This window comes from Pteropus medius, unplaced genomic scaffold, assembly GCF_902729225.1.
Source record: "Pteropus medius unplaced genomic scaffold, Ma_sr-lr_union100, whole genome shotgun sequence".
NCBI classification, from domain to species: Eukaryota; Metazoa; Chordata; class Mammalia; order Chiroptera; family Pteropodidae; genus Pteropus; species Pteropus medius.
The window spans coordinates 111,323-183,411 of NW_024351073.1; the positions used below are offsets into that span (position 1 = coordinate 111,323).

The 72,089-nt window shown below is 35.9% G+C and overlaps 2 protein-coding genes across 3 annotated transcripts; one reads left to right on the top strand and one right to left on the bottom strand.

Moving 5' to 3' along the window:
• Positions 1 to 20,502: 20,502 nt before the first annotated feature.
• Positions 20,503 to 30,384, top strand: SELENOP (selenoprotein P). Of its 2 annotated transcripts, none has more exons than XM_039842556.1 (5): positions 20,503 to 20,657; positions 23,694 to 23,909; positions 24,788 to 25,000; positions 26,265 to 26,382; positions 28,885 to 30,384. In XM_039842556.1, the coding sequence occupies exons 2-5, from the start codon at positions 23,707 to 23,709 to the stop codon at positions 29,518 to 29,520; spliced, it is 1,170 nt and encodes a 389-aa protein (XP_039698490.1). In that variant the 5' UTR covers positions 20,503 to 20,657; positions 23,694 to 23,706; the 3' UTR covers positions 29,521 to 30,384. The 2 variants fall into 2 exon arrangements, with proteins under 2 accessions (XP_039698490.1, XP_039698489.1); XM_039842555.1 differs by having other exon boundaries at positions 20,504 to 20,661.
• CCDC152 (coiled-coil domain containing 152) lies at positions 29,822 to 56,969 on the bottom strand. The gene is made up of 8 exons (XM_039842557.1): positions 56,836 to 56,969; positions 55,000 to 55,105; positions 50,849 to 50,917; positions 39,288 to 39,352; positions 36,185 to 36,287; positions 33,094 to 33,221; positions 31,220 to 31,303; positions 29,822 to 30,648 (listed from the first exon to the last, which is right to left on the bottom strand). The coding sequence occupies exons 1-8, from the start codon at positions 56,920 to 56,922 to the stop codon at positions 30,499 to 30,501; spliced, it is 792 nt and encodes a 263-aa protein (XP_039698491.1). The 5' UTR covers positions 56,923 to 56,969; the 3' UTR covers positions 29,822 to 30,498.
• Positions 56,970 to 72,089: the final 15,120 nt, after the last annotated feature.

Below are 72,089 nucleotides of genomic sequence, written 5' to 3' on the forward strand. Positions count from 1 at the left end.
GTTCAGCTAAACATTAAATCAGTGAGACCAAGATATAAATAGATGAGTTTCATAGAACTAGGAACTCTTCCAGCAATTCTCAGTCAGTTGTTTTGTAGTCTGGGGCCATGAAGACCAAATCTTCATGGTCTCCATGACAGAAACTTTTTAATAATTTAGCAAAGTTATCACCTAATGCAGCCAAAAGTCCAATTGATATGGAAGGCAGCATGTAGCTAAGATATATAGACAACAGTGGCTTTGTAAAACTTCATCTGGTGACAAGTCTTTTTTCCCCTCCTTTGAGGATATTGATGGCTGCTCTTTCTCTGCTTATGTCTAAGGTAGTCCTGGGTCAGTATCATGTGATGAGTGGGCTTGTTAGTTCTTTTACTTAAAAGGTATCAAGACTTATTCCAGCTGAGTGATTGGGGAATAGAGAGGGTTAAACCACATGTGGAGAGGATAAACCAGTAATGTGCTTCTAAGGGACACAAAAAATTCATGGAAAACCAGGAACAGCTGGATTTGATAGGTTTCAGGGAAAGAACAACAGTATTTGGGCAGCAGAAGAACCAACAGAGTTCTAGACTGCTGAGTTTCCTTGTTGAATCCTTAGCATTGGAATTCTCTTATCTCCGATCATGCTCTTATCTTTGTTTGTCTTTGTGTCTGGTTACTTCTCTCAAAATCAACTGCGTGAGGCTGTTTTTATTTCCTCAGTCAAATTCCTGAGATAGAGTTTATCAGTCTAAGTAATAATCATCATCTGTTTGGGGCCCTGTGCAGAAACGAGTTAACACAAGAGGCCTAAGACTGTTATCTTTAGAAAGGCCTGCTCCTAAGGTTGGCCTTTGGCTGGTGCCTGGGTGTTCTCACCATTCTCAAAACTGAGGAGGGTGGTTCTCTGTGCCTAGACTGTTTGTGCAAACAATGTGATTTATGATGACAACCTGCTTTCCCTCTGGGAGTCTGGAATTTTGGTGCTAGGCAGAGAGTGCAGAAGTGACTGGTCTCCCTCAAAACATGTTGAACACTGAGTCTCTCATAGGTTCTCTTGAGCAGAAACATCATACACACGTTACTGCATTTTTCAGTGTTAGATAAAGTAGCATGCTCAACTGTATCAGAAGGAGCAAGCAGAGAAAGCTTGTGCATGAATTTTTCTAGAATCTGCCTGTGTCTTTTTCCATTATGACCTGACTATGTCTCTTTATTCCATCACTGTAATGAATCTTAGCCATGAGTCCAACTATGTGCTGAGTTCCATGAGTCCTTCTCTCAAATCTCTGAATATAGAGATTGTCTTGAGGATTCCAACATAGGCCACCTTGAAGAATCCAGGCCAACTTAGGTACTGGCTGTCTTTGGGCCCAGGTGTTCAACACTGGTCCAATTAATTGTATATGGGAGAGGGAGGGTGGAGTTGTACTTGACCTGGCCACTCCAGCTTATGGAATGATCTAAAGCAGTGGTTCTCAACCCAGGCTGCAAGACAGAATCATCCTTGATGGCGTTAAAAATTAGACCCCATCCAAGATTAACTAGAATGTTGGAATTAGAATCTATGAGCATGGGACCTGGATAGACACATGCTTTAGAAGCTCTCCAGTGATTCTAGTGTGCAGTCAGAGCAGGGATGGAAGGTCTGGAGCAATTTTCTCCACATGTCATTTCCCTCTCGAAGGCGACTGTATGCTTGGGAGGCATTGTGATCCATTTGACCAGTACAATGCACATTTTTCACATGAAGAAGTGAAGAATCTGTGGCCAAAAAAAAGGGGGTAGGGAGGGTCTATGGAAAATAACCTCACAGGATGATCTGATTATTAATTCCTAATTGGGCAGGTTATGGTGGGTTGTCAGCTCTGGGCATATAACTTACTTAGTGAAAGGCATTTCTCTGCCTCAAACCAGCCCTGTCCATTGTTTCTGTGTGTTTCGGATAACACCCTTTTGAAATAAGCCGTAACCACCCTCACAGGAACACATAGTCTTGTTAACTGTCCTGTAATCCAGTCTCCACCTTGCTTTCTCCCACCTCCACATACTTTTTCTTACATTTCCTCCTTAATTTCGAGTGCATAAAAGAAGTTGCGAAACTTATTCTTTGGAGCACTTGAGATCTTGTCATCAGTTTGGCTCAAATAAACTCATAAAAATTCTCTATAGGTTTGGACATTTCTTACGTCAACAAACCCATATCTTCAGGCATCCTAAAAAAACATGAATGGGATTGCTTAGCTGTACTCGTAAGCAAAACTGGGAATTGTCATTTTGGAGGTTCCACTGAGGCCATCTTTATAGCATAAAGTTTATGCTGCCAATCTTCTATGCTTTTAAACCTTGGTGGAAAAACAAACAGGAAAAAAAAAAGGAGTAAAAAATATATAACCAGCTGCAGCAATACTTTGCCATTGATGCACATCTTGGACATATTGTTCAACAAAATCTATCTCTTATGAAATATATAGTCACATGTGTTTCTCAGGGTATTTAAAGATCCATGTTCAATTGTTTATCCTGATTAGAGAGATTCTTACTTTGTCTTTAAGAACTCTGGTTGGCAAGAAAGCCCTGCTGGGCCACCTGTGGTGTCATGGTGATCCTTCCCTGTCTGTGCAGGGGGGCACAGCAGCTGACCGTTGGGTGTGTGGTTTGGGGTCTCTGCCAGTCTTTCTGTTACTGGCTTCCTCACACTCCAGTGCCAAAACCCTTTGATAACTGTTGCACTAGAAAGCTCCCAGCATCCTGCAGCGACCTTCATTTGGCAGATCTACCTTCATGCAAAGTCCTGCGCACAGTAGATGCCTGGCAAATATTTGAGTTGATGTGATAAAGAAACTGCTGGAAGAAAAGACTGCTGCTGACCGGCCCCCAGCTTGTGTTTTCTGTAGAGCCCAAGGCTGCTGCATAAAATGGCACTCTGATAAAAGCAATTGTTTCCTGTAGGGAAGCAGCCTTGGCCAGCACAGGATGTAGTAGTCTCTTCCTCATGATAGCGGTGTGGTATTTGTAAGAGACCTTGAGCACCTATTAGCTGCCCCATCCCCACCCCCGGCTCAGCTGCCTGACCCTTGCCCAGCTGGAGGTAAACACGACTTAACTTCAGCCTCTAGCCTCCCATTTGGACTTAGTGTCTTTTCTCCTCACATGTGCCATGTATTCTCTCAAGCTGTCCCCTTCTCCCATCAAAACCCACTTTAGGAAAGGACTTGAAACGCATTTGTCGTAAGAACGTCTAATTTAAATACTCTCTCTGGAATATTATTTTTGTATTTTAGCAAAGCTCAATGAACAAGCTTCGGGTGAAGAAGGTTGCTTTTTGGTGACAGTGGTGGTATGGGGATGCTGAGGGGGGGTGGCTTCCTGGTTCCCTTGGCACCCCAACTGGAGTCGCCTCCTACAGGCTTATCCCAGCCCGTGGCAGCCTGGCTCTGGCTCAGCCGGGCGGCCTTGGGGCATGGCTGACCCTTCGAACCGCTGTTGAAAGCGCCAGAGGAGCAAACCTCCATCTGCCACCACCATTTCACAGTCCCCAAACCACTTCATTTTGTGACCCCACTTGGTCTCCCTTCTGCGGGTTAACCCAGGCGTCTGGCTGCCATGGGGCAGCGTCAGCAGGCACAGTTCTGTTTTCTCTTTGCCTCCTGGCGACATCTCAAATTTGAACGAATTCTGAACCCAATTGTGCTTTTGGAAGTGTTCTCAAACGTGAGAAGACTGCTAAAAGACCAAGAGTCTTAAAACAGCATGAAATTCTACACCAAGAGGCCTGAAGAAAAGCTGTTCAAATAAAAACACCACGAGACCAGAAAAAGATAGTACGTGTTGGGTACTTAATGCCCAGAAACAGAACTTAATAAATAGCTAGTAATGAAACTGTACCAAACAAGAAAAAAAAAATGGATTGCAAAAGTAACATGATCAGAATTGACTCCATTTTGGTAAAATACAGGCTATGTAAAAATACACAGGCTATTTGTTATTTATTTATTACATGCAAACACTTTGTTAAGAGCTTATACATAGTACTTTATTATATAAATAATTGAAAAAAACCAAGGGAGGCAGTTCTTATTATCCCCATTTTAAAAGATGAGAAAACGAAAGTTCATGGCAGTTCCAACTTGACCAAACTTGACCAAAGTCATCGATTATATGTGGGAAAAGTCCATTAGAATATTTTGAACCCTTACTGTATATATCTGCAAAGATAGATGATTGACGATAAACCATAATATTAATTGATGAAGGATAATGAGTGATTTTTATTTTCTTCATTTTGCTTATGTATATTTTTAAGTTTATTTCCAATGAATATCTTTTGTTAACTGTTGTTTTTTAAGTGAGAAACTTATACCAAAAACCAAATAGTTTATAGATGAGTTAAATATATTTACCGTAAAGGATGGTAAAGAAAATTCTGGGCAAATTCTCTTTATTCTGTTTGTGAAACTATAAAGGCTTCCATAACAAATTCCCACAGGCTGGGAGATTTAAACAACAGCAATTTATCTGCCCACAGTTCTGGAAGCTAGAAGTCCAAGATCAAGGTATTAACAGAATTGGTTTATTCTGAGGCCACTGTCTTTGGCTGTCAGGTGGTCGTCTTCCTCCTGTGTATGCGCATGGTCTTTCTTCTGTGTGTGCATGTGTCTTGATCTCCTCTTCTTATAAGGACATCGGTCATATTGAATTAGAGCCCACTTCATTTTACTTTATTTATTTTTTAATTTTTTTATTTTACTTTATTTATTTTTTAATGTTTTTTAAAATTTTCTTTTATTGACCTCATTTTACTTTAATTACCTCTTTAAGGACTCTATCTCCAAACATAGTCACATTCTGACTTCAATATGTAAATTTGGGGAGGCAGGGCACAGTTCAGCCCGTAACAACTTCCATCATAGAAATGTCTACCTTAAATAATTCAATAAATTGATAATTAATACCAGTGATGAAAACAACAGTATCAGGACTTTGAAATCATCCTGTGTCTTCCTTCAAATACTTCATTTCTGAAACAAAGAATATTTTTTAGAGTAAATCTTATAAGACTTTTCCAAAGACTCCAGAAAGAGCCAAATAAAAGTCTGATGCTGTTAATACAGATGTGCATTCATTGTACAACGGGAATTGAAAATCCTATGACAATCATCATTATGTCATGTTTTCTAGTGTTCTGTGACTAGAAATTTTGTGACTCAAAATTTCTGTCTTCTACATTTCATGAGACGTTTCATGAGACAGATACAACATATGAGTGAAATTTCTAGAGTCCAACTCATAAGTTATAAATGCTGCATCTGAAAATGTCTTTTGTTTGTTTTGTTTTCCCCTAGTCATTTTCAGTGATGAATGGTTCATTCACACTTAGGAACAATGAAGCGATGTATAACATCACCTCAGAGATTGTATAATAAACCAAACAGAAGAAATTCCACTCCTTACCCTATCTTTGATAAGATCAACAAGTTAAGTACACAGTACTGGGGGGCAAGAAGAGGGTGGTCGCTTTCTCCAGAGGCCCTGATGCTGGTGGGGACTGGACAGAAAGGAAACCCTGAATGAACTTTGTCCTTTCGACCCTCTGGATTTTTCTCATGACTTTTCCACTAATTCGTAGATTCTCAGACGTCTGCTTCCCACCTGCCACCATCCACTCACTCCCCATCTCTGCCTGCTAGTTGAATGCCCTCTAACCAGCGAGATCTGGCCAAGAACCCAGATCACCTCCTCTGGAACGTCCTCCTGGACTGGACCTTCAATACCACTGCCTTTTTTCAATATTTGTAGACCTGTCTAGAATGAAGCTCCTAGAAGACAAAGAACTCTTCTTGTCCCTAAAATGGTTTTATCTTAGTAATGCTCAATAAATAGTTACTAAGCGAATGCATAAATGAATGAGTCTCAGATAATGGAGCCCTCACTTTGGGCACAGTTTCTATATTAATTACTTATTGCTGCATAACAAATGACACCAAAACTTAGTCACTTAACATAAAAAAACATTATTTCACAGTTTCTGGAGTCAGGGATCTGGGAACAGGTTACACAAGCACCTGTACCTTAAGGTCTCTCACAGACTGCGATCAAAGTGGTGGCTGGGGCTGTAGTCTCATCTGAAGGCCCAACTGGAAAGGATGCAGTTCCAAATTGGCTCATGCAGTTGTTGGCAGAATTCATTTCTTTCCTGGTTGTTTCACCAAAGGCCTCCCTCAGTTCCTTGCCACATGGGCTTCTCCATAGGAAAGCTCACAGTATATCAGCTGGCTTCCTGCAGAGCCAGTGAGTGAGGGAGAGAGAGAGGAAAGATGGTAACTAGCATCTTTTTTCTTATCTACGATTGGAAGTGACATCTCATCACTTTCGCCATATTTTATTCTTTAGAAGTGAGTCACTATGTCCCACCTACATTCAAGGAGAGGTAATTACACAAGAACATGAGTCCCGAGAGAAAGGGGCCTGTGCAGAAGTTGCCTATCACAATCTCACTCGCAGTCTGCATGTTTTCTTGCTGCACTTGGTACTTTTCTCTCCAAGAAGTCAGTTATAACCCCATGGAACAGACTTCTGGGGGCCCCAACTCTGGGCTGCGTATAAATGCAAAAGCTGAATGAATAACTGTTGCTTTAATTGAAGAAGGTTTCAAACAGATTCAAACATTTGTTCCTGCTCCTCTTCCATTTGTATTCCATCGATTGGGCTTCCATTTTAACTCTGAGTGATTGTCCTGGATTTTTAGCTTTCTTTTACTCTGTAGGTCAAACTACAATTCTGGATTTCTTATTGACCCATTAACCACAATTTGGATTCCTCTTACTATGTCACTTTGAAGATCATTATGGTTTCAAATTGGCCAAACTCTTTAAGTTCATCCAGAAACCAATAGGAAAAAAACTTTGATTTTGTAGAATACTATTGCATGATCTTGATTTAGATTGAGAGAAATTTTAGAGTTAGAGTAAGAAGTGCTTATTCTTCAAATCTAATTCCTACCACCAGTTGTCAGTTCAAAACTGAACAGGATGTAATATTCCATTAATGTACACGGTTATACTCTTACCTAAAGACCAGAAGTACCAGAACTGGATGTTGAAGACCTGTGTCTGATTTGCCACGTGACGTGAGGAGAATCATTGAAATCTCTGTCCTGCTATAAAGTGGGGCTAATAATAGTGACCTTACAACATTATTTTCAAGATCAAATAAAATTCGTCCATCGACAGATTAAAAAACTTCATTCTGTTATCATGATTGGATAGTCTAGTTTTTGAACATGACAATCATGTGGACTTTTTGGATATATGAAAATAATGACAAATTTTAAAAAAGTTTTCCAAAATATGGAGAAACCCGCTACAGTAGTATTTAAGAACAAAGTCTATAGAGTACAACTGTCAAGTTTGGGCCAATTTACTAGGTTTATGGTTTTGCCTCTATGCCTCAAGTTTTCTTGTCTGTAAAATGGGTATAGTAATAGTAGCTTTCTCATGTAATCAATAGAGGTTAAATAAGTCAGTAGATATAAAAGTGCTTAAATGGTAATTGGTACGTAGTAAGTCTTCAATAAAAGCTAGGTTCTTATGTGCGCAAGAATTACAACAATACATGAGTGAAAGCCTTTAGGCAAAGAATAGAAGTAAATTTAGAGGAGTATAATTAGGCTATATGTCATTAGTTCTTTTTTATTTTCTTTAATATAATAGCTAGCACATACTGTAAACATACTGTAAAGCTAAGAGCGTTATAAAAATTATCTAATTCTCACACTAATCTTATGTGATAGTTACTATTCCCATTTCAGGATGTAGAAATGGACACTTAAAGAAGTTAGGTCATTTTGCCAAAAATCACACAATAACGATGTGGCAGAGATGGCACTCGAATATATATTTGGACCCAAAATGTGTGTTTTTAATACATTTGCTATACTGCTTTCTATAATGGTACATTTTAGTAATACTTTCAATATTTATTGAATGTCTGCTATGTGCCAGTCTCTTTCCTAGACACCGATTCTACAGGAGTAAATAAAATAGCCACAATCCCTGGCTTTAGTAGAGAGAGACAGAGAAAAAGCAAATACATAAATAAATAAGCACCCAGAAAATCCAACTATGGTATGAGCTGTGCCATGGATTACAGTAAGATGAGGTGACAGAGTAGCTGGACGTCTATTTTAGGAGCGAGTAAAGAAAAGCCTCTTTGAGGAGACAGCATGTAAGCTGAAGTCTGAATTACAGTAGAGTGTAATGGTTAAGAGCAAAAACTTTGGAGTCACTATTCTCATTTAATAGCTGTATGACCTTGGGCATGTTATTGTGGTAAAAAAAACACATATTGTAAAGTTTGCCTTCTTAACTATTTTTAAGCATACAGTTCATTAGTGTTAAGTATATTCACATTGTTGCGACTTACAATGCATATTTCACGGGAGTTTGCAGGATGGGAAGATTGCCAGGACCCAAGGAAGACCTATCTCTCTAAAGTACTGTGAGAATCTAGTCTGAGGCAAGTGTAATCCGACTGCTCAGATCGAGGTCACAGCCTCCACTCCGGGGAACCCAGATCTCAGAGCTCATGAAACATTTAACCAGGTGGCATTCCAGTGAAGTCAAAGGTGCTGGACATACCGATTTAATCCCCAGCATCTAGCAGAGTGTGGCTGCTTAACTGATGCTCAGTTATTCATGAACAAATAAATGAAAGAGAATTACTGCAAGTTTTGTTGCTAAGCAACTTTTACCATCTTATGTAGGCCCAGCTCATGTGGTATCAATATTGGACTAAATGATATTTTTCGTGCGAGTACAAAAATGGCCACTGTGCATCCTCCAAGAGCTCAGGGATGCCGGAGAGACTGATTGAAAGGCTGCTTCCTGGAGTTTTCTTCAGCAAAAAAAGAAAAAGAACCATATTGTTTTCCCTCTCTATAGGCTTCTAACTGCTAAGCAGAAAGCTTTTATCAGACTGTCCATAAACCTGACCGTTGGACCAAGAAAAGAAAATTCCAGGCTTTTTCTCAGAGTGAAAGCAAATAAGATTTTGACAAAAGTCTTTAACTCCAAGGAAAACTGTGCTTACTCTCACCAGAATAAACGATTACCTGGCCCCAGGCCTGGGGGGCTGTGGCTGGGCACTGCCAGTGAAAACTCAGGAAGATGGGAGCCTGCTGAGATCTGCTGGACAGATCTGTTTCCCCTCAGGCTGTCATGCCACTCAACACAGACCTTCCTAAGAATCTTGCCTCTTCCTTTTATCGGTCGCTTCTTCACTTTCATTATGACCCTAAATTGCTTTGCTTTAGGAAAAAATACTGTCTCCCTTTTCTCAGGATAACGAACTGTGCATAACATGCGATTGTGGTCACCAAAATGGCAGGGCATGAGTTTTGCGTCTCCCTTGAAAGCTAGGGTAGATAAGAGTCTGACAACAACCTTAGAACAACACTTTAAATTGAGTTTGGTCCATCTTCAACTCCAAACTGTTCTGGCTTAGTGTATAAACAGCTCCTCCAAGCTCCTTGTTGAGCCCCTGAACTCCAGCGAGAAGGGGGCTGATGGTCAAAGGGGCAGAGATTGGCTTTTGGAGAAGCTTCTCTGAACTCACACTGCCTCTCTTGCTGCCTTCCCGTACATTCCTCACTGTGCACTGAAGTAATCTCTGAAAATACAAATCTGATCATGTTACACACAAACACCCGCCAGGTCTACACGGCCTGGCATGGTCTGGCCCATGGGCGTGTCTTCCGTTTCATCACTTACCCTCTACTCCAGCCACACGGTTCAGGTCCTTCAATCGGCCATGCACCTTCCCACCAGAGAGAGGTCTTTGCACAGGCTCTCCTTTCTCCAGCTTCATCTGGCTGACTCCTACACGCCTTTCATATGGCAGCTCGATTGTTGCCTCCCCAGAAAGGCCTTTGCCAGCTCCAAACAGGCTCCTTTCCATTCTTTACCCTCTGCTACTTAGCACCTGTTGCTGTTTGTTCTACCTTTAGACTATAAGCTCAGTAAGGGTGAGAAGGGGTTTTCTTCTATTTTTTTCTTGTTTGCTTGTTAATGTGTGTTCAGCACTTAGAACAATGTCAGCGTTTAGATATTCAATAACTGTTTTTTGAATTGAGGAAAAACATCCTAAAGACAATGACCGAGACACTATAAACACCATGTCTTCCCTTCTTGGGATTCCCTTGGAGTTTTGATATACTTTTTAAATTTTTATACTACTTTTGGATAATAGGGGGAAACAAATATTATTTAGGGGAGCAGAGCTATAAAGAAAGCAAATTTCACACAGCTTACGAGTGGCAGGAAACTAGGTCTCTGATGAATTATTTGAATGACGTTTTCCCTTGACCTTGATACACATCAGTTTCTGGTCCTTGCTACTGGCCAGTTGCAGACCAGCTTAGCTTAATGAAACACCTGGATACTTACTGAGAAACTTTTATGTGTTAGGTATTGTGATGGCCACTGCGGAGGATACAAACTGAGTAAGACACACTTTTGGCCCTTAGGAGTTCATAATCTGGAGGGTGATAAAAAAAATACACAAATAGCTAGAGTAGAGAAAGGATGTGATTAATAGTAAGAGAGAAAGGTGTCAAAAAATGCTGTGAAGGATCCAAGAAAGAAAGGATTTCCTGGACTACCAATTCATACATCAGTCCGAGGATGGAGAGGGCAGAGGCCTGCTGCCTTCTGGGGCCATGCAGAACAATCGAGGCAAGTGAAGAAGAGGACAAAATACGAAGAGGTCACTGTAGACAGTGCATTTTCTCTTCCAGCCTTAGGTCTATTTTTAGCGCAATTCTCAGGGTAAGGTTGGCTTGTTAAAACATTGTGTTGTTTAATAAGTAAGAAAATTTGTATTTATAGCTCATACTAGTGTTAAAATCTATGTTGAATTAGTAGCCTTTCAAAATTTGCCATTGGTAAAGTATCAGTTCTACAGTAGTTAAAGGCTAAAGAAAAAGAAGTTCTTACAAAGATAATTTCATAAAATTCTCAGCTGTTTAATTCATCCAGAGAATTCCTTAGTTTTAAAGAATCTGACCACCAAGTACAAGAAGAAATGAGAAAAAAATAACCTTTTAAATGCATCAGCAGTTCTAAAGTTCCCAAACAAAAACTTTATTGAGGAGCACCCGTACAAAGAGAACTGGGCTAAGCATTGTGGGGAGACCTGGAGGCATCATTCATTACCCTTACAGCTTATTATCTATCTGCAGAGTTACGAAATACAAGTTTAATAACAATAGTACAAAAACCACATAGCAGAAGAGACTTCAAGCTTCTACATGCTCAATGAGTCATGTAAAACTAAGTGTGAAGGGCACTTGGAGGAGGGAGATTTTACATCGGGCTAGTGGGCTTTGCAGCAACTGAGACTTAGTTGGGTTTGAGCTAAAAACAGCAACTAACACTTTGTGAGTACTTACTAAGCCAGGCATCGTGCTAGGTGCTTACAAGTATTTTCTTACTCAATCCTCACAACAACCATACAAAGCTGTTAAGCAACCGAAAGCTGACCACTGTGGCATTGCTGAGCAGAGACTTATTTTTCCTCACATGATAAGAATCCAGGGGCTGACAGTCTGGGGCTGATGTGGGTGCCTGAGAAAGCGTCGAGTCCAGGGCCTGCTCGCTTCCTGCTGCGCCAGGCTCCAGGTGTGGTTTCCACCGCCACGCTGCAGAATGGCTGACCCACCTCGGGCATCACACTGGCATCCCAGCAGAAAGGACACCGCTGATGATCAACGGAAAGAAGACTTCCTGGAGGTTCCCAGCAGACTTCCGACTTCCACTCCATCCCGTTGGTTTGAACCGTGTTATATAGACACCCCAGCTGCAGGACGGGCGGAGAACTGGAGGCTTTTTTGGTTTTGTTTTTACGTTCTAATCTGAGCACAGAGTTACCTAAAGGCTTTGGAGTTGTGGAGTGAAGGAGGGAGAAAAGAAGAGGATGTCGCATGACACTTCGCGGTGCCTCCACGAGCGTCCTCCTATCAGTCTTATTTTCCACGTGAGAACGCCTAGGTTTTGAGAGTTAAGTAACTTGCTCAAAGTCATATAGACAATAAGTAGAAAAGCTGGACTCAAACACAGGCAATCTGATCCCGGAGTTGCACTTTCAACCCCGTGCTTGGATTTGTACTGGAGAGTCGAGGGGAAAGCACTCTGAGGCAGGGGATGGTGTTGACGAGGGTGCAGAGCGGGGACAGACCACGTGCCACGGGGGTGTGAAGGCCGGAACAGGGCAGCCACACCAAGGAGTGTCAGGAAATAAGGTGGGAAAGGTAATTTGGGTTCATTCCATCTGCCTGGTTACACCTTCGGAGTCATGAGCTTTGTCAGCCCTGAGATTGAAATGATGATGACGTGACTAGGCCCGTGTTGTTGAGAAGTGAAAACCTTGCCCAAGAGGCAAAAGCCAAGTCAGCTAATACGACCAGGGTCCGTACATTAGGAGATGGCAAATGTGAGCAGAGCCAGAACCCATAGTTTGTGGCAAGTTCAAGGCTGAAGCTGGAGCAGCTAAGGATTGGTCCAGGCATGTTCAGAGGTTCAGATGCCTTCCATGGTCTTAAAGATATAGGAACTAGAGGCCAGGCTCTGGGTCTGATGGTTTGGAGTCAGACATTTGAAGAACTAGAACCCTAGAATATTACATACTTACAGACTGACTGGTTTTATAGCAATATTTGTCCATTTCAGCATCCTTGGAACATTATTGGCACATTACTTAGCTCTCACTTTCAGCCTTTACAGTTAAACACTTAAATCGAAGAGGATGTGATGACCCCAGACTATCAGAGCACCAAAGCAACAGAGAGAGATGTTTTCCATTGGAATTCATTACTTTCAAATATTAATTCTCTGTCATCTCACAAGAAAACTGGAATGGGAACACAAAGGAAAAGGTAGAATTCATAAGGATGGAGCTGTGAAAATGGCTAACCACATCAGTTTAAGATTCTGTGCCTTCCTGGGTGGTTCCTGAGTGCAGAGCTTGTACCTTGAGATTCCAGGTTTGTGTAAGGAGACATTACTTGTGATTTGGTAGGCTGAGCAAGATAGCATACCACCTCTCCGAGAGGTGAGCTTTCTGGACTGGGAGTGTTTAAAGCAGTGCCTAGAAGATGGTTGATGAGCGAGGTTTCAGAATTGCTTTCTGCATAGAGTTTGAGGACTTTAAATCTAAATTTTTATAACTGTACAGCATGAGCACCTGAAATCAGTCTGAATTTTAGCTTCCAAATAGTCATCTGAGAGCATTCTGTCCTGAGGCAGCTGCCGGACAAATAGAGAGCCTTCTTCCTAGCACAAGTCTTTCTTCAATTGAAAAAACATAGCAGTTAAGGTATTTTAAAAAATAGTTATAATGACTATTCTCCAACAACCAAGAAAATGAAATTCAAAATTGGATGCTATGCATTTATTTAAACGTACCAAGCCTCGGCATGCATGTACCTTAGTCTTAAAAATGAAAACAAAACATACACACATGTACATACATGCATACACAGTTATGAAGAAAAGTAAATTCATGTTTCTTGTAGCACTTAAACTCTTGAACTCTGGAACTGTGTCGTTTGAATCCCAGCTCCTCTACTTTCTAGATCCAAATCTGGGTGACCTACTTGACATTTCTTCGCTTCGGTTTTCTCATCTACAGAGAGCATGGGTAATTAGGATCAAGGACTAAGGATTGTGAGGATTACATGAACTATTACCTATAAAAGGCTTGGGATTGTGACTGGCACATAATAAATAGTAGCTATTATTATCGTAGACTTTTTAGAAAAAAACACCTGAGCACAAAGAACTAAAAATCACCCTTATACTGAAGGAGAACCACTGTTCGTTCTTAGTATGTCTTCCTAGTCTTCTATCATGTGCTTGTCTTCTGTTTGCTCTCGCTCTAGAGTCACACTCCAGTGTCTAAAATTTCAGTGCATGAGTGTGTGCTCACACTCATGTACACACATTCACACTCTTTTAATGTTTCTTGTAAAGGTTAGGATATGTGCCTTAATGGTTATATAATCCTACATAAATATGTATTCAGGATTAAGCTATGCTCTGAAAGGTCAAAAGTTGCTTTAATAGTTATCATATAGTCATTTTTCCAAAAAGAACAAATACTTTGCCATTTTTACCATGAAGTCTTTAATCAGGAAAAGTATATAGTTCACAATTGGTTGCTTTGTTTAAATATTTATATTTTTGAGTTGCATAAACATGGAAAGCCTTAGAACTGAAACGGATTCTTTATCTATACAACCTGTGTTTCATTTCAAAAGGGAAGATGAGGACTATATTGCCAGCTCTAGTTGTAAGTCACTGATGAATCGCCAGTAGTGTTTCAGGAAGCGAACACATCCCTTTCCTCACCTGTGCTCCTGCTTCCCTCTCCTTCTTTCCCCTTGTAGAGAAGTCATTTTATCTAACATGGACCTCTCCTCGCTTGTCTGTGAATTGGCCTGGGGTGATCTTTCTCCCTTCTCTGAGTTTATGATTCTAGGTTTTTATAGTAAAAAACATAGTTACTATTTTACAAATTAGAAAATTGGAAGTTTCCAGGGAGAAGTGGGGAGTGGTGTATCTCCTGCTTACGATCTGTCTTCCAGAAGGAACATGCTCTATTTAATTTCTTTTCTTCTTCACAACATGATTCCTGCAGGTCCTGGGATCATGCGTCTCGTTGGTGAGCAGCATCACCCAGTAAGTACACGGTAAGTAAGGTGTGATGAAGATAGTGCGACTACTTACATTCTTATGGCTCTAAGCTCTATAAGTTTCATCATCTGACCCTCCTGGGCCTCATGTCCTTAGGCTCCTGACCTTGACTGTGCTAATGGCACTTGTCCCTCTCAGATAACCATTTGCTTTATCTGAAGACTTTCCGGAGACAAGGAAGATTCTATTGGGAGGACATAAGGCACAGAGGAAGTGTTTTTGTTTATCTGCCTACAGAGAGAGCTGGTCCCACAAACAATTGCTGTTTTTATCTATTTCTTTTAAAAATGACCATTTTAATGACTGCTTGCACCAGCACTATTGAGAGTGTTAATAGTGGGGCAATAGAAGAGGAGAACTTAGAGCTAAATATGAGTGCTGGTTTTATATACTTAATAACTAGGATGTCTCCATGCTACCAGCATTACATTGAAGCTAAGTTATAGCAAAACCTAGTCTGAAAACTCCAAGAGAAATTGGGGTGTCATGCCTCTAACTGGCATTTAAGGTCATAAGAAAGGAATATCCCTTCTACAACTAGGCTTATGCTGCTAATAAACCAGAATTTAAAAGATACTTTTTACAAAGTCGATACATGAAACAGCAAAGGAAAACATGCAGAGAAATCCAAATTCCCTTCAAATAGGATAGTTCTCCCTTATCTGCAGGAAAGACGTTTCAAGGACCAGAGGGGATGCTTGAAGCTGCAGAGAGTTCTGAACTATATTACATACATTTTACTGCTTCTCTTTGGCATATCCTAAGCATCACTACTCTTGGGCAGAGGGGCCGTTACTAAGTAAAATAAGGGTTACTTGAACATAAGCGCTGTGATATGCGACAGCTCCTGTGATAACTGAGACAGCTACTGCGTGACTGATGACGGGGTACTGTATACAGCGTGGTTATGCAATTTTTACACTTAATTGGTTATTCTATCAGAAAATTCATAATATTTGCTTTAAGATTCTATCAGAAAACTCTTAAGTAAGTTTTGAGAAATCATCAACACAAGTCCTAGAAGACTTTTTGGTGGTATATACACATGTAAATTGAAGTGTCAGATTAAGACCACCAGAAAATTAATGGTAGCTTGTCTTGAATTATCCATTTAACTGAGATGAGAGGTGTGGTCCTGGAAAAAATGTTTCAAGTAGATAAACTTTGCCTCTGCAAACTGTATAGCATGTTAGACACAACAGAAAGCTCTCTAAATTTTAAGGAAAATGAGCATAAGTGTTTTCAGCAGCTAGTCTAAGGCATTATTAGTTTTGAAGAGGAATTCATTAGACAGACCTGTTTCTCAAGTCTAGGTTATGTGAGGAAATGAATAGTCACTTGAGCTTCATCAGCAATATGGCAGCTCTGATCATGACACATGTCCAAGATAAAAATAATTTCAAGCAAATGATTTACTTTATTAGGCTTGGATCACTCTTTGGATTACAAGGAATTTCATAAGGATTGCAATGGAATTTTATACTCCAGAATTTGGACTTCTCATTTCATAAATCTCATGTAAAAATTTATCATTCATTTACACATTCTTTCAACAAATACTTATTATGAGTCAGTAATTTGTATCAAATTGCCAGGTGAATCTCCACTGTTGTGATTCAGAACCTCCAAAGTTTCTGAATGTTAAGTACGTAAGAGCCAATTACTGTCAACAGGCAGGACCTGTCAGGTGTCCAAACAAGCATGACTTCCAAATTCCTCTTTTGATCCCAACCTTCCTGATTTTCTCTCTTGGTTCCTTTCTTCCTAGTTCCATACCTGGTTTTTTGAGCCCTTTTGTTGGCTCCCCTTGTTCGTTGACGTATTTGGGCTTTTACAAACCTCGGCTTCTGACTTAGATTTTAGCTATTTAGGGTCCTTCAACTTCGGTGTCTCCTGAAGCTTTGAGTCAGAGACAATCCAATCAATCCTAGCCAATTCACTTTTATAAGAAAAATATAATGAGTGAGGTTCATTTATTAAAAAGTATAAGAATAGGAACCAAAATGAAATAAATGTATTTCATTTTAGATTTTGGGAAAACTAGATAGGATGCTTAGGAAGAAATTCCATAAAATCCATTCCAAATACTGATCTGAGCAATGGCATAAAATTTGCCAAAAATATTCTTTCCATAAAAACAGTTTACTAAAAATCATTAAACTTACAAAAAGAGTCCTTGATAAAGCCACACGTTTAGACTGAGGGCTAGTTAACTTCGACATTAATTTGCTTTTTCTTCTACGAAGACTGGAGACCCAATCTGCCTGTAGTCAGGGCGGATGGCATGAGTCAGCTTATCCCCTTCCCACATTATCTCTGTCAAATGTGGCTGCAGTTGACTAAAAAAAAATCTTAGCCTCTCTAAGCATAGTAGCTGTGTGCATTAGAATTAAAATGCCAGCTATAAAGTATCAGTTGGACATGGCTCTAATATATGCAAAAATACTTCGAGCCTTCAAAAAACTAATGAGAAACTCTGGTACTGATATTTTAAAAGACAAGTTAAAAATAAGTTAAGAACATCAATTTTCAAGAGTGTGTAATTCTTAAAATGTCATCATAATGTTAAAAATTCAATGTTAAGTAAAATACTTTTAAAAATTAGCTGAAATATTTTATTCAATTTTTGAAACAATGAATGTTTAAAAAATCATTAATATTAACCTTATTGTTAAAAAAAAGCTAAGAACTGTTTTTAAAAAAACTGTCAAATTCTACCAGTTAGCAAATGTGTTAAAATACTTATACATGCACTTGGTTTTGCTGTAAGTTAAAACATAAATGGTAGACTCTATAAATGTGGGTGTTTTATTCAGGGGGTTAATGTCGTTTGGGGACCATTTGATGCCCCTACGTACTTATTGCATGTTGATGCCAACATTGTGTCCCATGAGGAGCTGCAGGCACTAGCTCTAGATTTGACGAGTTTTCTTTCTAATTAATTAATTAACTGAGTAATAACATCCTATTTCGAGCAAAAATTCTTCTGATGTTTGTTATTCTCTGAATGTGCTCAGCCAAACATGGAATTTGGCACAATATGTAGTTCCCTCCTTAACTGAATTTATGTTTGATACATCGAACAGTGCTCAGATCTATAAACTTGTGGCCTTGAAGAAGAGCTCCCTTTAAAGCATATTTCAGTTTCATGTGAATCTCAAAGGATCAGTTAGTCCTTATCTAATCCTAGTTGCTGTTCCCATGCCTTCCTCTGGCCATCGTTCTTATTTATCTTGTTTACTTTGAAAACATCTTGTTTTTTCCTAGGCATCCTTTGCATATCTCTTAACATGAATACTTGAACTATATTATATTTGGTACAATGCGTAGGATGATGTCTAGGGCACCCTCTTGTACATGCAAGGGAAGGAAAAATAACAAGTCAAAAGGCACTATTTCCTAAAATACTGGGGAAGCCTTCATTTCCCTTTGTATGTAACACAACAGCTAACAATCAAGCTAAGGGGGTTAATATTTTACATAGATCCTTCACCGAAGCAGTAACACTCTTTCACTTTCTATTTTGAGACATCAGTGTTTTACAGTGTTAATGGAGCGATGCCATATTATTATCTGCTATAGCTAATAAATTGATTTATAAAATCACAGTTTATAGCCCTTCTCTCTTTTATGTATATCATGGACTCACAGATTTATAGGAGCCTATTCTTCATGGAGATCACCTTCGACCCATAATGAAGGTGAGAATGCTTATTAAAAACATAGATTAAATATATGCATAACCATTTTGGGGACAAATGATAAGGTTGTGGAAGAATGAGACGGTATGAAGAAAGACAGGTGCTTGGCTTCAGGGCTGGATGTTTTAGGAGACGAGGTTATTAGGAAAAGTACAACTTGATAGGACACAGTCTGCAATCTTAATGTTGGATCATGAGGCAATGGCTAGAGCAACCCGGCAGGAGATTTTAATCATTCACAAAAAATTGAAATGAAACAGCTTTCTAGACAGTGCTGTGGTCAGATCTGCTGGCTGCTCTGAAGCTAGAGTGTAAAACTGAAGATGGAATACCTGTCGAACTTGCTCGAGAATGTGCTAACCTATTGTGCTGGCCTTATCTCTAAGCTGATTAAAATGTTCCTTTTTTCATTTCCAAGGTTCCAACAGAATTGTGTGTACAGCCATCCCAGACATTATCACGTTTCACTTTTTTCTGCTTGTTTATCTGTCCTGTCAGGTATTGAGACACTTGAGAATAAGAGAATTTAGCATTGTGCCTAGCGTTAGCACCTAATAAATGTTTATTTAATTTTGTTTGATTTAATGTAATTTGTTTTAATATCCAATAAAGGGTTGTTTGAAAATCTTGCTTTCTTAAAACTGCAGACGGCTCCCAGGTTGCCTGGCACAGATGAGGCTATTAACATCAAAAGGTCCCCATCTCCTCCTCTTGCCATGTGGGAGTTTTTGACACTCATGGCCTGGACACACACAATCCTGGGTACTTTGATTTGAGGCTGGCTGCACAAGGGTAGGGAACACTTCTGGGGTAGGAGGCAGTTGCTAAGTCACATATAGAAGATGGTGAGACATTCGATTTCCTGCTGCAAGACAGATGCAATATGATTATTTAAGAAAATAAGCTGCAGAGGGGACATCTGCTTTATACAAAAATTTTTCACAAGATTCTTTTGAGAAGCAAGTATGTATATGTGCATTTTTTTTTCTGGGAAAAAATTAAGCATTTAATTAGTTTCTCAAAGGGATATGGAACCCCAAAAGGTTAGTACCAACTGCTTAGTGTGAGTAAACAGAAGTTGGCTTTCAAATATCAAGCTTCTGCTATGATAATAAGTTTCTTTACAGGAAGGATAACATCTGAGCCTCTTTTTTACTTCCTGTACCTCGTACAACAGTTCCCGGGACAATCCACGGGAGTTTGTTGGGATAAAATGCATCGGAAGTAAAAGCAAGGCTTACTTGGAAAGCATCACTACCCAGGGAGGCCATCATTACTTGTCAGCTCAGCTGCTCGCAAAAGCACTGTGAGATCATTACTTGTTGCTGCTTGCCTTACCCACCACGGTGTACTCACTTGCAGGCTAGTGGAAAGAATTTACCCCTTTCTGGAACAGTAGGAATTTTCATTTTTATTGGTATATTTTGAAATGTCCAAACTCTTTTTGATGTCTAACTACTACCACCACGAACTTTTATTTGTTTGGTATTTCTATTTGTAAAGATTTTACACTAAATTCTTTAAAAATTCTGTGGGATACATAGATCTTCCAGGGAGTAGGACTTCTGTGATAATGAAAATCAAGCCTGGTTTCCCTCAGATAGGCGGTTTATTTTCTTATTCTTTTCCTTAAATGAAAAAGAAAAGACCAGAGTTCCTGCGAGATCCCACACAATTCAAGTTTTAAACATAACAAAACAATCCAAGCAGGTCTGTAACAGCAGGAGACCAGGAAGACGTGAAACAGCGGTGACTCTTCTGACAAAGTCCACACAGCTGGGGTTAGGCTAGCACCTGACCACTACAAAGCAAAAGGAAAAAAAATTTTTTTCTTTTTTCTTTTTTTAAAGGAGCAGCTTAACTTGCTGGCTCAGCAAATGTTTTTCCGGACTTGACCTTACTCTCAGCCCTTCCTCCCGCCCTCGACTGTACCATTAAGTCTTAGATACTGGGGAGACTAAAAAGTATAGAGAATGAATCAGTAACTGCCAAAAACTTTCCCCCACATTGTGCTTGGCAGCACTTGCTACTTTCTTTTAAGTGGATTGTAATAATCAGGTCAGGGGTTTGTTCTGCATACAAGGTCACAGCCAGAGTGAGCACTGAACTTTGGACTGTAGCTGAGGAGTGAGGTAAACAACAGGACTATAAATATCGGAGTTTCTCACAGTGCTTTTGCGAGCAGCTGAGCTGAGCAAAGAGAAAGGAAGCTGCCCCTTCAGAAGGGGTGGGTAAGTAGGAACTTTGTGTTCTCCAATACTTGATGCCTTTAGAGTTTGGTAAATAATATGATTTTGAGTCTGACAACAGTGTTTCTTTCCTTAGAAGAGATTTTCTTTTTTTTAAAAAAGAGATAAGTAAAGAAAATAAAAATGATACAGAAGAAAGAGAACAAAATACGCTAAAACTGGGTGTGGTGGGTGCAGTTCGACAATGGGCGCATTGACGGTCTTGTTGATTTCTGCCCTGCTTTCTGCACAGCCCAGAGTGAAGATGCGAGCAGGGGATGATGGAGAAATTTAACTTTGACTCTGCAGAAGGTCGTGATGTTGTATAGGCAATATTGCATGTGGAAGCTTCATTATTTCTCACTGCAATGCAGAGTGAGAATTCTAAGGGCAAAAATAGCCTGTGGGTTTGAAGAGCAGAGATAAAATATGGCCATTCTACAGTGCTGTAGAAATGTCCAGGGATACTGTGAGCAGTTTCAGATCCTCCTCCTCACCTTCCCTGCAAAAAAGAAGGGAGAGCAAGTTTGGTCCACTGTGCAGGAATGGTCACCCTTGAAAGAGTTAAAACCCATGTCAAAATCGGGTGGGCTGAGATTAAGTGCTAAGTGATGCAGTTGATGTGGTGTGTGGATGCTTTCAGGTGAATAAGGAATAACCCTCAGATGCCCAAAGTTCAGGGGAAGAGGATGGGAAAAGGTTCTACATGCCCTGCCTTTTAATGGGGGAATTTTAAACAAATGTAGGTTGTATGTGGCCAGCAAATCTAGGTTTATGTGACTGAAAAGTGGTGAGATTAGTGAAATTTATAACTACTTTCTAAATGCTATGATCAGCCTCCAGTAAACCCAATTTTGTTATTTCTTCATTATTTTTATGTAGTTGTCTGACAATTTTAATTACAATAAAAAAATCTATTATGTAAAAAGTTATCTTAAACACAGTTGAATAGCTTATTGATTATAACAACAGAGGAAAATTTGAAACCTTTGCCAATGGTTTTAGTTATTTTTTCATCAAAAAACTAAATGAGGGAAATGAAATAGCCTTTTCATTTATATTCACTATTTAGCCAATTGGAACATTATGCTACACGGCAAAGTGAGAGTATCAAGTGCTGATTTACGCTGAAGGTTCTATAATTACTAAATTACTAAATTTATTTTCTAGCTATTTCAGCAAGAAACAAAACAGCTTGAATGATTTTAATGTTCTATTTGCCATAAACAAACAAAACCCTGGCTGCTGTAGTTATTGAAGGTGACCTATCTAAAAACTGTTAATATATTATAGTGGCTAAGAAGTCATGTTTTAGATTTAGCAGAACTGGTTTGAATCCAGACTCTCTAGTGATTTACTACTTGTGTGGATTGGGTAAGATGCCTAAAGTCACTCTTAGTCACAGTTGAGGAGATTGCAAAAGGGAATAAATGGTCATATAGTTGTTAGAATTAGCTGACATAATATAAATAAGTGCTTAGCATGACCTGTATATAGTTTTATAAATGCTCAATAAATGATAGCTATAATAAGGATAATCGTATCATCAATATAAATACTAAAGAAATTCCCTAGATTTCGTCCAGATATATCCTCTCTTTTTTTAAATATTAGAATTTAAAAGATATTATAATAGTTGGGATGGTCTTAATAAATTAATTTATCCTCTTAAACATCCCCCACCCCTTTAGTTAGGCTCTTATTATAGAGGTAGGAATTTTGTGGTGTTAAATGATATAAAAGATAATCAGGTTTTATAAAGTTCTATCCATGTCTAGCAGTGCACTGGAGCCCAAATCAATCTGATTTTAGCCTTTCTACTCCCCTCTTAATTCTCGGCTAAGAAACTTATCATTAGCTTCCTGCCCTTCAGGCCCCCAAAAAAGTGGTTTATATCTTTTTTCTTAATCTCAGATCAGTGCCTGAAAATGTGCCAACTTCCTAGCTCTGGAATTTTGTCCTGATCTCTCTCCACGGACTCCTATGTCAAAATGAGCCTGATTACCAGTGTGCATTTTTCTTTCTGGGCTCATCTCTGCTTGTGTCTGCTGAGTGTTTCTTTTTTCATCATCTCTCTACAATTCACCTGTTTTATTTGTTAGTTTGGGGGATATTTCTCGTCAACTATTTATCTTTCCCACTCAGAGGGGGCATCTTTTTACCCGAGAATGTGCTGTCTAGTAACAGAAACTTCCTGAAAGTACTGGGAGCAATAAAAAGAGTGTAGATGCCAGTGAGTCTTAAATGGTCCAAGGGCAGTGAGTTCTCCTTGGTAAGATTTTTTTTCATTGGTTCTTATTTATCTTAAACATGGTAGTGACATTTGGGCAAGTAGTTTTAAATCCGAAGAGATTCAGATCCTTTAATACGGACGTAGTGTTAGATTTTAAAGAATAAGAGCAACAAAAGGGAGCCATACCCAAGAGACTTGTAAATGTAGAAGGTTTGAACCCGAAGAGCTAAGTGCCCCACATGAGCCACCTTCGTGTTGGTAGACTGTCCTCACTGCTGCCGCCATTATTCCTGCGTTCTCTTTCCATGCTGGCTCTTTCTCTTTCTGTACAGGATCCCCTGCTTACCCTTTCCTTTCTTAGATTGGTAAAGAATGGAAAGAAGCAATCAGAACATGCTGTATCTCAAAAAAAAAAAAAATCAAACCCCATTTGCAGAACGTTAGTTATAGTGGCCACAGTCTCAATTTTTTTTTTTTCTAAATATGTATGTATCATCTCCTAGAGAAGTACTTGGCTCCCTGTTCGGGCAAGTCTTAGCATGCTCGGTGCAGTGTCTTACCTAACAGCAGATAGTTAAGAGGTGCTTTGACAACTCCCCTGCCTCCTTCCGCTGATATTTTCACCTTCATAGGAAGATTTGGTGCATGGAGGTCCAACATAATGAGCCCAACGATATATGGAGACAGAATTCATGGCTAGAATTTATAGGAAAGTGAATTATATCTGCTGGATTTATAGAAATTCCTAGATATGACCGTGAAGCAATCTTTGAAGATGACATAAAGATTTTCTCTTTTACAGGACAACACTAGCAATGTGGAGAAGCCTGGGCTTAGCCCTGGCTCTCTGTCTCCTCCCTTGGGGGGGAACAGAGAGCCAGGAGCAAAGCTCCTTTTGTAAGCAGCCTCCAGCCTGGAGCATAGGGGATCAAGACCCAATGCTGAACTCATATGGTTCAGTTACTGTGGTTGCTCTTCTTCAAGCCAGCTGATACTTTTGCATTCTACAATCATCTAGGTAAGATAGCCTTTCCATGGTCTAAGGGAAAAGCTATTAAATACACACATACATAAAATAAAAATAGAAAAGATATATTTATTAAATCACATTTTTGGAAAAACTATACATCTTTGCATAGAACATGTTAGAAGAAAGACTAGGAGGATACACACCAAAATATTTAGTGGTTTTCCTGGGTCTATGGATTTTTTTTCTTCTTTTTGTGGACATATATTTTACAATGTCCTACTAAGTATTACTTGTGTAATGAAGATGCTCTAAAATGTACTCCTGCAAATGGATTGTTATTTCAATATAACAAGCAAAGATGAGTGCTTGCTGTGCCAGAGTAGATCGAAACATTAGACTTGCTACAACGGTCTTGGGTCATTTAACAAACATATATATAATTGTTACTTGCCAAATATTTATTGGGTAGAATTCTCTGTAACTGTAGGATGGATTAAAACATATACATTTCAACCAGAGGGTATAGAGGATGATGGAGGGGGAAGGTAGACAGGGAAGAAAAAAAAATTTCAATTAAAAAAAAATTAATTAATTAAAAAACCATATACACTTCATAGGATCAGTTTGAAGACTAGATGAGCTAATGTTTGTGCAAGTATTTAGCATAAGGTTTTAAATAAGCACTAGTGCTCAATAAATAATTTTAAAAATGAAAGTTTTAGTCCTTTACAACAATATAAAGAAGACATGTAAATAAATGAGAGTTTTATGTGGAAAAAATAGAGAATGAGGAGAAAGAGATAAGTCACTAAAAAATTAAATGAATTAAAAAATTAAATGAATTAAATGAATTTTATTTAATTTAAAATTAAATTATTTTCTTTCTTTCTTTTTTTTTTTTTTGGTATTTTCCCCAAATATTTTAGTTTGGAAGACTTGCGAGTAAAACTGGAGGAGGAAGGTTTTTCTAATATTTCTTATGTTATTGTTAATCATCAAGGAATCTCTTCTCGATTAAAATATACGCATCTTAAAAATAAGGTTTCAGAGCATATTTCTGTTTATCAACAAGAAGAAACCCAAACAGATGTCTGGACTCTCTTAAATGGAAACAAAGATGACTTCCTCATATATGACAGGTGTGTACACGCATGCACATACACACCATAAAATAAAAGATAACTGTATTTAATAGAGAGTGATTTAAGATAAGATATTTGCTTTTATTTTATTACCAAATACTCAGTTTCAAAGTGAGCCCATTAAAATGTTTGGTTTTCATATTTTTGAAGTGATTTTCTTTCACATAAAAGAATTTACCATTCCAGTAGGGAAATAAAGAAAAGTGACTATACTTTCCCCCCCTGTAAATTGGCTTTCTGGTTAAAAAAAAGAAGAATCAATTTGTGTATCACATACAATTCTAACCTAAGAATTCTGCAGATGAATAACCACACTTTGCTAACCATTTGCTTATCTCTAATCTAATTAATAATTTTAATGCTATATACCTAAATTTCTTAACTATAAAGTATATTAATTATTTAGATATAACCAGCACAAATCTACCTTTGATTCCATGAACAAATAAAACATTTGTATTTTGAGAGAACCTGAGTGCATATATTCGTTGATATTATTAACATTCCTAGTTGGTGCTCTGTTTCTTTTTGGCTCTTCAGAGATGGTGAGCTAGACACTGCTTAGGCCTAGGCCCTCTTGTTCTTACTCTAAATAATTTTTAATATTGTAAGTCATTCTTTTAGAACCACAAACTTCTAATTTAGTCAGTTGCAAAGTATGATCCTTTGATATTCACATAAAATCATATACACTGGGTAAAATGTGGGCAAGAAGGACATTTCAATTCTACCATTTTTGAGAATGCCAACTGTTATAATTCAACATTGTTGCGTCAGATATATTTTTAAGTAAATGGGCTACTGGCCAAGACTCTAAGATTTTTTCGTTATGCTGTCATCTTATTCTATGTAATTTGTGCTGCCTTAGCAGTTATGAAAAACTCATGTGATTTGCAGAGCCTAATGTATGATAAGTCAGTGGTTTGGGCATTGGTAGAATTTTTAAGTCAATTACAAAATTGTATTTGACTTAGTCACACTGACTATACACAGTTTTGATATGCTTTATAGCGATCTATCTATAACACATAAAAATGGTAGGATTAGACTCACTGTAGTCTTGCTATGGCCACCTGACCTGGTATGCAAGGCCAAGGAGCTTGTTTGAGACCCCACTGAAGAGATTTTACTGAACACATGAAAGTGTCTTAGTTGTAAGACCATTAAATCTATATAATACTATTCTAGACCGTGCTCGAGTAGCATCATGACACAGAAAATATCGTAATGACAGACATTGTATTTGTCCTTTTTTTTTTAGATGTGGCCGTCTTGTATATCACCTTGGTTTGCCTTTTTCCAGCTTAAGTTTCTTATATGTAGAAGAAGCCATTAAGATTGCTTACTGTGAAGACAAATGTGGAAACTGCTCTCTCACGGTATTTTTCTCAATTATTTTTACTGGGAGAAAAGAGGAAATCTTTCAAGAGTTATCTAAATAAGTTAGTGCTTCATGACCAATTAGCTAGTCCATGTTTCTGTTGGTATACTAAAAATAAACGACAGTATTTTTTTTTTAATTATACATACTTCCAGTTATGTAACATACACTTTTAGTTTAAAACATCTTTTCAAGATCCATATTGATACTTTTATCTAGAAAGATTTTAGAAAACAAAAAACAACATTGATCACATATTTCTATTACTGCCAAATGACGTGATGTGAGTATAAGTGCTCAGAGAACTCTGCCAACATAAAATAACATTAGTGTGATATCCTGAGCGTGGTTTGCACGAGAGCATAACCGGATAACTACTTAATTTATCAAGGAAGCAAGACTGTCAGCTTTTCCATGAATACTTTACACCGTCTGCCCATTCTGCAGTTGGATTACTGCATTTACTTCAAAATGGAATAGATTTTCTACTCATTACTGATATTTCTTTCCTAATAAACACGAGAATATTTCTTCCTTGTAATAAGAAAGCACTATATTTAAATATTGTTTATAAAAAAGATACTCAAGGAATTTTAATTTTTATTAACTAGACTTTTCTCCTTTCACATTGAGGAGGAAAATAATTCCAAACAATGTTTACTGGATAGGGTAGATTGGCAAAATTTAAACTCAGGTTTAAAAACAATTCTGAATTTTATTTGTAAGCTATACTTCCTTCAGATTTTTCCCAGCTCTAAAAAAAGGCTTCTCAAATTTTAATGAATCATTTAATTAATTTAGTTGCTAAGGAGCACAACAGGTTGGTTACTTTAGTTATGTCATTTTTCACATTTTAATCTTCACAATAATCCTATGAGGGTTATTTTACTCTTTTTTTTAAAAATGGGGAGACTGAGATAATGCAAATAAAGTATTAACTCAATGTCTAACTTTTACCAAGTGCTTAATCAATGCCAGGTATATTGATTACTCGTATTTTGGGATTATTTCAGTATTTTTCATTTTTGCAAAAGCCTAATAGTTATAAATATGTGTAGTTATCTTGAAATAAAGGCAGTAACGATTCCTACAATATGCTCAAATCACCTGTAGAAAAGAATAATGTACCATATGTATCTGATATGCCAAATAAAATTGGAGTTTTTCTATTTTATTGTACCCTGGATGCCATCAATTATATGACACATTATTTTATGCACTATTAAAAAATGCTGTTGGTTAAAGTAGGACACAAGGCTACAACACCATCAATAGTAGGATGTATTCTGATTTTAAAGATATTAAAATGTGAAAAAAATACATAGTAGAATCAATAAAATATGGTAATTGGTTTCTTGAAACTAATTATACTACTATAATTGTGTTTGTTTAATCATTGAACATTTAGAATATTACACAGCATATTCTAAACATTTATCAAATTGTGTTTAAGTTTTTAATTAAATACTATTAAGTTCTTAAAAGTAATTTAATAATAACCAAAAAAATGTACCACCTAGTAGTTGTATGGTAAAATCCAATAGAATTTATAACTGTCTAAAACCTTCAAAACACCAAACCAAACAACTTTGTTCTCTCAAGTTGATTTTGTAACTTTATTTACAAGTAACTTTAGGTTGAGGTTTCATATTACATTGCTATATCCATAAGCCTTGAGCTATAATTTATGGGCATACAAAACAATCAAGACTTTCAGCAAATTAAAACACTAAATTCACGTGGAATGGAATATTATGCTCAATGGAAAATAGGCAGCCATTTGCTATTTTCACTTGACAGCACTACAGTAGGGACACATTGACAAAGCTTTGGTGAAGTTTGACACATTTCCTGGCATAAGCTGGGATATGGAAAACTACTGATTTTGAGCAGTTTATTGGCTTTTTTTTTGAATTACCAGAAAGAAATTAGTTTGCCTCAATATAGTATTAGATATGATGCATTGTTGACACAGGTACAAAAGGTTCCATGTAGGTCAACTGATTTTTAGGATTTGGTGTTTGGTTGACTTTATTGCAATTGATTTAAGTTTTTTTTCACCAGTTTATTTAGTTTTGCTTCTGATGATGATATAAATACAGTGGTTTGACTTTCTTTTTAAACCTTATGTATCTCTCCTCTCAAGTTCTGAATTCTTGAAAATTTAGGAAATGCTTTTCATAAGAAAAGGAAAATTTGAATTCTGTTGATTTAACTAGTATAGAATATTAATATTAATTTGTAAGATGCTTGAGGATTCTTTAAGTGCAAATATGCACTAGCAGCACTTTATAATTAGGTATAGATGGGGATCAAACTTTAATAAAAAGTCTAGGTGTTGAGATTAACATCTGATTCTTTTCTCATTAGTACGATGCTAGAAAAACAAAGCCGGTTTAATTCTAATTAATGAGTTGGTATTTAACACTACAAATCATTTTTCATAGATTCTTGCTAAATCTATAAATGTGTTGATAAGTGATTTACAAATTTGTTCCAGACCTTGGAAGATGAAGGCATCTGTAAAAATGTATCTTTGGTTACTGTGGAACAAACAACCGAGACTCCACAGCCACATCATCATCACCATCGCCATCGCCATCGCCATCACCATCACGTTCACCAGCATCATCACAAGCATGAGCATCAGCACATTAGGAATGGCCAGCTTTCAGAGAATAAGCAACCAGAAGCACTAAGTGCACCTGAGCATCCCCCTCCCCTAGGCCTTCATAACCACCATAAGCTCAAGGACCCACAAATACATGGTAATTCAAACGACTGCTATACGCCAGAAAGTGAAAATTTGCAACTATCTCTTTCACAAAAGAAACTCTGTGGAAAGAGATGTATAAATCCATTACTCTGTAAGTTGCTCAAAGATTCAAAGTTGGCTCCTAGTAGCTGCTGCTGCCATTGTCGACATCTGATATTTGAAAAAACAGGGCCTGCAATCACCTGACAGTGTAAAGAAAAACTCCCCTCCTTATGTAGCTGACAGGGGCTTTGGGCAGAGGAGAATGTCATTGAATCTTGACAGTGACGTTTGCCTCCAGCTGCCTGACAGGCAAGTCAGCAGCTCAAGCCCACAGAAGCCCGCACCAATTGAAGCTGAAAAAATAAGGCAAAAATATGAAAATGATCTTCAAATTAAATATTTAAAATAAGAAGTATTCCCCAAGTCAATCTAGACACAATTTCATTTCCAGCATTTTTATAAGCTGCCTGATTAAAATAACCAAAAAATAGGAATTGGATTTGTGCAAATATGGAGAAATCTACATACTGGCTTCCAAATTTTAAAATTTATTTCAAAGAAAAATTTGACCCAAACCATTTTTTTTTAAATTATAAAGCAACTGATAGGTGATTGCAGCATTTGGTTAATATGTCTTTTTTTTTTCTTTTTCCAGCATTCTACTTGCATTAATGAGAACAGGAACATAAACTATGACCTAGGGGTTTCTGTTGGATAGTTAGCAATTTAGAACGGAGGAAGAACAACAAAGACACATTTTCCATTTTTTTCTTTACTTATTTCTCAAAATAATATTATCTTTGTCTTTTTAACCTTAGTTTCAACTGATTAAACCTTTAAAGAAGTGAATTTTGTTTTTTAAGATCTAGAAGTAGTTAACATGAGTATTTTACTATGACTACATTTTAAATATTCATTTATACTTTTTTATATCTAAGACTCATATCTTGATTTTTATTATCACATATGAATGAAGCCTTTACATACTGTTTTCTCTACCTAGCATTGTATCACACTTTTTAAAATTTGAGAATGCTTGCCTTGAAGGTGTGAGGGGGAAGATAAAAGAATGTTGTCTATCTCTTGATTGCTTAGAAAGTATTTCCACAGTCAATGATGGTTCAATAGGTAAACTAAGTCCTATAAACCTGAACTTCTTTATGGTTAATACTATTAAGCAAGAATGTAGTACACAATTGGCAAAAGTGTGGATTTGTTTCAATAAACTCAATTTAAAAAGTTTAAAGTTATCATTGTTATTATTTAGGCAGTAGGTTATATTGACTCTAAATAGAAGTAAAATTTTCAACTGCTTTTCAAGAAGTTAAATAGCAACTAATTAATTTACTGTTGTACTCAAAGCCGTTTACGTTTAAGGTGAGAATCTTTGCCAGTAGATTTAAGGTAAGAATCTTTGCCAAGAGAGAGGCGTTGCTCTAAATCGTGAATGGTATTACGAAGAGCTGCAATTTCCTTGTTTTTTTCTTCTTGAAGATGTTGAAGCTTCTAAATGGAGCAGAATTTTTTTGTTATTGCAATGCAGAAATAATAAGATTAAGTGCAAGAACAACAAAACAACAAAGACTATACTTCTAATTTAAGTAGGTATTTAAAAAATGCCTTATTTTGAAAGATCTATAATTTTCATTTTGTGGGACTTAATGGGGATAAAACTGGTATAGGGATACAAAAACATCTATTAGCACCATTTGTTTTAACTTGTTCCCTTCTCCCTATATATAGCTTGAAATTGTAAACCATAAATAAAAGAGTTGAACAAAAAGAAATCTGAGTCCCTGAATTCCAAGTAGTAAGTAAATTTTAGTTCAAAGTATATTATGGAATTACTTAGATGCTCCAATGAGAGTATTTTGCTAGTGTTTTAATTTACCACTAAAATTCACTCGTTTAAATTGAAAGCAACCTTTAAAGATTATTCAAAATCTAATATCTTTCTAATTGCGATATATTTTAAGAAAAACTGTTAAGTATATCGTTGGTAAATATTAGACAAGTTTTATGGAAACACACTAAGAAAGTTTATTAAGCAACAGTCAAGGAAGAAAACCTCACATACCCTTCTGTAGATACTCTGTGGCAAAACAGTAGAATCTGGATATGATTTTGATTTAGTTTGAACTCTTGCTAGTTTGGCATCAAACTGAATTAAATTTAAAAGAAAGTTATTGAGGACATTCTAGTTAAACAATTAGAAATAATTGTTTCTATACATATAATTCATTATATCCTTTGACATATAATCTGTAATTTAAGTGTATTCTCTGTGTAACAGAAGATAGAAAAGTCTTTAAGAAAGAACAAAGAATACCCAAACAAGATTAACCCTGGCTGCATGTTAGAATTACCTGGGGAGCTTTTTAAAAGTACCAAATACTGGGCACTACCTTAGATATTCTGGGTGAAGTCAGCATCATCTTTTTCTTAAGACATCAGGTTTTTCTATCATGTGGGGTTAAGAATCTAGCTAGAAGGGTTGAGAATCTAGTTAACTAAAAGATAAAAATATTTTCATGTTACTTTGTACCTCTTTAAAAGTGTAGTGTATCAACAGTCATGGGAGAAAAACTCATATACCCTCTGTACAGACTCTGAGGCTGAATAGTAGAATTTGGATATGATTTGGTTGATTTAGTTTGAACTCTTGCTGGTTTGACATTAAACCAAGTCAGATTAAAAAAATTTCATAGGCCATTCTTACAGGTCATATTTTTTTTTTGCAAAATCTTCCATATAATTTTCCCTTTCTGGCTGAGTTCAGTGTACCCTCTCTGTGGACTAAGAATAAACTCTCTGTGAGATTGTGGTCTAGTTTGGGTAAAGATAGGGATAATTACAATGAAAATAAATATCAAAAAGAGTTCTGTATGTCAGTCAAACCATACACTTGGGTTACCAGGACCTGGATGGCAAACAAAAGGCACATTTTCAATCAGTAGATTAGAAATTGATGGTAGACTTTGAAACATGGCCTGTTGTACCTCAGTTGGCCATCTAGCACTCTGTGGTTTGTGGTTTCACTTGACCAAAAGGCAGTAGCAGCAGCAAAATGCCTCTAAAATCAACAAAGTCCCCTTTTGCTCAATGATTATGCAGTCTTCAACCTTGTGTACCTCGCCAAGAACCCCAGGGTTACCAAACTTTCAGGAACATGAAAAGTAAGTTATCTTAACTAAGCCTGTGTATTCTGATAACATAAGGTAAAGTGGGAGTCAGGTCTGGGGGAAAGTGATAAAATAATGATGAAAGGGAGGCTGGTAAAACCTAGAAAATAATTTAAAGGACAAATATATTGTCAAAATTGCAATATCTTTGAGATTCTGACATCTGGTTAAACAACCTACTGAAAAGGTTTTCCAGCCAAGAACTGAAACCTTTGAGATGCCCTATTTGAATTCACTTGAAAAAAATTTTTTAAATATCTGGTTTGTCTGTCCCTCTGATATATATTTTTCTACGTATTTATTAGGAAGAAATTTGTCTCTTTTTATTCTAAATAAAGAAAAAGGAATTTCTAGTTGGTTCACCAGGATTCCACAATTTCTGCTGAGCAGAGAGTAATGTTAAGGATTAGAAACACTCTCCCCACAGCTGGAATGGTAATCCTGTGACTGTCTGCATAGGCTCAGCTGTAAAATACAAGTCCCTGAATTACTTGACCCCTGTTCTCAGAGGAAACAATACCCTCTCCGGAAACCAAGACCTTTTGAGTGACTGAAGAGTCCCACCTTCAGGCCAAGAGCTGAAAGTCAGTGTAAGCTAACAGTTGTACCGGGTTTGGGCATTGTATGTGATGGAGAATGAGTTTGTGTGAAGCCCTCTCACAGAGGTGTTTTTATTCCTGAAATTTATCTCACCGTGATGAAAAATAACCAAAGTATGGTCGAGACTAAGGGATGCATCCTCAAATTTAGCAGAATCTTAAATATTCACCTCTAGCTGTAGTTTGATGATTTCATTCTGTTTTTCCTTTTCTTGAGTTCTTAACTTTTCATTTAACTCTGAAATTTCCACTTCTTTCTTCTCTATCAGTTCTTTATTCTTTTCTTCATTTAATTCAACTGAATAAAACAGAAACAAATAAAATCAATTTGCCTTAACATTTTAAAACTCTTATAAGCTTATATTTCTTTAGTATTTTAAATAAGCCAAAAGAAAGTAAATTTTATTGGTCAAAACATATAGTATTTTAGAAATGGTTTATGTGCAGGGGAGCTTTTAGATATTTTTGACAAGCCCCTAGAGAATAAATAGATTTAGTGGTTAAAGAAGGATACAAAGCCTAGGTTCCTAGGTATGGAAGACCCCAAATTACCGGAGGACTCTAGAGCTACATCAAGTACCTGCTATACTCTATTCAATGTAATTAGGCCTCTCTGATATTCATACTATGTCTTTATGCTTCATCAAACTTTCTCTTCTCTCAATTTCCTTATTACTGTAATTGACACCATATCATCTAGGATAAAAGCCTCAAGGAAATCTTTGATTTTAAGAAGAAAAATGTCAATTAGTTTATGACAAGCCCCCCAAATAATAACTCAATCCCTAACTAATCTACTATTTACTTAGTTTCGGGCCTCATTTTTCCTCAGCTGGACTTTGTCTAGACTATCGCCTGTCTCTACCCCACTAAATACTGTTGCTAGGTTAGTCTTCTTAAAGCATACCTCCAAGTATGGCCATCACTTTCTCAAAAACCTTCGATCACTTCCCATTTTTTTAGCCTGGCAATTCAAGAAGTCAAAGAATCCGGCACTAGCCACAGTTTTTGGCCTTTCTCTTTCTAAACCTTTCTGTGTAGTGCAAAGAAAAGCTGGAATGTGGACTATTATTCCGTAGCATGCCCATGTCTCCCCCTCTGTGTATCTTGGCTTTTATTTTCTCTTTGTCTAGAGGATATTTTTCCCATCTTCACCAATCAACCTTACCCATATTCAAGATATAGGAGCAGGGCCTAGCACTAAGGTCCCATCTTAGCCTGGGATGAGGTAAAGTCCAGAAGGATATATTTAGCTATCCAAAAACCTTAGAAATATAGATCTACATCTGGACTCAGTCTGTACCCATTATGTGTCTGGAGGTAGCACTACTGAAGATATGAATGCAAAGAAGTTGTGATTAAAACAGAACTAAAACACTGAAATGGATCCATCTTCAGATACTATATTAGAGGACAGGAATATAATTTTCTTTATCATAATTCCCCTTAAAGGTCTTGTTGTTAAGATTATGTTGGCCTTATAAAATGAACTAGAGAATGTTTCCTCTCTTTTTGTATTAATCCTCTGAAAGAGTCTGTGTAAGATTGGCATTATTTTTCTAGAAGTATTTGGTAGAATTTCACCAGGAAAGCCATCTGAGCCTGGAATTTTCTTTATGAGAAAAATGTTTGTAATAGACTTAATTTCTTTAATAGACATAGAACAATTCAGATTTTTTTTCTTGTGTGTTTTTTCCCTCGACAATGTCTAATTCATCAAAAACTTCAAATTTATTGCCACAAAGGTATTCATTATGCAGTTAATTATGGAGGTCATTCACTTTTTAAAGTCTGAAGTGCTTTTCTTATTCCTGATATTGATTATTTTTACTTTATCCACTTTTCTTGATTAGTCTTGGTGGGAGTTAATCAATTTTATTAGTCTTTTCAAAAAATTTTGGATCTGATTCTCTTTATTATGTATATGTTTGTAATTTCATTAATATCTGACTTCCTTCTTTCTAATTTCTTTGGGCTTAGTTTGATTTTTTTCTTCTAACCTCTCGATATAGGTATTTAGGTAATTGATTTTTCACATTTTCCAACATGTGTATTTAAGGCTATAAATTTACCCATAAACACAGCTTTATCATTGCCCCACAGTTTTGATATGTAGTCTAGGTAATTCATTTCAAAATCTTTTCTAACTTCCTTTAGGATTTCTACTTTGATCCACAGGTTATTTATAAATAATTTGTAAACATATAGGAATTTTCTATATGTCCCCTGCTTCTTAGAGGACCCAAAGAAGTTGCAAAATTCTTTTCTAAAGTAGCTATATAATTTTATAGTCCCACCAGTAAGGTATCAGAGTTCCAGTACTTCCACATCCTTATCAACACTTGTTATTGATAGTTTTTAAGATTTTATCAGTTCTAAGGGGCTCAAAGTGGTATCTCATGGTTTTAAGCTGCATTTTCCTACTCACTAATTATGCTGAACATTTTTTCATGTGCTTATTTTCCATCTGTATACCTCAAGGGAAGTGTCCAAATATTTTACTCATTTCCTTGTTAGGTTGTTTGACTTCTATTATTAAGTTGTTAGAGTTCTTTTATATTTGGATATAAGTTCTTTATCAGATAGGTATTTGCAGGTATTATCTCCCAGCCTGTGGCCTGTCTTTTCATTTTCTTAATAGTGTTGAAGGACAGAAGTTAATAATTTTGGTAAAGTTCAATTTAGAACTTTTTTTCTAATAAGGAAAAAAATGTTTTGTGCTTTTTGTTACTTTCCAAGAAATTGTGCCTAACCCAAGGTCACAAAGATTATCCTCTTTGCATTCTTTTAGCAGTTTTATAGATGTGGCTTTACATTTAGACCAGTCATCCATTTTAAGTTGATTTTTGCATATGATATACATAAATACAGTCTCATTAAAAAAGGTTTTTAATATCCTTCTGAAACTAGTTAACTCTCAACATAAGTTCAGGTCCACTTTACTGAAGAAAGAAAATTTCATTAGTGAAATGATATTCAATATGCTGAGTATATACATATCAAAGTTAATTATATATTTTATATAATTTTATAAGGACATCGACTATTTCATATTAAATAATATGAAGTGCAAACATTATGAATCCAATTTAGAAATGTTGTAATTTATGTCACATCAATATTTAGAAAAGTAAAAAACCTAAATTAAAAGGTGTTAAGGCAGTGTTCATTCAAGAATACTGGCTATTACTGAAAAAAGTTTATATATGCATTTAATTTGTTTTATGATATCTTAGAATTCAGTAAATTAAAAATACTTACCTTTTTTCTGCATATCCTGATAAAGTTTCCTTATTTCTATCTTATGTCCCTCCTCTTTGATTTTCATTTCACTCATAAGTTTGGCAATAGTACTCTTATACTCCTAAAGATTAAAAAAAATATTCATTCTTTGGTTTAAAGATATGTACACAATTTTTTAAATTAGAAAGGTAAATTTTTCTAATTTTATATGTAATCATAGTTTTTTTTATATGTAATCATAGTTAGAAGGGAAAGATATTGTTATTTGAATAATCAGCTTTGAGAAGGATCAATTTCTGGTCCAAGGAGATAAATACCATTGAGAGACAATGTCTTTTATCTTTTTTTTCTAAATACTCATCACCAGTGTTTAGCATATCATAGATGCTTAAAATATTTTGCTTAATTGTATGAATAAATGTCATGACAACATTAAAATACGTCCAATCAAAGCCAAAGTTATACTTTAGAGCTAACAGTAGGCATTGTTCAATAGCCAGTAAACTTACCCTAATGCAGGATGAACCTCTTTGAATGTGGGCTGAACTTCTGTTTCTGCAAATTATATAAACATCTCTAATTCTCAGAAGGAAGTTAAGCACTACCCATGTTAAGGGTTAGCTGTATGAGAGGCTAGAAAAGGATGGATTTGGGATTTGAAAAGTGCTCAGCAGGTGCCTGAGATTAGCTTCTTCGATTGTTGAAGCATGGAAGTGATTTATGTTAATATGGAGAGGGACATTGAGAGAGAAAAGTCTCCAAAGATAAAATTTACAATTTTACCAGTGGTATGTTCTTACATAAAGAAATCACTCACAGGCAGAAGAAAAGAAAAGCAGGAAGAATAGTGAAGTATGATAGTAAAAAAGAGACTAATGAAGGCAAGAGGTCAAGAAAAGCCTCTAAACGCAAAGGCAGAAACTTTGTTTTTAATCACTGTTGTATTCCCCACTCCTAGGGTATATCTCTTGATGTATATTTGTTGAATAACTGAGTGCCAATAAGAATTATTTAAGTCAGAAGTTCTTAGCTTAGACTCAGTGAATGGGCTTTCAAGGATCCATTAACTTCCTGAAATTGTATACAAAATTATACATGCGTGTGTACCCTTGAACATTTTTCTCAGAGAGAGTTCACAGCTTTTAGTAGATATTTGGTGGTACTGACGAAGTAAAAAGAAAGTCAAGATATATTGGCTTGAATGGCTATAACTAAATATGGAGGTGCGTTCATCCAGATTACATAAATTCAAAGGGATATAGTCTAGATTCCTACTTGCACTACATATCCTGCCAGGCAACTTTCAAGAATAGCCAAATCTATCCAACCATTGGCTTTGATTAAAGCTTAGCAGGTAAATGTAGGGGTGAATCTCATAAATCTCCATTTTTCATTTGCATGTATCTAGATTACTAAATGGGCAATTACTGACTCAACTGGTTGCTCTAAGCACTTGCTGCTCTAAGGAAAAATAAAAGACAAATTTATCTATCTTTTCATTCCTCATTGACTTTGCCACCTGAAGATGCCGCCACTAAAGTGGAATGCTTCCGTTAATTTGGTAAGACTCAGAATTTTCACTCCTATCTTCAGGCATGAAGACTATTTTAATGTCTGGGCTGGGGCCAGGCAGTATCTCACTAGGTTCTTCTCCCTCACTTTAGCTTGTATGAGCCCTAATCCCTCCATTATAAAGGGAACGAGTCCCAATAAGTTCTTCTTGGTGCTTTCTTTCCATTTGCCTCCTTGGGAACTTTAAATGCCAAGGAATAGCCTCTGGCTATTGTATTTTTGTTATTAGAAAACTTAAGGATTCTCTGTCAACAAATTAAAAAACCTCTCCCAGTCTCATAAATATAACCATTAGGTACCTCCTGAGTTTCTTTCTAGGCAGTGTGGTTCTCCACATGTTTTAGATGTGCCTGGAGTTTTGTACTAGAGAATTTTCATTGGATTGAGGTCATCTTGAGTTTGCTTTGGACAGCAGCTAATTAAGATGTTCCAAATCTTGGGTTGTGGTGTTTTCTCACTAATTTCCACCATCCTGAAAATTCCTATGGTATTCTAGACAAAGCAATATTCTATGGCTTGACATTTTAGAAGAAAAAGTAGGCAAAAATGTCTTCCCCTTCTCTCTGCCTAAATTACACCCTGATTTCATCTACTGTTAGTTCTAGAGGCAACATATGGAAAGGATAGGAAAGAGTAAAAGAAAGGGGTAAAGAAAAAGAAAAAAAGGTGGGATACATTCCGGAGATATTTAAATTATCTCAAAATTGGTGATGAGAAGCTACCTTTTTCAAGAGCACAGACTGACATTATGCATACTCCTGAGAATTACCCAGAAGCTCTCAGAGGGTTTTTGAATTAGTTTGTGTTTCTTTAGAAGTTCTTCAAGTGAGAAATCAGATTAAATTTAGAGATTATCCTTCAGGCTGAAGTTCTAAGCTTGATAAAGATCAAACCTGAGTTTTGGAAATCTTAGGTCTGCTAAAGTTTGACATATTGGCTCTTGAAAGATGAGAAAAATTAGCATAATAAACCTCTCAAAGGGTAGAGAAGTGGGAACTGACATTTACTGAGCACCTTTTATGTGCTAGTAACAGTGTTACATGTTTTATAATTGCTATCACTATGTTGTTCTTAAAGAAGAAAAGAAAAAGTAGCAGAGGGTATGGTGGCCCTTGGGAAGAGAATTAATTGGTGATGCACATAAAATGCTGTTTCATTTAGATTGTTCAATATAATTGCAAGAGATTACTCAAATCATAAAGATTAAAGAGTGATTTACTTTATAGTAAAAAAAAAAGTTTAAAAGTACTAATTAATAGAGTATACTCTAGAGTAAAAACTATTAACATAATAAAAATATGTAGCAAAATAGTTGCATCTTTTTTTGGCAGAAAGAAAAAGTACAAGTGATATATTAGTGCATTATAGTCTGCAAAAGTACTAGGGCTCTCAAAATTTCTATTTATCAAAAATTCTGGCACACACATATATTTACTCTATAAATTTTGGCTGTCTTTATTAAAGAAAACAACTGCTTTTTTTTTCTAATTCGTAAAGATAAATGCTCTACAGGAAGGGATTTCATTGATATAAAGATACATAAACTCACCTGTTCATGAGATTTTAACTTTTCTTTCATAATATCAGCATTTCTTTTTAGTTGTTCATTTTCACCTGTGTAAAAATCATCAAAGATCATCCCAATATATAGCACTTTTCAATTAATATGGGAATGTTTAACATTTCAAGTTTTCATTCATGTATGCATTCGACACATGCAAACAGCATCTACTACATGTCTACTACACGTGCACAGAGTGCACGACTGTGGCAATGTTGAAACATAAAAAATTATTGTTTTTCAAAGAACTTACAGCCTCTTGATGAGACAGATGTGTAGGTAGTTATGATGTTATGATAATTGCTCTGTCATGGCAGTGTGTCTGAAACAGCATGGATACTTGTGGATGTAAGGCCTAAGTCAGGCTGAAGTCAGGAAAGGGTGTTCAGAAGAGGAACCACTTGGGCAGAGACTTAAATGATAAGGCTTACCCCATGTTGGAGGAGGGCATTTCAGATACAGAAAACTGTACAGAAGACTTTGGGCTTGAGTGAGTATAGCAAATTTGGGGAAATTACAATTCAAGTACCATATTGTTGGGGCTTAAACTGTGAGGAGGATGTGCTAAATAGGTTGGGGCCATAATAGGAGGTAGGCATATTCTGTGTGAATTATTTTAAATTTAATTTTATATGTTATAGAGTCATTAAAGAATTTTGAACAGTGTAGTGAAATGATTAGTTATATATGTTAAAAACATTATCTGGCAGTGCAGAGGATGAATGGAAGGGTTTTGACTCTAGAAGAATGGATATCAGTAAAGATACATTAAGTAAGAAATAATAGGAGCCTGAATTAGGCCAGTGGCAGTAGGAGACAAATGGAAAATGAAAATAACTAAATGATAAAATTACCAGAGGACTTAGTGACTGACTGGATAGCAGAGGCAAAAGAGAAAGGGGGAACTTTGCTTTCTAGTTTTCTGGTTTGGGTAACTGAAAAATCTTCAACAGTTTGGGAAAAATTAAAAGGGAAAGATTTTTAGGAGTGAAATAATGAATCTAGCTAGATCTTTATGATGCTAAATTTGAAATGGTAGAGATATCCAGGGGAACATATCTGGTAGGCCAAGAAACATTTAGGAGTGGCCAAAGGAAGAATATCCTATGAAGAAGACTGAGAAGTATCCAGAGATGCAGGAGAGGGTGGTAATAAGAAAACAGAGGTTAAAGGGGTTATAATCAATGGCAATACATGCAATAAAAAAGATCAAGTGAAAGAACTTTGAATTAAAACTTTGGGAGATACCCAATTGTTTTAGTTGAAGACTAAGTGAAGGTGAGAAAATGGGGATATTGAGCACAGACTATTATTCCCTTGAGGTGTGACCATAATAGGAAAGAGTGAGGACAATTGAAGGGAATAAACCCAAAGTCAAAGAAACTTTGTCTTCTTATTTGTTTAAAGAGGGAAGAGATATGAGTTGATTAAATACTGAGAGAAATGTCCAATAGAAAGAAGGAAATGAAAGTCAGAGAAAAGAAGGAATGACTGGAGATGCAACACCCCAGAAGAGAGAGGTGGAGAGATGTCTGAAATAGCCCAAACTCAACGTACTGTACTTGAGATGTGTGCATTCCACAACATGCAAATTGTACTTCATTTAAAAAATCATTTCCAAAAATTCCATTAGATTGTTAAAGCTAGTAATTACAAGAATTTGTAGCTCAGGGAAAATGAAAATTTATAGTTCAAAATATAAAGGGTCAGTCATTCTGTATTTTATCTTCTGTGTTGAGGCTGAGAGTGCTGGCCACAAATAGGGCAGGGTACTTTTTTATCTGTGCATTATTGAATTGTTATGTGGTCGATTAGCATTAATTTATCCTGAAAACTTTCAATTGATACTTAAATATGCTACATTTAAATTTAAACTTGTTTTTAATCAGTTTAAATACAGTGCCATATGAAAACAAAAGTTTCCCACCGTACCCCTCTCCTATTAGTGAGTTCGACAGTAATATATTGAATTTCTCTTCATCTCTGAGTTGCCAACACCTGAATGAAATTTGGGGTGAATTAAGAGACTGCAGTGATTTCCGTTACTAAACATCCAGTCAGTCTAAAACTCAAATTTTCTATTTCAAATTTGAAAGTTTTCATAATGCTTATCACTGGCTAGATTTGGGGTCTGAAAGACCTGACGGAGTGGGGAAGGAATCTTAGTTTTCTCTTTAATTGTCCTTCTCAGTCTAGCTCTTCAGGGTTGGTCATAGGGACTGAGGAGAAATTCTCTAGATAATTTTGGGGTTACTCTCTGATGGTTGTGAATTGCTTCAGTGGGATAAAGTAATGAAGAGTCTGGATTCACCTCAACTTTTGGTAACATGTAAGCAGTTCTCTTTACAATGTGAGAATATTTCACTTAAAAAAAAAAATCTTAGGCCCTAGTTACCAATTTAGTTACCAAGTTTGATAGGAAAAGTCCCGCTCAACAGACCCCCACGCCCCACCACCTTAACATAATCAAGAACTAGTCAAAACAACAAATCAGTGTATATTTTTGCCATTATCTGAGCGATGCTTTAGGAAGGTCTGTCTTACAGTACAGTAATTTTGAGAGGAGACCTTGGAAATGGAATCTACTTGTGAAATTATTGCAGGAGCATGGGTAAGAGATAATAAGCATGTGTTTTATGGGTAAAAAAATGATAATGTTGGCTAGAGTAAACAGTAACTGCAAAGTTTGAAGTCTGGGTAATCAGGAGAAAAGAGGTATTTGGGGTAGAAAGAGAAAAGACAGAACTATGTTTACAAGGGAAGATGATGAGTAATACGAATCTCCATTAAATCACATCATTACAATGAAAGTAAACACCTAAAATCAATTTGCTTTCAAAGATTATGATCAGATAGTAAAGTGTTATATCTTAAAGGGTCATATTTTTAAAATACAGAGCTTAATCTTGATGGTGGCTTTGTTTATTTGTTGAAAAATTTCCTGTTTTCTTGAATGAAAACTTCCAATAATTTGAATTTTTTCTCAACTGAAACACTTATCTATAAAATATCCTACATTCTTTAGAACAAAAGAAATGTTTTCCTACTCTCCCCTACCCCATTCTAATGGGATTTTCAAACCTTGGAGACACAATGCATTAATAGTCATGTAACCTCCAAATTTTCAAAGTAAAATGTATCTTATTAGCAGAATATGTGTATTTTAGAATTAGGAAACTAGAGATTTTAGAGGATTTGATCTTAATAATAATAAATAGGCTTTATTTTCTTTTATCAGCTTTGTATGATTTCTAAATCTAAAGTGTGTGTGTGTGTGTGTGTGTGTGTGTGTGTGTGTGTCAATAATTAAAGGTTGAGAGCTGTTTAAAAAAGAGATTGTGCTATGCTAATGAGGCAACAAATACCTCTTGTATTTATTGGAAAGGCTGAATCATCCATCACCGAAAGATGAAAGAAAAGGTGTTTGATGTTTTCCAATTTATAAAAGTATACTTGCTTGTTTTAGTATATGAAGCATCTGTAAAGGGAAGCTAATCATCCTTCCCCTGTCTCCTCACCTCACTGAAGTTATCAATGTGAACAGCCTGGTCTGTATCCCTTCTCTGCTTTTCTCCCAGCTTATACAATTATATATAAACATACCACACATTTCTACTGTTTTTACTTGCTTTTACCATATAAAATTGTACTATACATATTACATTGCAAAGAATTTATTTATTAAAAGTGGGCATTCCTTCAACTCTGTAATTTTTCTATGCATACATATACATATATTTCTGTAATTCTACATAAATAGGATCATATCATACATGCTGAGATACTTTTATGACAGTCTGTCTTTTTTCTTTTCTTTCAGTCTTCCTCTCTCTCTTATTCCCGTTCTTTCTCCACCTCCACATCCCTGTTGTAATTGTGAATCCTTCTATGCTTTTTTTCATGTTCTTAACCTCTGGATTATATATATGCATAATCCAGATACATACACATTTCCATATTTTTCTTCATATCTTTTACTCATTTAAATTTTTTTATTTACCTCTGCTGGTCAATTTGTGTATTGTAGATATAAACTACATTGGTATTTGAAAACATGTTTTCAAATAAATTACTTTTTTTCATTGTTGGTGGTGGTGATTTGTTGCATTGCTGTTAAGAAAGTCTGTTTTTTCTTTATATAGCATCTGAGGTTCACACATTGGTTAAGAAGATATCCCACAGTTCTAGGTTGCACATGTTGTATCCTGGATTTTCTTTTAACTTTTTATTCTTTGTACACTAAAGTCTTTTACCCATCTGGAATTTATTTTCGATGTTTGAGGAAACAGTCCAACTTCCTTTACTTTCAGATGGAAAGCTAGCTGTGCTGGTACCATATGTTAAAATACCATTCTTTTTCCAATAATCCAAAATATTCCTGTGTCATATATTACATTAACAAATATTGGGAACTATTTCTAGAATCAAGTTTTCTATTCTTTCCATGGAAATATTTTTCAATTTCTATGCCAATACTATATTAATTTCATTTTAATGGCTTCAGAGCATGTTGCTATCTAGTAATGGAAGTTCTCCCCCACATTCTTATTTTTCAATAATTTTCTTGTTTATTCTTGTTTTTCTTATTTATTTGTTTCCTTTTGTCAAATGAACTTTAAGATTATTTTATGCAATCTTTTTAATATTTTAATTAAAATTGCACTAAATGTATACATTAACTTCAGGAAAATGAACATTTTAATAATGATAAGTCTTCTCTTTGCCAGAAAAGTTGATTGACCTATCTAAATGTTATACTACTGGGATATTATCTGTCTTTGGCATATCTATAAGTATGTTAAATAGAACCACATGACTTATCTGTGAATTAAAGCTATCGACTGAAGTAATAGCTAACCTCCTTAATACTTTATATTATATTTCAGTTGCCCCTTTTTTGGCTTTCATCTAGAGTACAATCAACATATGATCATTGTTAGCACTGTTTTTTTCCATAATCCCACCAGATTCTACATTAGATTTTCAAATACATATTCCACTGCGGCTACTTCCTTAAGGTATAAAGTTCTTGCTACTCCGGCTGGAGTAGTTATAAATTTAAATAGCATTTTGCACCACCGTAGAATCTGCCTGGTTCTGATATTGGACAAAGTAATATTCCTTTGACCTAGCCAAACTCCACTTTAATCTCTTGAATTCTAATAATTTTGCAATATGTTTTTCTAAAATTGGTTATAATCTTTTAGTATCAAACTAGGAGAAAAATCCTTAAGTGTGCATTGTTTTTAGATTAATTATATACTTACAATGAGTTGGCGTTCTTTGGTATCATCAATGATTGAATTGCTTAGCTTTGTAATAATTTCACTCCATAATGATCTAAATATTTTTTACATTAGAAGTTCTTACTAGGTTGTATGAATAAAGGCTTTAATAAAGGTGTTAATTAAAATTGAGATCATCCATAAGTGGCTTTTACTCAGATTCTGTAAAAGTTTTTGTCTTGTAATAAACTATTTTAATTTTATTTATAAAAAATCAGATATTGATGGTTTATAACTGACCAATTTTTTTTTGTCTTATTTTGTTTTGCCTTGTTTTCTAGAAAATTTAGTTAACTTTTGTGCAACTTTAAAGCAACTACCCCTTAGATTAGGCTTCTGATCAAGTATCTACCCAACTATCTTCCTATTCATTTCTAGACAAGACCAGCTTTATGGGTAGGTAATCTGTGCAGCTGTACAGGGCTTTGCACCCAGAAGGTTGCCAGCTCTGTCATTAATACTGTGTCATTTACGGCTTGAAATTCTTCATAATTTTGTCTTTGAACTTATAGTTTTAAGTAAATTCCAATGGGACAATGGAGAATGAATGTGAGCAGAGAATATATGAGTAATATTTGTGTCTACTGTATTTGCTATCACATTCATACACAGCATTTGCAATGCACCATGAACACAGAATTCTGGTTCATGATGTTTGAGAGTTCAGCAAGACTCAAAGATACAAGTACAAGATAAGCATGTTCCATTAAAAACTAAGTAAGCAAGGGCTCTGACAGATCTGAGAGGCCACACTTTCCCTTTGAATTAGAACTTGCTTCAAATGCAAAAAAAAAGCAATGACATTCTAAGAAACACAAACGACCAACAACTCTATCATACCCTTTTTTAACTTCTGTACTTCCCTCTACTAGCCAACCAATTACACTGAACATGATGACATTGAAGGAAAGGGAAAGAGGGAAATTCACAGTTCCTTTTCCTTGCAGTCCTTCTTTATTCATTAGGAAGCTGAAGGTAGTGTTTGTAGAATGTGCACAAATCAAGAAGTAAAATGAATTAAAAAATGGTTGAGGCAGCACTTCCACTTTTCTGGTAAGAATGAAATAGATGTGCAGGTACAAGCTATGAAGTATTAATTGTGTACTTTTATCATTCCACAGATGAGTTAAATGCTATTATCTTTGTACATAAAATTGGTTTGCACGATATAAAAATGAGTGGTAAAATTCATCCTTTTAATTAAAATTTCTATTTATTTATAATTACTTAGAGCAACATTAAATAAATAAAAACCTTGATAAGTTAAGAGAGACCACAGAAGAAAAGAAAAAGCTTATTTTAGAACCTTTAATATTATTATTTTTTCTACTTTTTTGAACATGGGGCCCACATTTTTATTTTACACTAATCCCTGCAAATTACATAGCTGGCCTTGTTCATAGGTTTTGTTCTTTAATTTCCTTTTAATGCTCTTTTAACAAATCTCTTTTGAAATAAGGCAATTTTTAAATAATAAAGATTTTAAAATACTTATAACAGATAATTTTCCGATACAAAATATGATTATATAAACACAGCATTCTTCCAAAGATATATTAGAAGCTAAATGTCAAATTATTGTAAGGAAATCTTTTTCACAATTATATTGAAAAAAGTATTTCTACATTTTTCAAACTACTTTTAATTTAAGCAATACTTTTTTCTTAAGGAGAAACCGATCATGAATTAGACTACTTTCTCAGATTATTCTCTTACAGAATAGCACTGAACTATATGCTATTGCCATTTTAAAATGTTCTGATCAATGATCAATTTTGATTAAATCATTTTGCTTAGTATAATTTTGTACAGTAAAGTTGTACTATACATAATAATGTCTTCCTTGAAACCTACCCTGATAGGATATAAGAACCTAAGTAAATTCCAGTTATTCAGATTCAGTTCAGACAAGAAAAAGCAATATTGAGTTGCCAGAAATTATCAACAGACAATTGGCAACAATAAGTTCAAATTCTACTGATTTGGGAGGTACTCCATATTTGTAGCTAATTTCATGGGTATCTCTTTTCTCCATATGACTGCCTGTGTGTTTGAATTTCTAAATTAAATTCCTGAAATTCATTTGATCTGGAACTGGTTATATGGCGATCATTCTTGTCTAATGAAAGAAAATCTGTGAATCTTGTTTTCTTTGCCCTGGTAGTAACTACTGGCCATAAGTTAGAGTGCATGATGCCATTATCTTTCATATAGTGAATTAATGGAGTTGCCTTGATTAGCATCTATAAAAAATATACAATAATGTAATCAAGAAAAATTCCCATCCCATGATATATTGTGACGAATCATGCTCTATTTCTAAAGACCCATGTCCATATCTTAAACTCCAAACATACATTTCTTTCAAAGACAGGATGGATCCATTCTTTGAGTTACAAAGACCAAAAATGGGGGTAGAGAATAAGAGAATTGAGCAACAACAAAAAAAACCCATAAAGATGCCAAAGCTGCACGATGGGCCCTTGCCTCGCTCTACCTGGTAAACAGCATATCAGCTGCAATTCATGAATACAGCTTCGTGACTTTCCTTCCCAGTGTCAGGTTAGCAGCAATAACGGGAAGAACTTCTTTGGTCCTTGGTAATGACAACATTTCAGAAAATATGCTTAACTTTATCATCCAATCACTCATGAGTATGAGAAAGACTCAAATTTTCCCTTAATCTATGAAATTCCAATGCTGTTGCTCCAAATGGTTTAATACTTTGGTAAGCTGGACCAACCACTTTTTCACATGTGTGGGAATTAGAAGAGAATAGACTGGCCAACATAAGTAACAAAATCTAAAATGTAGTGACACAGAGATGTGGTGTTCTAAACTAAGAGTCTCCAAATTTTTACAATTGTATGCCCTCTTAATAAAAATAACAAGCAGGTACTCCCCAATTCACGTCTATTTATTTATAAATTATATATGTATACATAGGCATACTACATTCTAATTGTATATAATTCTTAAAACAGGTAAAAGTAGAAATTAAAGAGATGAACTTTAGAGAAAAATGTTAAATTATTTTAATATTATTTAAAATATTGTTATAAAACTTTAAAATTATTGAATTATTATTAATGTTAATAAATATTAGTGAGGCAATGAAACTAAAAATGCAACAATAATTTTTACAATATTGATTTAACTCTTTGATACAGTAATTTGAAGGCTAGTTTTAATACTCAGATCGTTTTGATACTTGGTTTTAATGGAACAAATGTGCCATTGGTTGTATTTACTATATAAATCATGATACTCATTTTTCAGTCTCAAACACCAATTATATAAAGGTGGTTGTTTTTGAAATTTTGTCAAATATCTATGTTCTTTGATGTTACTTGTTCTTATAAGCCCCTCAAAAGGCTTTTTTGTTTGTTTGTTTGTTTAAAACATAAACAGTTAAAAAAGTGCTCAAAATCACTGAGAATAATTGTTTGATCATTGTTTGAAGAATTTTTATTGAATCTAGCATTTCATTGCCAAATTTTATGTGTTGGTGAGAATACTTAAAGTTCACATATTTTCAGCTTTCAACTCACTTAATGATGAAACCATTTCTAAATATTCATTTGAAAATAATCTCGTTATAGATTAACTTTCTCCCAAAAGCAGTTACTTGGCCACCACTGGCTGATATTTCATCAGGTATGATAGATTTTTAACTTTTAATTATTTTTAATTATTTTTAACTTTTTCATATGTCTGATAAAGTACTTATACAGGTGTGGAAGTGACAACTCTGCTACCTTCTTATTGCTGACTTGTACTTGCGTTATTAATATGATCATCAATCTGTGTTTTATTTCTTAAAGCTATTTGGTCATTTTGAAAGTATTAGTTTGATTTTAAGTAGCTAACGTAATATATATAAACCCTCTAAACCAGGCACATGTAAACTGTACCACATGTCAATACACTGAGACTAGAGAAAAAATAAAGATGCAACTGCTTGGTTTTAGAACTCCCACTCTCCTTGGGAGAAGAAAAATCTCATGTATCATAAATGATGCATAACTGACATACAGGGAGAATAAGGGTTAACATTCCATTATTAAATTTTCATCAGATTATTTGCCTCGGTTTTTAGATAAAAATAAATGTAAATAGAAATTCCAGTGTTTTCTTTCTACATCTTAATAGATCATCTTTACATAGCTCATAAATGTCTACTGAAAAGATTAATGGATGAAAGTAAAGAAAGGGAAGTATCATTTCTCTTACACTTGATCTTAGCCAAAAGGCCGAGAAGCGATGGTATCATTTCTCTTACAGCAGCTGAAGAAACTCTTAAGCCTAGAGGGTAAGTGATTCACCAACTCAATGATGTTATCAAGACACCATGACTTTTAGTCTCTTCTACTGCTATCCTTAACGCTGTCATAATTTTCAGGCTGGAAGCAAAAGGCCTGCAACAATTTTCAGGCATTATATGCAGACTGATCAATGACCAGAAGAATACGGTTCATCTTTAGTCCATCTTTTGGGAGAGAGGGAGATTATTCCAGAAGCCTTCCCTCAGAGCTGGGGTATAATTAGCTTCCCCTGAGAGATGTGGTGGAGTGGATAAAGAATGAATGTCAGAAGAAAATCTGGTTTCTATTAAGAAAAAGAGGAAATAGTTTCTGGGGAGCCAATCATTTGTAACCACTCTGTAGCTGAAAGAAGCAAATTAACCATACAATCTTGACAATCAAATGGATGAAAGAGGTGAAAGACAGGTAGTTCACATCTATCACTTTGCCCAAACCAAGGCCTGTAGAAGCATTGGGAAAATGAAATCAATGAATCACTATTTCTTCCTGAGAGGCACCATGGAATATCCATTTTCAGGAATAGCTACTTAAAAATTTGTACTACCGTATCTTTGCAAAGATGGTGTTCTTGATTATTGGTCTATATTAGATATCCTTTTACAAAGAAATAATATATTCATTATTGAATTATAATGGACTTTCTAGAACTTCAAAATATTTAATTTCTGGTAGCTGTTTTATTTAAACAAAATCCAAGAAGGAGTTAAATTAAATATCATTTAAATCCTGGAATAAAAGGATTGTAAATAATTATGAACATTTACATACTTTCAAAATGCAGCTAAGCATTGTATTTAGTCACAGAGAAGGGAAAAGTTGTTTTGACTATCAGCATTGAAGTTGTAAAATGAAAGCTCAAATCAGATGTGGGATGGGGAAAAATGACTGAGAAAAAAATGAGCAGAATGGTAGTACAAAGTAAAGTGAGAATCTATGGGACATATGGGGATCAAAAGCCTGCAGGAATTAGCCAAAAGAAAAGGCTTTTAATGGTATATTGATATGGAAATGAATCCTTTCTGTACTGTAGTTGCTTTTTGACAATGTAACTATGAAGTCTTCTAATACAATTTCTATATTTATTTCATTAATACTTGAAATATTTTAAGGAAAATAAAGGGGGGAAAAGAACTAATAGTAATTTTTAAAAAAGAAAGATGAATCTCAAATATTAAAAAATATAAAGTTATAAAGACAATAAGGAATAACATGCCAAATCAAGTAAATAGCATATAAGATCACTATTAGAGCTCACCTACATATATAAAGTACTTTATGATAAAAGCAGAAGACTAAAATAAGAAATTCTTGTTTGATGTAAGTTTATGTTGGAAGGGACCTTGAAAGCAGTTTAGTTTAATCTCCAACATAGCAGAGGAAAATCCCACAAACACTGCACTGTAACTAAATCAGAACAGGACAAAACACTTGGTTGCTTTGTCTGCTTTGTCAGTGGTAGGCCTATTGGGTTAGCATGACTAGCAAGAATAAGATGTATCAGCTTCTTTTACACAAATGCAGTCTTAGTCTATGACAAAAAATTAAATAGTAAACTATCACTGGAGTTTGAATAGAATATTCATCATGTAACTACTAGTAAATACTCACCTTTCGAAACTGAACATGGGGTTATTAAAGACCAAGAGTACTACTGAGAGTAAATATACTTCTAAACTTTTGAAAGTAATAAAGAGAATTATTATGACAGAGCATAAAACTCTGATGTCCCTGCCAGAATATGACTGAATTGTTCTGTTCAGCATGGTATTTCTTATTTCCTAATAATTGAGGAAGATATTATTAAGTATAAGAAGTCCTTCCTTTAGCTGATGAAGTTAACAAGACCAGATTAAAAGGAACTTATTGTCAACAATGTAAAAACTCTATTTTTAAAGATACTCAAATATATTATATTTAATAAAAAATTTTTCTAACTTACCTTTCAAATTATGTTGATATTCAATGGTCTGTTGTAGCCCTTTTATCATACTATGAAGAGTAGCACATTCTAAAACATAAAAGATAAATTTATTTGAAGATTATGTGCTTTCATTTTGGAATTATTCTCTTAAAGTTGAAATACTTAAAATAAGACTATTTGATGATTATGAGATCTTAACAAAGCAACCAGGTATCTAAAAGTAAATTATATAATAACTTTTTAATCACCCAGATAAGTCAAATGCAATCAGGATTCAGTAATGAGTTTTCTAAGACATTATCATTCCAGTATAGTAGGGATTCCTTGCAGCATTTGCACTAGAAGTAAGGCCCAGCGGGAACTGTCTGGGGAACTAAGAGGAGTGTGTCCATGCGAGTTTCCCATGAAAGAACTTCCCAAGGACAGAGAGTCAAGGTACATTAAATTTTGTTCAAAGATAGCCAGAGCTCTCTGTAAGAAGGTGTCTTTTGAGATAGATAATGCTTTACTTCCTCACTGTCCTGTGATCTGTCCTCTTAGTATTTATGCCTGAGTCCTAGGGCAAGGGAATAGCAATAAAAGAAGTAAAAACAGTGTGTTGAGTTACAGGGCATGAGCAACTTTGGTGCCAATGATTTCTTCTATAATGGGAGATAGAGCCTTCATTGCAAGCATTAGTGCCCTAATATGTGCATAAAAGCTTTCAGTATACTTTTGGGTATCACCAGCAACAGCTAAACCTTTGATGGGTAACAACAGTAGTGAAAACTGTAACTTTAAGCAGTCCACTTGGCTATAAGCTCCAGTATAGCAAGCACTATTTTCTGTTTTGTTTATTATTTCTTCCTAATCCCTACAGCAGTTGTGGTTTATAGTCAGCATTTCATAAATATTTGTTGAGTGATTGATCCACAGACAGGCACTATCATAATAAATTGAAGCAAGAAAGTGGAAAAGCTCTGGCCTGAAAATAATAACATACATCATATTGTTATTCTAAGTGCTTTGCGAATATTAAATCATTTAACCCTCTTAACTCTATGAGGTAGGTCCTAGTATTTGCCTCATTTTACATATGAGGAAACTGATACACAGAAGTTTAGTAAATTGCCCAAGGTCATCTTAGAACTAGTAAGTGGTAGAGCTAGAACATGAAACCCAGCAGTCCAGCACTAAAGTCTATGATTTTAACTACTTTACTGACAACAAGACAAGCTGAGAACTTCTTCAGAGTAATTCGAGTAGGTTGGAGGCCCTGTAAAGAGAGCAATAACAGAACCAGAGAAAGACTCTTTGCGACAGTTATTGCTATCACATTTTTACTATAAGGTTAGGAAACACAGGTTGTACTAGTTTTAAGTTTACAATTATACCAGCTAAATATATAATAATGAAAACTTCATAAAAGAATAACAATATTTTTTAAAAAGAAATATATCTTTAAGGTTTAAGGGCAATTTCACCTTTACATGCTTGACTTAACAGCTAATAAATATTGAGCCTTATTCTCTTTCTTTCCGTTTTAGAGGCCCATGACCAATATTCAGCTGGTATGTACTAGTATGACACATTGACTAGCTGCCATTCTAATTGGCACCTGTTTTGATGGTTACATATTAAATACCACATTTGTATCGAATACTAAAAAGTCGTCTAGGTATAATAATGGTACCATTTACTGAATGTGTGCTTTGCCAGGCATTATGCTAAGTACATTATAAATATTACCCCAATTAGTATACAAAATGATATTGAGAAGTTGGTATTATCATCCTAATTTTACAAAGGCAGGCATCCATAGAGGTCTGGTTACTTGCCAAGATTCCACAGTTAGTAAATGGAAGGTATAGACTTAAACACAGGTTTTTCAAGTCCTGTTCTCTTAATCTATTTATCCAATACTTCCTTAGGAATTGTAAGATATGCTGATGCAACCAGAAAACTGGACTAAGAGAAACTGGATTAGAGTTTCCCCTTCTTCACTTTCAAGCTAGGACTCTGAGTAAGCTACTTCACCTATTTGAGCTTTATATCCTTCCTCTGGAAAATAAAAGTATGGGTAATACATATTCTACCTCACATATAAGACTATTCTCATATATAAGATTTTTCCAACAACCAAATGAGAAAATATACTTTCTAAATTCACTCACGAATATTTAACATTGTTACTGGTTGCTGTTATTATTTCTCTCCATTGTGTCCCACAACCATTTGTAAATATCTCTTTTCTCCATTTATTACATTGCATTTTAGTTATTTGTGGGTTCTCCCACTAGATAGTGAACTTTCAGATGAAGTGTTATCTTTTTAATTTTGGTGACTACTTCATAGGTGTTCAATCATTTTTTTATTTATTGACTAAATGAAAGAAACAATAAGTACTGTGAAGGGAGAATGCAAAACTTCAACTTTCAGTGAGAGGTCCCGCAGTCTCCATGTACACTAAATTATTTTGCAGAAGTAAAAGCTTTATGCAATTATAAAGTTCTACTATTGTGGTTTTCACTTCTCTCTAAACCCCTTCTATCATCCACATCACCTACGCAGACAAAGTTCCCATTATCCTCCATTTTTTCTCTCTTGCTATTTCTCAGTAATAGAATGATGGTTAAATTACATTTGCCGTTATCCACTTCATGTATGTACTGTGTTAGCTGCTACAATTTAAAAACGGAGGGGGCATAGACTAGACTATTGTCTTTGTGTCTTTTAGAGGCATGAATCCAGCAATTTATGAAATACAGCTAAAGGTACCTCGGTAATCAGCAAATTGAAAACAGTCCTGAAACTTAAAAGTCTATTTCAAAAATTTGTATTTTCACAATTTCAACACAAGGTGGCTCTCCCAACACATTAAAAACAAAAACAAAAACAAAAAAAAAGCAAAGGAAACTGGCTCAATAAGGAATCGTTCCTAAGGTAGAATACCATTCTTCATTTTAGAATGGTTTTTAATTCTCTTTTTGAACATTCACATTATCATTTCTATTGGACTTTATAATGCAATTTGAAAAATACTACTATCTTACTCAATTCTTAAAAACTATAGCTCAAAATATTAAGCTACTTCTTACACTATATAATTTAGTAAATCTATTATTATTTTGAGCTCAAATTTAAGCTCTACCATTAACCAGCAATTTGGGCATAAATACCTATTTTGTAAAGTAGTTGGAAACGTTAAATATAATTATGTATGAAAAGAACTTTTTATAGTACTTGGTCCTCAGTAGTAATATTATTTATCTTGAACTGGCAAAGAAATTCTTTATCTGGTTATCAAATGTGGGAAATAAAACATCAAGAGCTCATTCATTATTATTGAACAAATTCAATCATATATAAGGTTTGTTCTTCCTCTCTAAGCGAATTAGTATACACTTGGCTCTAAAAGTTGTCATTCTTGTTTTTGTACTTCTGCTGGTTATTATCCAGTAAAAAGGCCCTTCGATTTAGAATAAGTAGAACTGAATTTTTAAAAGGTATTTATTTTTTTCAAACAAAAAATACACATAAAACATAAGTATTGGGAGAAGTGACTCTCTCCAATCTCTGCCCCCAAACTAACCAGTTTCCTTTCCCCAAAGCAAGCACCTCAGAGTAACATCACACTCATAGGGAGAAACACCTCATTGAATGGAACCCAGGCTCCCAAGGCTCCCTGCCAGCCAGCTGGCTGCAGAGAAGGCACGGACTGAGTGCGGGGTGCAGCTGGGATGGCGGCCTCTAGGAGCTGAGTGACTCGGCTCAGGGTGTTTCAGCAGTAAGGGAAAAGTGTCAGGCTCAGACAGCCCACTTTTAACATTAAAATTTTTGACCCATCTGAAATTTCTTTTGTAGTAACTGTTAGGCAGGAATTCAACTGTATTTTTTCTCATGGTTTTGAAGGTCTGGATTGATTCTTGGACTTGCCATTTCTTAGCGGAATGGCCTTAGGCAGGTTATTTAACTTATTGTATCCTATGTTTCTTTATTATTCATATAGAGTAATAATACCAGTCCTATCTGTCTATCAGTGCTATATTAAGGATAAAATAAAATTATAGTCTGGAAAGTGCTATATGAATTTAAAATAATTTCCAAATTTATGGGGCAATATTAATCACTGTTATACCAAAAAACACTCTTGTTAGAATTATTATTTCTTCAGGCAGCAAAGAACTAACCTTCTTTAAGTGAGACCTCCTTTGTTTGCATTGCTTTTAATAAACAGTTAGTTTTTTCCAACTGTAAATCCGATATATTGTTCTTTCCACTGGTTTCTATCATTTTCTGTAGAAGAAACAATATATATTATTACCAAATCAATGTTGCTATTTTGATTTTTTACCTAAGCATATAAAGAATGAAAACATAAACTACTTAATACCTGAAAGTCAAATAATTAATTGACATATATTTTTAAATAAGCCAGCTCCTTAATTTACCTTTTATTTAAAAAAATTAAAACAGATTTACAGTTATGAAAAGTTATAAAAAATAAAAATATGATGTAACTTGAACCCCCTTCTTTCCAACTATTTGACCCTCAGTGCTATGGTTAACAATTCCTTATATAAGTTTCCAAAATATTTTATGATTATACAACTACAGGAAAGGATCATATTATATTCTGCTCTGCACCTTGAGTGTTCCACTTAGTACTATTATCTTGGAAATGATGTCATATAAGCACATATAAGTCTACCTCATTCTTTTAAATAGCTACACTGACTTTCATTTTAGGATATTCTGCAATTTATTTAGCTAGTCTCCTATTGAGGACAATTTGTGTTGTTTCCACTTTTCTGCTATTAAAGACAATGAATAAACATTCTTGAACATATATATCTCTTTGATATCTTTGTAAATAGTATAATAGCCATAATGTATCCTTCAAATACCTCCAAGAATCGTTAATTCATGACCAGTCTTGTATCATCTATACCTCTACCCACTTCCCTACTGTCATTACTTCTGAATTTATCTCAAAGCAACTCCCTGACATTATATTATTTTATGTATAAATATTACCATTTATATGTATCTAAAAGCTGTCTCTTAAAAATATGACCACAATACCATTATCATATGAAAAAATGAACAATATTTCATATTTAAAATGTTTAAGAATATGATAGATATTTCCAAATTAATCTCCAAAAATTTTGCACCAATTCCCTTCCCATCAACAGCATTAAATCTTTTCTCTCTTCTCTCTTATTTTGGTAAGAATCACTTGGCTGAGGAAACCTAAGCTCATTGTTTTAAAAAAAGCTCATAATGTTACCTCGAAATACCCATTGTAATAAAAATTCTTTTATTATGGCCATACTACATTGTGAAGATGAAAAAAAAAAAAGGAATAGAGAAGAATGATAAGGAGAGAAAACAGAAGTAAAATAGAGGGGTATTATTACCTCTCCCACTTACACTTCACAAACCACCTCTCCGAATCTTTAATTTATCCATCTATATTTTCTCGATAGCTATTCCTACTCCTGTCTCAGGCAGAGGAGGGGGAAGAAAACCCAATATATGCTTGTGAATTTGGTCTACCATGTAATTTATTCAGAGTTGGGGAGGGAGAACTTCTAATGGTAAGAAGGTAAAAGAGAAGGAAAAGGGAACAGATAGAACAGGAAAGACTAAAAAAAATTAGAGTTAGTCATAATGGTAAGAAATTGAGGATTCAGTGTATTTCAATTCTTACTAAATCATTCCTGAGTTTATGGACATCTTGGACATTTAAGTAAAGGTTTCCCATTAACTTTAGCAAAAGTATATCAATTATTTGTTCCCTTGCCCCAGAAACATTTTGATGCATTAGTACAACTAAGCCCAAACCAGACATATTTTAAGTGCAGATTTTTAAAATGAGAAAGGGCTGAGCAAAGTACATTTTCATTATCTTTACCCTGCTCAGTTTTCGGCGTATAGTTTTTTTCTTCCGAATTCTTTCCACTGGCAAAATCTGTTCCACTTTTCGCTATATGCTAAAACTGTTTGATATCTTTACATACCTTTTCTATCTGTGAGAAGTCATTTATAAGTTTGTCAAGATTCACACTGCTTATCTTCTTCATACATCCTTCACTGCTTTGATTCATGTCTAAACGAATGCAGAGTAAATGTGTTAAACAAATAAAATCTAAAGCACTACAATAGTGGTAATGACTAATACTAAAGTTTCTGTACTCCATTCATAGAGCACCTACTTGAGCTCCATTGCTCTCAGAGAACTTTCGTTATACCCATTATTAACAATAGTCAAATGATAAGTCTTCTCCACTCCTCTCTACCCCCACCTCAGCTGAGTTATCTCTAAACAAATCTAAAATTAGTGCAATGATATGTGCATACATAAAAGTCATCTGTCCTTACTATACAAAAAACTAAATATACCACTGCTTAACTTTCATCTCCTTGCCATCAGTATGGCTGGACTTAAAATCTGATACATTACTAAAGCTGATGACTGACTTTTAAATACAGGTATTCTCAATTTAAGATTTTAAAATATTTGTTTAACTATCACACTATAAATATTTTTTGCTGTATTTCTGGTACTGTGCTTACTGCTATGAACTGAATTGTGCCCCTCCCCCTGCCTTCAAAGTCAAATATTGAAGCTCTAAACCCCAAAGTGACTGTATTTGGAGGTAGGGTCTTTAGAAGATAATTAAGGTTAAATGAGGTCATACAGGTGGGGCCCTTATCCAATAGGACTGTGGCTGTATAAGAAGAGAAAGACTATGCTTTTCTGTCTTCATGCTAAGAAAGGACTAACCTTGCAGTCTTGTCTCTGCCATTCATTAAAGAAAAAGAGGGAGGGAGAGAGGGGGAGAGGGAGGGAGAGAGAGAGAGAGAGAGAGAGGCCACCCAGTGTGTAGCATGCATATACTTATTTTCATATTTTGTTTTGTAACCTATTTGTTGAACAAAAGACATATGGAATTAATATGCTCAAAGAAATCACTCAGTGTTTTTATTCTCTCGTTATTTTGTGTAAGAATACCTTTGGGTATAGCCAGCTGACTGTTAAAGTGAATAAGAGTTTCAGTTTTAGTCCTATTGAACCACTTATAAGAAGTCCAGTAAGGATGGAGAAACTGACTTTTGCAAACTAGCCAGCGTTTATATTTGGGGGTAGAAGAATGTCTAGAAGAATCAGGATTAATACAATCAAAAAGTATGAGATGCTTATCTTTAGACTTTTATCTAGCAAAGGGTAAAATTTAGTTAGGTATTCTAGATTGAGGAAAGAGCACATGCCATGGCATGATGTATGAAAGTGGCAGTGACAACTAGTCCAAAGCAAAAGGTAAATAAAATCCCTAAAATAATTACTGAAAGTAATTTTGGAGGGCTTATTATTGTTTAAAATGAGACACACCAAAATATAGACATTACTGACAATTTGTTACTTCATAAAAAATCCAATTTCCTTCTTTTTTATATTATATTACTTTAACAACTATTAGTGGTTTATAAATCTAAAAAAAGAATCTTAGATGTATATTTTCAGTTTATTCAAATATTATCCTTTAAATCACACATACAGTAAAACTCTATATAAAATCTCTTAAATAGTCAAAGTTTGATCCTTAAGGCAGGAGAAAATTGTAATAAAATTCCATAATAAATACAGTAAATTCCATTAGGGGTAAAAGTTTAAATCATCGCTATTTGACATACTATTAATGTTTAATAGAACTATAGGATAATCTGAAGTAGTTAATGCAAAACCTTCCCTCCTTTTCCTTTCTTTTTAGTTCCTAACATTTTAAATTAAAAAAAGGTTTCATTAGGGTTTTGTCTCAAATGTAGCCCCTGAACTAAATTCATTTTCATTGGAGCTTAATTTTCTTCCAGCTGCTTTCCCCTAATGATACCCTTGGAGTGTTTTTCCATGTAAAACCATCACTAATATTTACTGGAAGTTATTGTATGCTATCTTTTTGTCACACTGACCACACCATTCATTTCTAGATGTCTTCATTGTCCCTCCTCTAATTTCCTAGGTCAAGGTCTCTCCAGTGGACGTGGTCTTCTTACCCAGTGAACTAGGTGACAAACTCGTGATTCAGTGCTTGCCAAATTCTTGATTAAAAACAGAGACTGACTTGTGACCCTCACAGCCCAGTTTCAACCATCTCCACAGATGGGTGGCACCCCTATGGCCTTCTTTGGCTTCCACTGGCTAACTTGCATCCAGGCCTCCCCTTTTCCTGGACCCGCAGCCTGGGCCTGAGCGCCCTGAAGCCGGGCTCAGATTACCTCCTTTTTTCTCCTCCATGCTGCCCCCCATGATTCACTCTCAGTCCCGGGGCCCACTCAGGGCTCGTGGCTCCCTCTACCCGTATCTTGGTGTCCTTAGGAGCCCAACTCAAACGCAGAATGAACACCAAAGGCATGAGAGAAATGGCTGCGTCAAATCCCTGTTCCGACCCAGGAGACTGTGAGGAGACGTGGTGAAAAGAACATACACGGAAAAAGTGGGAATTTCAAATCCGCCAAAAGAGTCTGGGGTGTTACCTACTGTTGATCGCAGTCTCCCCACGGCGTCCCTCGTCGCCTCCTCAGGAGCCTGGTCCGCCCTTGATTGCCCTCCCCTCCCCTGGAAGCAGGTTCCCTCAACAATGGGCCCGCCCTCCTCCTGGCCCAACCTGTGCCCTGCCTTAATGCCCCACCTCCCGTCTTACCTCCTTGGCTCTCTCTCTCGTCAGCATCTAGAGCTTCTTAAGAATTTTCATATGATTTCTGGAACATGACTCAACACCCAGTGACTGCTAGATCAATAATTATTTCCCTAACCGAAGAATAAATCACTTTTTTAATCTTTAAAGATCTTTCAAGAGCTGAAACTTGAAACTTCTGGCTACCCAAGTAATCTTTCCCTGATATTAGTAACAACACATAGAGATATTGGAAATGGCCTTTTCAATTGCTGGTTCTATCCAATTAGCACATATAAAATGTTTCATGTCACTCATATCATAATAGTTATTGAAACAAACCCATTTTAAGACCCACCTAAATGCTACCTTCGCTACGAAGCACTCACTAATCATATCAATCAGCAGTGATCTACCTTTCCTCACTCTCTGCTTCTATTACATTTTGAAGCATGCAGGCCTCTTGTGGCATTTGTTAGGGCTGCTTGAATGGATATCTCTCCTGCTGTATTATCGGCTCCTTTGGGATAGAAAATTCATATCTCTATTTCTTTCTTTCTATCTATCTATCTATCATCTATCTATCTATCATCTATCTATCTATCTATCTATCTATCTATCTATCTATCTATCTATCTATCTATCTATCTATCATCTATCATCATGACTACAGTGCCTAGCATAGTTAGAATACATAAAAAAGAACCAACGCGCTAGAAATAAATCAGGAAAATTTAGCTTGATTTTTCTAGTTTGAAATGAGTCACAAGCTTCTCTTTCAGTTTATAGATGTTAGCTTTTTTTTTTTTCCAAAGAATCCTGGTGAGTTCAAAATTTGTCTTTCAATGAGAGACTATATGAGCTCCCCATGATTTCATCTTAAAAAAGGGAATGTCTTTTACCATTGTATTCACAGTTTTATTCATCAAATACCATCTGATTGAGAAACAGAAAGGATTAACTGAACTGCCTGGGAGAGAAATTTTTCTCAGAAACTGCCTGAGAGAGAAATAGCTTACATTATTATGCTATACTAACAAGGGGAGTATAAAGAAAATCTTAGAATCCATTAAAATGTACCTTGATTTAGAAAATAAATGCATATACACCTACACAACTGAAAAAAAAATCAGAAGCTACCGATTTATGTATGTAAGGATTTTAAGATGAACTACATATTGATGATTTTTAAGTTGTACGGAAGTTCACTTATTAATTCATTCTAAAATATTTGTTAAGTATTTGCAAGGTACTGGCTACTGAGGGTCCAGATACAAGGTACTGGCTACTGAGGGTCTAGAGAGTAAGACAAATAAGACACTTTCCTTCTGCTTTGGATTGCTAGTCTCATAGGATTGCCTTTTTAAGATCATCAGCACTTACCCATCTATTTTTTTAAGAAATGGTTGTTGAGCACCAACCATGTTCTAGGATCTATGAGAACACTAGGAATATACAAACAAACACAGTTTCTGACTCCAGAGGACTTATAATTTAGAAAGGGAAATATTTAATAAACAAGTAAATGACAGATAAATAAAAGTTGTAACAGGTGCAAAGAAAGAAGCACAAATCCATGCAATTAATTTAAAAAGTGAATGAGAGTTGCTTTAGATATAGTGATCAGAGAAAGCCTCTGAATAGTTAAGATGAAAGCGAGACCTGAAAGGCAGTGAAAAGTTATTTGTGGGCAACAGACAAATGCCAGTGTTGCCCTTTTCCCTCCTGCCTGCTCTCTTGACATACTTCTCCCTGCTCTAATTCCTCTATCTGATTCCCATATTTCAATATCTACTTCTGAGCCATATTGTCTTGGCTTCACCTGCAACTTCAGGTCCCAGTTCTGTGGCTCCCTGGCTCAGCCTTACTTGCAGTAATTAGGTCAAAGACATCCTGTGCACCAGGTCTATGATTCCATGGAACTATGTTGTTTGGACTCGCTCCCATCCTTCGCATATGGAGAATGGAATTTGGATATAAAAAAAAGTATTTGATTGGCTATAGCTTAAAGCCTAGTTAAACACTGGCAAAATATCTTCTTAGGGGGAAATGGGACTGAAAGATTTTATGGCTGGACCTAGATTGTAAAAAAAGTTAATGAGGAAAATCCAATATAAAATTTTTTCTTAGGGAAGGCTAAATGTGGCTGGAGGTGCCAGGCTCCAAACCCTCTGAGCAGAACTGGCTGTATAATTTGTGGGGCTTTATACGAAATGAAAGTGTAGGACTCCTGTTAAAAGACATTAAGAATTTCAGGACAGAACAGCAGAACATTAATAGAAGTGCAGGCCCTTCTTTGTGCAGGGTCCTGTGTTACTATACAGGTCCCATATCCATGAAGCTGGCGCTGTCTCTAACTTACATTCTCAACCCACATTTACCTTCTTCTCGTTCCCCTGTTATTCATTTGTGTGGCTTGGCACTTTAGGGGCTTTAATCTGTGTGGTGGGAATGCTTGAAATGCAGAAGTGGAGGGAGGTGCAGCACCCCCTGTTGACTTCACCAAGGCATTCCAAACCTCCTGGGAGGAATATAGGCATCGACCAGAATCCTTGTACTTTGTCACCGACAGTCACTGCGAACCAGGGTAAAAAATTCTTTAAAAATGAGCCTAGAAAATATTGTCAATGGGCTATTCAAAAAGACACAGGTGAATGTGGTTATTACAAAAATTTCTTTGTTAGCGTCAGGGGAGGAGGCTTGCTTTTTTCTGATGGTCAGATTTGATGGAGTCAGGATACAAGACAGAGTTAAGGTCACTAAGTCAATTTGTTCTTTTCCACTCAACGTTCTATCTCAAAGATCTATGCTTAGGGGATTGGTTAGCCTTTAAACTCTGGTTCTGCCACTTTTGAGCTATGTGATTTTGAGCAAATCACTTCACTTCTCCATACCTTAGTTTCCACATTTAGGAATACTATAATGGAGATAACATAGGGTTGAATAAAGATGATGTAGGTAAATAAAAGGCCTCGTAAACTTCAATAATCGTTTGTTAGTATATTATCATTACCTAGTTGTTCATTAAATGTTTGCTATGTTGTTATCATCATCATCTAGTTCATTGTTTCTGACCACAAAACAGGCTGTCTTATGAATTCACCCATTCTGTTTATGCAGCCTTTTGGTGATGGACAACACACAGACTCCAATTCCTTGCTACGTCATTTTCCCCTATAAACCTTTTCAAGGGTTTCTCGGAAGCACATACAAACAAATAAGACTGGCAGGTCACGGGGTATGTGTTTACTCGGTTCCACTAAATGGTGCTCAATTGCTCTCTAGAATGGCTGTAGCAGTTTCTACTGCCGCATAATTGAGGCCGGAGTATGAAGGTTTAGACATCTTGGGATGATTTGGGATAATTTTGAAGGGCCGTTCCAAATCCATAACTCTCTGTGGGGTCAGCCGAGGCTTTCTTGGGCCTGCATTGCATCTTGACTTCTTGTTTTGCCCACTCCTGCTTCCTTCTCCTTCCTGTCACAGATGTTGCTCACAAGGGCACTCCCTGATAAGTAGTCTGAATGTTAAACTCTGCTCAGAGTCTGCTTCCTAGAGAACTCGACTTGAGACTCCATGCTATTTTTCAACCAAATTATAAAACACAAATAATTTAATACAATTACATTATGTTAAATTATTTGAATATTCAATCACAATAAATGGATACAACACACTAATGAGAAGTCCACCTAATTTTGTCGCACTATTGAAATGGTTGTTTTTAGGAAAATACATTCTGTTCTTCATTTTGTTCCTCTTTCTCTATTAAAGGAAGTAAAATATTGAAGGGCAGCAGAATGTGCCACCCCAAAATATGCCTCTTTGGCATAAGAATTATTTTGAGCTGATTATTTTGAGAAAATGCAGACATAGAAAAAGGCTCTGAAAACAGAGTAGAAGTTACCATTTTATAAGTGTACTTTACATTAGAAAGAAGGCCTATACCAGGAGGAGAGCTTCATCAGAGATAACTTCACCTGAGAGACTTATCTACTTGGCAGGGCAACTTTGTTTACCAAACATTCATTTTCTCTTTTTAACTTCCTATACATTGCCCTCCTCCCCTTTGGAGCCTTAGACTCCTATCACTTTCCTTAGCTTAGGATGGTACATAAACCTAAATCTTCTGGCTGCCTTTTGTGGGGCTCCTAAAATCATATTAAAATTGTTTTTTCTCTGTTAATCTGTTTTATGTCAATTTAATTTTTAGACCAGCCACAGAACCTAGAAGGGTAGAAAAGAAAACTTTTTCCTCTCCTATGATATTCACGGATTTTCTGACTCTAGCGAAGATACCTTATTTATTAAAAATAAATTCATTATAATGATTCATTTACAAGTCAATGAGTTATATTTCTGATACTGATCTAATAGGAAATAGTCCATTATTTTAGACTTAATAGGACTGCTAGTCAGAGAATAGTAGCATAATGGAACTAAGGATTATTAAATGTCACCTTTCAGTTGAATCCATTTGAGAACCACTCAGAAATGTATCTTACTGGGATATAATGATTTTAGACAATCAATTAACTTCTTAGACTACTTTGATGTTAAAAGATAAAATGAGGCATATTAAAAATTTTAAAAGTTTATTTAAGCAGAAATCAATTCTATTGGGCAGTGCCAAATCAGAAGTGGTTAGGAGAGCTGTATCAATAGGACATGGAGAGAGACTTTTAGAGAGAAAAAGCAAAAGCAAAGCAAGGAAATTATTGATTGGCTAAAGCTTTAGGCCTAGTTGGCTGTTTGTGATTGGTCATCCTTAGGTTTTCATTTCTTAACCTTGAGGCCCTTACAGGCTTAGATTTTGGTTTGCTTACATAAGCCACCATGGCATTAGAGTCACCTCACTCTAATGGCCTTATTTAATTAATTTAACAGTATAATCGGACTTGTCTTTTGTGAGCATTGAGAACTATGAGGCTCAGTCAATAACAATACGTCAAGCAAGGTCTTTAGAGGTAAACACCACAAGAGGCACCTTCCAGGAAATTTCAATTTGAGCTCATTTTGCCTACCAGTAATGTTTCCATACTCTTGTCCATCTTTCCCAGTTGTCTTTCCACTATATTACCACAAAATGTAACTAGTTCAAAAATTGTGAAAATCCAAGACCACAGAGGAGGAAGCTACCAATTCTGCCTATGGATGATGGGGAAGCTTTTAGAGTGGAGGTAATTCTTATAGGTTTGAGCCTGTTATAGAAGCATAGGTAAGAGTTGTTCAGACTGCATAAGTAAAAAGATAATGTCGACAGGCTTGCTGTCTTTGCAGGGAGTTCTTGCGACTCTCCTTGAGAATAGAAATCTTGGAACAGGCCAGAATCTTTAAGTCACGCCCTCTGGAGGTGATCTTGTTTGAGAGCTCAGCCTGATAGGGATGCTTTACGAGGATTGAGACTATTCAGCAGAATCAGAATTTCTCTATTGGGCTGAGTCAGGAAGTAAAAGGGAAAATATTGAAAGAGAGTCAGAGCCACAGGAATAGGGGGAGATAATTGGAGGGTAGAGATCACCAGATGAATGGCTCCGTGGAACAATAAGAGTTACTTAGAGTTACTGATGGGTCACTCTTGGCTGTGTAGCAAAGACTCTGAAGTCCTTTGCTTCTTATAAAGTTGATTTATATGTTGGGACCCACAAAATGGATGCCACCTCAGTGGCCCAGCCCATTTTACAAATCTAAACCTAAGTCAGCCTGCACTTAAAGGAAACACCTGAAACGAAACCTAACCTACAGCAATAATAATCCTCCAACTCAGCTTTAGCTGGCTCACCTCACCCTACAAAATAGGACCTGTTGGCCTTATAAGGAAATCCCCAGCCTCAATCCAATGAGGTAAGATAAGAGGGAAGGAAGTAAAAGATATATGAAGAGATCAAACAGTAATTCATGGTTTTAAGAATCTCCAAAACAGTCTCAGGACTAAAATGTGTGTTGGGAAAAGGCCCTTTGTCCCTTCCATGTGTCATATTACTTTGCATTATTCCTTAGTTCGGATGGACATAAGAGATGCTGATTTGGGGGGTTTCGGTGGTCTGGAATATATCAGACAAATCCTTCCAAAGTATAAAAATAGTTATTGTACCTTGAACTGTGAGCACTAAAAATACTTGAAGAGATTTTTTTTTTAAATTTTTGGAAACAGCATATATTATGTTTGAATGTGCTGCTCTGAGAAGTTTTTTTTTGTAACCCATAAGACTATTGGATTTAGCTGGGCCCAGAGTAAGAAAAGACACTTCAACAAGTCCAGGCTATAATACAAGTAGCTCTGCCTGCTGGGAGTTATAACACAACAGGTTCAGTAATACTCAAAATTTCTGTGGCAATGGAGATGCTACATGGAGTTTCTGAATAGTGCTGATAAGAGAACCATAGTGCACATCCCTATAGCTTTGGAGCGAATCCTGTCTTCTTCTGCCACTAACTATTCCTTGAGAAATAGTTTCTGGGTCGAAACTGGACCCTGGCAGAATCTGAATGTCTGGCCATGGGATGTCAAGTGACCATGCAACTAAGTGACCAATCATGAAGTATGTGTTAACAAGCCCATCACGCCAGAGGCTGGGAGTGTACGGCAGCAATTCATCATCAGGTGGAAGTGGTATAAGAGACTGAGTTCAAGCAGACACTGAATACACATGTAACTTCCATGAACAGAGTTCAGACTTCTACCACTTCTCTTTCTGCTTTGCTTCCTCCCCCTTGATCTGTATGTGTAGTCTCATGAGCAGTTCCTTATAATCAGTTGGCTAAAGAGGGAAAGATTCAGGTCTGGTACAAATGATTTTGCATGACATGCTGGCACCAACCACATTTACAATCATAATCAGGAATGTTCTAGAAAGAATAGTGAAGGAAAATTCTTCCAATGGGCAGAAGTGTGAGTACATTTGGCTGTCTTTTATTTTTTTTTCATGCTTCCTACTGAAACTTTTCTCAAATGCTCCAGGCAGATCACTTCCCTCCTTGAGCTCTTGTAATGCTCTGTGTATAATGCTAATATTGATTTATCACTGTATCACGACCGTCTGCTTGTTTGACTGTATCTCAAGAGTAGTCTTGAGGGCAGAGCCTATGCTAGATTCATATCCTCTTCATCTAGAAAATCCTTGATGCACATTGGTACTCAGTAACTGTTCTTAAAACCTCTTTCTGGTGTTGGCTCCTAGATGACTATCTGTGGATACATTTGTTCCTAGGATCAGGGAGGCATGACAGGAAGATATGTTGCATAGAAAGAAGACTGGCTTTGGAGACTGAGGGAGAATCCTGCCTCTATTATACTTTGAGGAACTTCCTAAAACTCAATGTCTTTACCTTTCAACAGTGAAGGAAGATAATACTGACCTTGTACTGTCTTACAATTATCTGGGGTAGGAGAAGGGATATGAGACAAACTACCCTTTGTGGAAGTAGGGCAAGGTTTTTCTAAAGGACAGGTCATCACACTTCGATGGTTTGAAGAAAGATGAATTCTCAGAGAGAAAGATGGGCCTCAGGAAGGGAGGTGGGGGAGGCAAGGGCTTGGAGAGTGTCCATGAGAGAAATCCCTATTAAAGGTTTCCTTTTTTCATGTGTGTTCACAAGCCTTTACAGGTAAAAATGAAATTTCCCTGATAATGTCATAATTTCTCAAGTTAATCATAACTTAAAATTTTAATGTATTATATTATTTAACCTAGCATATCCAAAATGTCATCATCTCAATATGTAATCAAATAAAATATTTTAATGAGATATTTTATGTTCTTCTGTTTTTGTACTAAGTTTTAGAACTCTGGTGTGTATTTTACACCTATAAGACACATGTGGCTAGTGGATACCATATTGATTGAACAGCATACTTTTAAATTATCCACCCAGGACCCTCATTCAACAAATGGGGAAACTGAGGCCCAGCAATGGACACTCACTGGCTCCTGGGAATATAGGCTGCTGGCTTTATCCTACATGACCCAGCCATGTAAGGCATCCATGGTCCTCCACTGCCCGCAAAGTAGCCCTCAGCACAGCTCCCATACCTGGCCTCCCTGGGGAGGTGTTGCCCACACATGGATCAGGCTTGAGGTGGTCTGCACAGTCTCTTGTATTACTGGCCCGTGATCAACTTCTGAGGGAGAACCAGTTGGAAGCATGGGGTTTATAAGCAGGGAGGAATACTTGGGGTCTGCTTCTTCTCTTATAACCCTTACACTAAGTGGCTGGAATAAGACCACGGATCACCACCTTTCTGCACAGCCTGGTTTGGAGATGTTTTGGTAAATAAGGAGAGAATCAAGAAATTGACTTACCCCAATTCACTGTGTCACTAGTTCAAGGAGGTCTATGATCTATTTCTGTTCAGTGTTTAGCAGCAAACTTGGAGCAAAGGGGAGAGACACAAGATGAAATCATCATGGCTGTACAGTGACTCAGAAGCAGACATTTGGCAATCTTTATTTTTCCAAGATATTAATCTAGATGGTTGTCCCTGAAGGTCTGGGAAGATAATGCTGTGTTATGTAAAGATTAGCAATACCGATTGTGAACTGTCTGCCTGGATTATTAGTAAGGGCTAACTAATTGGCTGACGTTTGTTATCATTAAGTACATCTAATCTGGCACAATTATTATTTAGAAGTAGGATAGCATGATCTCCGGAGCGAGAGGGCTTGTGTTTGCAACTGGTGAGTTTGGTCAAGTTAATTAAACTATGTGTGTCTTGGTTTCCATATCAGTAAACTAGGAATAATAGAATCACAGAATTTCCCACCTTGGATTGTTGTGAGGATTAAAGTAAATTCATGTATGTAAAGTGTTTAGAACAGTGTCTGGTGCATGATAAGTGCTTCATAAATGTTATCTAGAAATGCCTTCTAGTTATTAGAAAAATTGTCATCCATTAGATGGAATTATATAAGGTTGTGTAGACTCAGTGATGTGCAGGAGCTGTTCATGCAGTCTTATGAAATTCTCTCCTAACTTTGTGGTTAGTGATGAAACATTGATAGCTTAAAATCAGCCACATCAGGAGTATTTACATCATGGAAATTGGCAAATACTATATATCTGGACACTCCCACTCCCTTCCCAAGAATTGGTTGTTAAACACTTACTAGCACACCACTAGCTATGTTTATCAGAAAAAGAAACTTTTGGCTTTAGCAGATAATTCTTCGGATCCATGGATATTAAAAAACAATTTTCCATTTTCTCTACACTGTGAATAGGATCAGAATCTTTCCCCCAATCAAGCTTCATTGTTTTCAGAATACTGGACTAGTCAGAAAGTCTCTATCACTTACTGGATAATTAGTTTTGGGAGAATCTCTTGGGTTTTCTGAACCTTGATTTTCTCTTCTGTAAAATGTTGAAAGTAATGTCTGACTTGCCTACAATGCAGATATATTATGTTTTAAAAAAATACATATGAAAGTGCTTTATAAAAGCAAAATCCTATGAAAATCATTTTTATCACATGATATCTAAAGGACAGCTAACAAGAATCATCCCACTTCTGATTTTTGACTATAGTACTATTGGGAAAGCCAATAGGCATAAAATTTCTTGACAAATTATTTCACACTTACAGAAAATGCTGATAACATCTCTTAAATGCCCACAGAGCAATCATGTAGAAATTCTTCTTTAAAAAAATCAATAGAAAATTGCTTTTCCATATATCCCTACAATGACTGCTTCCTGGGACTACTGTGCAAAAATCTATTACGTTTAAAGTTCCATCTGGGTGATTTTTTTTTTTAACTCAGTAGAGAGAGTAAGGACTGAATTATTTTTGTTCAGGTAGTAATGGATACATATTATTCTGTAGCTTCAGAGTAAAATATGCTCCTTTTCATGAAGCGTGATTTAAGCATTTCTCAGTGTTGTAAGCCTTACACTTCAGAGAAAACAAGGTGCAATGAGACTGAGAATTTGTTAATTGTTGTTAAGTCTCATGTGTTAATCATTCTCCTCCAGTATTCCAGCTGAAGAGAGGTGGAAATTCAAAGTCTGTTTCAGCAAGGAGATAGAAAGTCATTGTCACAGGAAAGACAAAGAATGCTCTATGACCTCCAAGCCCTTAGAAAATGTCATTTCATATATGAAAAAAACTAATGTACCTGAGTTGAGATGAGAAAAATCTGTGGTTATTTTAATCATACAGCTGCTTTGCCTTTTATTTTATTGTTTATAATTAAAAATTTTTTCAATTACATTTGACATATAATATTGTTAGGTTTAGATGTACAACATAGCGATTAGACATTTATATAACTTATAAAGTGATCACCCAGTAAGTCTAGTACCCATCTGACACCATACATAGTTATCACAATATTATTGACTATATTCCCTAAGCTGTACTTCACGCCCCTATGACTGTTTTTATAACTGGTAATTTGTACTTCTTAATCCTTTCACCTTTTCACCTATCCCCTCCCAGCCCGCCTTCCATCTGGCAATCATGTTTGTTTTCTTTATGTATAAGTCTGTTGTATTGTGTGTTCATTTATTTTGTTTTTTTTTAGAGTCCACATAGAAGTGAAATCATATGGCATTTGTCTTTCTCTGTCTGACTTATTTCACTCAGCATAATACTCTCTAGGTCCATCCATGTTGTTGCAAATGGTAAGATTTCATTTTTTTATGGCTGAGTAATATTTCTGTGTGTGTGTGTGTGTGTGTGTGTATGTGTGTGTATCACATTTTCTTTATGCAGTCATCTATTGATGGGTACTTAGGTTGCTTTCATATCTTGGCTGTTGTAAATAGTGGGTAGCGAACATATATCTTTTCAAATTAGTGTTTTGGTTTTCTTTGGATAAATACCCAGAAGTGGAATTGCTGGGTCATAAAGTAATTCTACTTTTAATTTTTTGAGGAACCTCAAAGCTGTTTTCCATTGTGGCTACACCAATTAATAATCCCCCCAATAGTGCATAAGTTTTCCTATTTCTCCACATCCTTGCCAACACTTATTTGTTGATATATTAAGGACAGTCACTCTTACAAGTGTGAATTGATATCTCATTGTGGTTTTAATTTGCATTTCTCTGATGATTCATGAAATTTGGCATCTTTTCATATGTCCGTTGGCCATCAGTATGTCCTCTTTGGAGAAATGTCTATTCAGATCTTCTGCCCATTTTTTAATTGGATTTTTTTTGGTGTTATTTGAGTTCCTTATATATTTTGTATATTAACCCCTTATTGAACATATCATTGGCAAATATCTTTCCCCAGTCAGAAGCTTGTCTTTTCATTCGTTGATGGTTTCCTTTTTAGTTTGATGTAGTCCTATTTGTTTATTGTTTCTTTTGTTTCCCTTTGTCTTTTATGTTTTAAGAAGTTTTATTGAGAAAGTAAGTTTAATGGCATCACATTAAGATGCTTTGTTTAGATTCACATTCATCTGAAATTTATTGTAACTTTTTGTGCAGGCCTGCTCCTGCTTGTCTTCTTAGAGCAGCTTTTTTTCCAAGCATTTATAGCTATAGTAATGAGAACCTCTTTACCACACTTTCCATTGTTAAATGATTAGGAAATAATGTTAAACAATTTTTTTTTTTTTAACTATAGAAGCTTTAAAATGTCAATATGCACTCTGGCTCTCTCCCAGAGGCATAGGTGGTATAAATGAAGTGTTTTCAAAACTTACTTCAGCACAGAATCACTCATTTAAGAACATTTCAGGGAGCAGGTATGCCCCAGAATGCATGCTGATACACACATCCTAAGCAGTTGTTAGGGGAGCTAACAACCAGAGTGAATCATTAAAAGTGGCTCAGAAGAGGGATCAATCACTTAAGGATGGGGAGAATCAGGGTGGGAGGAGCTTCATGAAAGAGGCATTTGAGCTGGGCCACTAAGGATGAGGTGAATTTCAGCAGGCAGGCTTGGTAAGGGGGAGATTTTCGGGTGTGGGGAGAGACATGAGCAAGGACATAGAGATGGGAGAGCACACACTTGGTTCAAGGAGTGGCAAGTGTCTCTTGCTGCATCTGCAAGGGGATCTTCTTCTGTTCAAATAAACATCCCCAGATGACCACAGACCATGCTTGGTCCCAGTCTACTCAAGACAATGTAGGACACTGAAAGCTATGCCTATGGGGTTGGAACAAGAGCTATTGGCTCTAATGGGGCGTAGGCATACTTTCAGTGTCCCCATAAGGGACATGCTCAATTACAAGAGTCACCATACTCAAGTCCAAAGAATTTGGAGTTTCTCCCCATGCAGATATAATTTACCAGTCAAAGGTCATTTTTAACCGTGAGCAATTTTGCCTATGTAACACAGTTGACATAATATACTTACTAGATTTCCAAGGGCACAGAGCTTGAATGTTTGCCAAAGTTCAAATTCTTATTCAGAAGCTGTGCCCTTTGCACACAGCCCTTAAATATTAAACCTGCAAACCTGCAAAGGCAGTTGGGCAAATCATGTGGGATCTTGAATTCCAGATTAAAGAGTTTGGATTTAAGTAACTTCTTATTTAAGTAATGTCCCTATTTAACTGGAGAAGTTTTAAAATGTCAATAAATTTAAGAAATTTCCCTATTTCTTACCCTAAACAGGGAACATGAAAAGACATTTAGTATTTTGA

What these genes read in the sequence shown, in the direction of transcription:
- CCDC152 (XM_039842557.1), bottom strand. Translation starts at nt 56,922, where the DNA reads ATGAATCAAAGCAGTGAAGGATGTATGAAGAAGATAAGCAGTGTGAAT. An exon ending in AGTTAAAATCTCATGAACAG is followed by an intron (nt 36,288 to 39,287) that starts GTGAGTTTATGT and finishes TTTAATCTTTAG; the next exon opens with GAGTATAAGAGTACTATTGC. An exon ending in CACAGAGTATCTACAGAAGG is followed by an intron (nt 30,649 to 31,219) that starts GTATGTGAGGTT and finishes TGCTCCATTTAG; the next exon opens with AAGCTTCAACATCTTCAAGA.